Source organism: Pristiophorus japonicus, chromosome 11 (genome assembly GCF_044704955.1).
Source record: "Pristiophorus japonicus isolate sPriJap1 chromosome 11, sPriJap1.hap1, whole genome shotgun sequence".
NCBI classification, from domain to species: domain Eukaryota; kingdom Metazoa; phylum Chordata; class Chondrichthyes; family Pristiophoridae; genus Pristiophorus; species Pristiophorus japonicus.
The window spans coordinates 137,263,859-137,335,947 of NC_091987.1; the positions used below are offsets into that span (position 1 = coordinate 137,263,859).

General features: G+C 47.7%; 1 protein-coding gene across 1 annotated transcript; it reads right to left on the reverse strand.

Moving 5' to 3' along the window:
- Positions 1-9,817: 9,817 nt before the first annotated feature.
- LOC139275589 (maestro heat-like repeat-containing protein family member 1) lies at positions 9,818-38,637 on the reverse strand. The gene is made up of 4 exons (XM_070892760.1): positions 38,062-38,637; positions 35,211-37,772; positions 34,317-35,102; positions 9,818-9,988 (listed from the first exon to the last, which is right to left on the reverse strand). The coding sequence occupies exons 1-4, from the start codon at positions 38,635-38,637 to the stop codon at positions 9,818-9,820; spliced, it is 4,095 nt and encodes a 1,364-aa protein (XP_070748861.1).
- Between the last annotated feature and the right edge of the window lie 33,452 nt (positions 38,638-72,089).

Sequence of the window (72,089 nt, forward strand, 5' to 3'; positions counted from 1 at the left end):
GTTCCTTTGTGTAAGTTCTCAATTTCATGCATTTGGAAGTCAAGACTGGCCTTGAGGCCATGTTGCTCCACCATTTTTTAAAAGTCTTTTTGCTCATAATGAACTGGCTCACGCCCGTGTCCAGCTCCATTGACACTGGGAGTCCATTTAATTCAACCTTCAGCATTATCGAGGGACACTTTGTGGTAAATGTGTGCAACTCATATACCTTTGCCTCCTCGGTCTGAGGCTCTGGTTCATCGTGATCCGCCATTGATCTGTCCTCCTCTGCAACATGGTGGTTTGCAGGGTTAACAGGGTTTGCAGCTCGCCTGCACATACGTTGGAGGTGTCCCATTGTTCCACAGCCCTTGCAACCATACCATTTGAAGCAGCATGAGTGGTAACGATGATCACCACCGCAGCGCCAACAAGCTGTTAATGGCCTTACATTCATCACCCTTGATGGTGGACTCTGAGACATCTGCAGACGTGCAGCTGCAGGCATGTGAGGCCTGCCCTGTACATTGCGATTTGAAAATAACATCACTTTGTTCACAGTACTTGCAGCAGCACTCATGTCCTGAGAGATTTGCTTTATATTGTCACTGGTGGCAATAAATGCCTGGACTATCGCTATGGCCTTACTCAAACTTGGAGTCCCAACAGTCAGAAGTTTGCTAAGTATGGTTTCGTGGCCAATGCCAATTACGAAAAAGTCTCTGAGCATGTGCTCCAAATGTCCTTCAAATTTGCACGGCGTCTTAGCTCGGCGACATAACTCGCCACTCCCTGGCCTTAAGTCATTTTGTAGGTGTAGAACCGGTACGTCACCATCAGAACGCTTTCCTTTGGGTTCAGATGCTCCCGGAGCAGTGTGCACAAATCATTGTACAATTTCTCTGTGGATTTCGCTGGAGCAAACAGATTTTTAATGAGGCCATATGAGCCCCGCAGATAGTGAGGAGAATCACCCTTCATTTGGCAGCGTTCGCTTCTCCTTCCAGCTCGTTGGCCACAAAGTATTGGTCGAGTCGCTCCACGAAGGTTTCCCAATCATCTCCCTCCGAGAATTTCTCCAGGATGCCCACTGTTCTCTGCATCGTTTGGTTCGTCATCTGTATCTCGTCACCAGTTTTTATATATGAAAGACGAGTCTGATATTGTGAGCTCAAAGTTAAGTGTCACCTTAGTCTTTTATTGCAGGTCTGCAGAGTGCCTCTCCAGCCTTTGAGGTGTCCTTAAGTACCTGTGCTCCCAAGGGATTGTGGGATCCCTTGGGATCCAGGGGATAACCCCGCTGGTGGCTGTACAAGGTGTACACAAGTTTACATACATAACAGAAAGACTTTGGGGTGTCAGGAGGTGAGACACTCACCGCAGAATACCCAGCCTCTGACCTGCTCTTGTTGCCACATTATGGTTGGTCCAGTTAAGTTTCTGGTCAATGATGACCCCCAAGACATTGATGGTGGGGGATTCGGTGATGGTGATGCTGTTGAATATCATGGGGAGGTCGTTAGACTCTCGCTTGATGGAGGTGGTCATTACCTGGCACTTGTGTGGTGCGAATGTTACTTGCCACTTATCAGCCCAAGCCTGAATGTCGTCCAGGTCTTGCTGCATGCAGGCATGGACTGCTTCATTATCTGAGGAGTTGTGAAAGTGACCACACTTCAGAAGTACCTCATTGGCTGTGAAGCATTTTGGGAGATCGTGAGGTTGTGAAATGCGCGATATAAATGCCAGTTCTTTTTCACAGGGGAATCAGGTTTAACAGCAGATTGGCAGACAGTGAGTCCATTACTGGGTTATTTGCTGCAACCTGCTCGTGTCCCTACAATGAATGACTGCACAAAGCTGCATCAATTCTATATTCAGTCTGAAACTGGCAGGGAGGTATGAGTGTCATTTCACCGTTGATGGGGTAGATATTGCAGTAAATGATGAATAGATCTTACCCCCTCTATTCCACATATTCCAAATGATGATTCATGGATTTATTGCTGATTCTGTGCCATTTGTCAGTTTCCAAGCCCTTTTGTTGTTTTTAATATAAACTCTCAATGTATTTTATTTTTGTTGATTTTCAGTAAGTATTGGTTCATCATTTATTTGTTGTTACTATAGTTTTCCTATCTGTTCGAGCTTATTGCAGGATTGTGGTATTCCATGCAGGTGAATCAATTATCTCTGCTCAACACAAAAAAGTAAACTGTATTTGTTGCATTTAAAAAATTGCCTTATGATCCAAAGCAGAAATGTTGGGGAGAATTTGCTCCTCAGGAACATTATGGAGTCCTGCCCAAGTAATGCTGTAAATTGGGAGTGTTCCCAGCATTCTCTGCTCTCAACAAAAGCAAAATACTGTAGCTGCTGGAAATCTGAAATAAAAACAGAGAAATACTCAGCGGGTCAGACAGCACCTGTGGGGAGAGAAACAGAGTTAATGTTTCCAGTCGATATCCCTTCATCAGAACTGGAAAAGGTTCGAGGGGCCGAAAATGCCCCTTCGGATAAGTGGCTGCCACGCGGCAGTGCAGACTTGCTGACGTTCGCGGCATTGCCCTCGTGGGTTTTTGCTGCAGTGTGAATATCTGCCCCTCCCCCCACTTCCGCCCCACTCCCTCTACTTCCGCCCAGCTTCCTCCCACTTCTGCCTCACTTCCACCCAGCTCCCCCCACTCCCGCCCCGCTCCCCCCACTCCCGCCTCACTCCCCCCCTCACTCCCGCTCCCCCCACTTCCGCCTGGCTCCTCCCACTCCCACCCTGCTCCCCCCACTTCCGCCCAGCTTCCTCCACTTCCTCCAGCTCCCCCACTTCCTAAAGCGATCGCAAAGTCTCTGTTTAAAGAATGGACTCAGTCGAGAATATTTTGTGGACTTTATGGGTTTTTTTCTCTGAGGGTACTTTCCCTGTGATGGGGTCACCCCGGGCAAATACGTGAAAAGGTTGATTTGATAAAACTCCAGAGGCCACATGTCGGTTGTCTGTGACAAAGAACTGTCAGTCATCCAGAATGTACGGGTTCGCCCTCACAAAAGGAAAGGGGCTCAGATATCTGAGGCATATATAAACTATTAGAAAACCACTCTAATATGCAAAGGAACTTCTCAGCTCCATCTCAGAAGAAAAGCAGAACAATGGACCCACTAGCCTGGCCAGACCAAAAGGGGCCAGTTCTTCCCGACACACGTCGAGAGATGTCCCAGACCCAGGGTCATCAATCCAATAAACATGGGTCTGATGGCCCAGCACCGGAGTACTTAGAAGCAAAAGGATTTCAAAGATTGGCGGGAGAGATAAGGGCAGTAGGACTCCTTTCAAGATAGACTCTTTTCCACCATTCTCTAGCGTTCTGGAACATTCTCCAGCGTTCGAGCATTTCCCCCCGCCCCCCCACCTCTCGCTCACCTAAAACCGACGTGACAAGAAGAAGGACCAGCTGAGCGATCGAGACCAACTGGTGAGCATGGTCGCGAGTGTCCCAAGCCGGTAACCAGAGCGCCAGGCGAGCTGTGTGGGGTGTAAAGGGCTCAGAGTTTTCTTGGAAGTGAAGCTTTTTCGGGCTATTCCGGGGAGGGAGCTTCATGCGACTGGGTAATTTGCTGGTAGCGGGGAGTTAGACTCCACCATAGCAACAAGGAAATTACTGCATGTTACCGGTCCTCAGTGTTGTACTGTATGTTGTTTTAACTTGGATCTTATTCTCCACAGAGACAGTGATTTTGTTTAGTATTGTATGTTAGACAAAATAAATAAGTGCGATTTATCACCAAAGCATTCCTGCCGGTGACTTATTCCATTTACACTCTGAATAATAATCCCCGGGTATAGAATTCTCATAAGGCGGGGCGATTCGCACCGTCCATCAACCATTGGGCAAGGATCAAAAACTGGTGACATACTGCCCCGCTCCCCCCACTTCTACCCCACTCCCCCCACTTCTGCCCCACTCCCCCCACTTCTACCCCACTCCCCCCACTTCTGCCCCACTCCCCCCACTTCTACCCCACTCCCCCCACTTCTACCCCACTCCCCCCACTTCTACCCCACTCCCCCCACTTCCACCCCACTCCCCCCACTTCCACCCCACTCCCCCCACTTCCACCCCGCTCCCCCCACTTCTACCCCGCTCCCCCCACTTCCACCCCCCTCCCCCCACTTCCACCCCACTCCCCCCACTTCTACCCCGCTCCCCCCACTTCTACCCCGCTCCCCCCACTTCCACCCCGCTCCCCCCACTTCTACCCCACTCCCCCCACTTCCACCCCACTAGCCCCACTTCTACCCCACTCCCCCCACTTCCACCCCACTCCCCCCACTTCCACCCCACTCCCCCCACTTCCACCCCACTCCCCCCACTTCTACCCCACTCCCCCCACTTCTACCCCACTCCCCCCACTTCCACCCCACTCCCCCCACTTCCACCCCACTCCCCCCACTTCTACCCCACTCCCCCCACTTCTACCCCACTCCCCCCACTTCCACCCCACTCCCCCCACTTCTACCCCGCTCCCCCCACTTCTACCCCGCTCCCCCCACTTCCACCCCACTCCCCCCACTTCTACCCCACTCCCCCCACTTCTACCCCACTCCCCCCACTTCCGCCCCACTCCCCCGACTTCTGCCCCGCCCTGTTCCTGATGTCACCAGAGCGCGCACTTTAGCGGCTCCGTCCCAGAAGGTAAATTCACCTCAAATAGTCTTCCGGCTGCCTGTCGGTGCCAGCGACAGGTTTTTGGGTCGGTACACACTGCTTGCTCAAGACCGCCAGCGGCCTTTAAAGGCGTGTTGCGTGTAGCAGTATTCTTGTCACTGAGACCACAACCGCAAAACCATGGCAGTTGATGCTCGGTATCCTGGCAGCAGCCACGATGCTTTCATCCTGCGCCAGACCGGTGTGCCCGGCGTGTTTGCTGGCCCAAACCAAGATTGTGGCTGGCTCCTTGGAGACAAGGGCTACCCACTGTGCACCTGGCTTCTGACTCCACTTCACACCCCCAGGACTGCTGCACAGCAAGCCTACAATGGCTCCCATTCAGCCACCAGGTACATCATTGAGCAGACCATCGGAATCCTTAACCAGAGGTTCCGTTGCCTGGATCGCTCAGGAGGAGTGTTGCAGTATTCGCCTGAGTGGGTCTCCCTATTCATGGTCATCTGCTGCATGCCTCACAACGTGGCAATCATCAGGGCACAACCGGGGGGGAGTGGGGAGGGGAACCCTGCCAGGGAAGAGCAAAACCTTCTCATTGCTGCTTGTTTGCACTGAGTTCATGCACACTCGACCCTTCATCTGTGCATCTCCACGGGCAAACCAATGAGCCCTTTCACACAGCATTGCCCACAGTGAAATGAGAGACCTGCACAGATATTGAAACACAAAATAAAGATTTATTACACAAGAAATAATGGTGCAAAAATACATACACATGATCATTTATCCCCCTTGTGCATTTCCTTATAACCCCTCTTACACAAACCTATTCTCGAACTGCGCCGCAGTGTCTCCTCTGGGGCTGCCTCATGGGTCTGGGAAGGCAGCTGTGTTTGAGGTGTAGAAGCTACAGATGTCCTTCTAGGATGCCCCCGACCAGTTCTGGCCCTGGAAGGGCCGGCTGCAGACTGGGCCACACCCTCCTCGCTGTGTTCAGTCAGGATTGGCTGGGCGATTCCATGCCAGGTCTGGGCTCAGGACTGCTGTGATCCTGAGAGAACACATCAGGATCCTGGTCCGAGGAGCCTCGCCATGCCACCGGGGCAGCACCTCACCATCCCTACCAATCTGCTGGAGTACAGGTTGGTGGCGCGACACCGGAAGGTCCCCCGAGGACCATGGTGGACCCAGCCGTGATGGCAACAGTCAGCTCTCGCTTGGCATCCAGCTGAGACTGCATGAGAGCAGACACAGTCTCAATAACAGCAGTAAGACACTCTGTGGCCTGTTGCCCAGAGTGCAGGAGAGCATTCTGAGCTCCAAAGCAGCACTCAGACGTTCCTTCCCTTGCGCCTGTATTGCAGAGGCAGCTGCCACATCGCCCACGACCCGCGACATCACAGCTGGATCCACACGGTCACTCGGATAGTCCGCCATTGTCTGCACACTGGTAATGTTGGGCTCCATGGTGTGCGCAGAGCTGTCAACAATGTGGGAGGCAGACTCCTCCATGCTCCTGACCACTTGCAACAGGCTCTCGGGTACCCTTGCCATTGTCCCCAATATCTGGGAATGCATGGCCTCCATCCTTGTTTCAAAAGCTTCCTTATCAAGGGGCTTGTCTGAGTCCTCTTCAGCAGAACTCATGTGTGGTCTCGCCCTCCCGGAGAGATGGCACCTGAGGTTGCCTTTGTCCTTGACCATGCTGCAGCCCGCTGGGCCCCGGTGCATCACCCAGTGCAGACCCCTCCGTTAATTCTAACTGTCCCGACCGCATACTCCCAGTATCTCAGCTGGTGCGTGCGAGAGTAGGAAGCCGTGACATGGTGCTGCCAGCAGTGTCCCCCTCTTCCTCACCCTCAATCAGACATGCCAGCAATAGATGGAATGGGCGCAAGGGTGTCCTCCTGACTTTTGCTCCCAGTGGTCTCAAGGGTGACGTCCTGGCTTTGACTCACACTCGGAGTCTCTCCTGTAATCATAAATGGCACAAGGCATCCCGTGAGCTAGGCATTGCAACATTCAGCCAGCAACTTGCACACAATCATATCCTAGTAAACGATCTCCTAGTAAAAGATCCTCTCGGAATGCGTGATCACAGTATGGTTGAATTTGTAATACAGATTGAGGGTGAGGAAGTAGTGTCTCAAACGAGCATACTATGCTTAAACAAAGGGGACGACAGTGGGATATGGGCAGAGTTGGCTAAAGTAGACTGGAAACACAGACAAAATGGTGGCACAATTGAGGAACAGTGGAGGACTTTTAAGGAACTCTTTCATAGTGCTCAACAAAAATATATTCCAGTGAAAAAGAAGGGCAGTAAGAGAAGGGATAACCAGCTGTGGATAACCAAGGAAATAAAGGAGAGTATCAAATTAAAAACCAATGCGTATAAGGTGGCCAAGGTTAGTGGGAAACTAGAAGATTGGGAAAATTTTAAATGACAGCAAAAATGACTAAGAAACCAATAAAGAAAGGAAAGATAGATTACGAAAGTAAACGTGCGCAAAACATAAAAACAGATCGTAAAAGCTTTTACAGATATATAAAACGGAAAAGAGTGACTAAAGTAAATGTTGGTCCCTTAGAAGATGAGAAGGGGGATTTAATCATGGGAAATGTGGAAATGGCTGAGACCTTAAACAATTATTTTGCTTCGGTCTTCACAGTGGAAGATACAAAAATGATGCCAAAAATTGCAGGTCACGGGAATGTGGGAAGGGAGGACCTTGAGATAATCACTATCACTGGGGGGGTAGTGCTGGACAGGCTAATGGGACTCAATATAGACAAGTCCCCTGGTCCTGATAAAATGCATCCCAGGGTATTAAAAGAGATGGCGGAAGTTATAGCAGATGCATTCGTTATAATCTACCAAAATTCTCTGGACCCTGGGGAGATACCAGCGGTTTGGAAAGTAGCTAATATAACGCCTCTGTTTAAAAAAGGGGGCAGACAAAAGGCAGGTAACTATAGGCCAGTTAGTTTAACATCTGTAGTGGGGAAAATGCTTGAAGCAATCATTAAGGAAGAAATAGCGGGACATCTAGAGAGAAATAGTGCAATCAAGCAGACGCAACATGGATTCATGAAGGGGAAATCATGTTCAACTAATTTACTGGAATTCTTTGAGGATATCACGAGCATGGTGGATAGAGGTGTACCAATGGATGTGGTGTATTTAGATTTCGAAAAGGCATTCGATAAGGTGCCACACAAAAGTTATCTGCAGAATATCGAGGTACGCGGAGTCAGAGGAAATGTATTAGCATGGATAGAGAATTGGCTGGCTAACAGAAAGCAGAGAGTCGGGATAAATGGGTCCTTTTTGGGTTGGAAATTGGTGGTTAGTGGTATGCCACAGGGATCGGTGCTGGGACCACAACTGTTTACAATATACATCGATGACCTGGAAGAGGGGACAGAGTGCAGTGTAACAAAATTTGCAGATGACACAAAGATTAGTGGGAAAGCGGGTTGTGTAGAGGACACAGAGAGGCTGCAAAGAGATTTAGAGAGGTTTAGCGAATGGGCTAAGGTTTGGCAGATGGAATACAATGTCGGAAAATGTGAGGTCATCCACCTTGGGAAAAAAAACAGTAAAAGGGAATATTATTTGAATGGGGAGAAGTTACAACATGCTGCGGTGCAGAGGGACCTTGTGCATGAATCCCAAAAAGTTAGTTTGCAGGTGCAGCAGGTAATCAGGAAGGCGAATGGAGTGTTGGCCTTCATTGCGAGAGGGATGGAGTACAAAAGCAGAGAGGTCCTGCTGCAACTGTACAGGGTATTGGTGAGGCCGCACCTGGAGTACTACGTGCAGTTTTGGTCACCTTACTTCAGGAAGGATGTACTAGCTTTGGAGGGAGTACAGAGACGATTCACTAAGCTGATTCCGGAGATGAGGGGGTTACCTTATGATGATAGATTGAGTAGACTGGGTCTTTACTCGTTGGAGTTCAGAAGGATGAGGGGTGATCTTGTAGAAACATTTAAAATAATGAAAGGGATAGACAAGATAGAGGCAGAGTGGTTGTTTCCACTGGTCGGGGAGACTAAAACTACAGAGCACAGCCTCAAAATACGGGGGAGCCAATTTAAAACCGAGTTGAGAAGGAATTTCTTCTCCCAGAGGGTTGTGAATCTGTGGAATTCTCTGCCCAAGGAAGCAGTCGAGGCTAGCTCATTGAATGTATTCAAATCACAGATAGGTAGATTTTTAACCAATAAGGGGAGGTGCAAAGAGACTTGGGTGTCATGGTACATCAGTCATTGAAGGTTGGCATGCAGGTACAGCAGGCGGTTAAGAAAGCAAATGGCATGTTGGCCTTCATAGCGAGGGGATTTGAGTACAGGGGCAAGGAGGTGTTGCTACAGTTGTACAGGCCTTGGTGAGGCCACACCTGGAGTATTGTGTACAGTTTTGGTCTCCTAACCTGAGGAAGGACATTCTTGCTATTGAGGAAGTGCAGCGAAGGTTCACCAGACTGATTCCCGGGATGGCGGGACTGACCTATCAAGAAAGACTGGATCAACTGGGCTTGTATTCACTGGAGTTCAGAAGAATGAGAGGGGACCTCATAGAAACGTTTAAAATTCTGACGGGTTTAGACAGGTTTGATGCAGGAAGAATGTTCCCAATGTTGGGGAAGTCCAGAACCAGGGGACACAGTCTAAGGATAAGAGGTAAGCCATTTCGGACCGAGATGAGGAGGAATTTCTTCACCCAGAGAGTGGTGAACCTGTGGAATTCTCTACCACAGAAAGTTGTTGAGGCCAATTCACTAAATATATTCAAAAAGGAGTTCGATGAAGTCCTTACTACTAGGGGGATCAAGGGGTATGGTGAGAAAGCAGGAATGGGGTACTGAAGTTGCATGTTCAGCCATGAACTCATTGAATGGCGGTGCAGGCTAGAAGGGCCGAATGGCCTACTCCTGCACCTATTTTCTATGTTTCTATGTTTCTAAGGGAATTAAGGGTTACGGGAAGCGGGCGGGTTAGTGGAGCTGAGTCCACGGCCAGATCAGCCATGATCTTGTTAAATGGCGGATCAGGCTCGGGGGGCTAGATGGCCTCCTCCTGCTCCTAATTCTTATGTTCTTATGTTCTTATAAGCAAACACGTGGTAGGCACTGGCACTTTCAGGAAGAGATGGCATTAAAGGAAAGCTTTCACTTAGCGATGCTGCCCCCAGCAGGATCCACACGACCGGCGGCCACAGGGAAGGCAACATGTGGGCCCACTAGCCGCTGCAGCCTTTCTTCAAGATGACTGAGCTGCTGTATATCTGGCTTGCCCCCACCAGTCCTCTGTTGCTCCAAACGGTTGTGAGATACCTTCGTCTGGAAAGCAAAGAAGGGTTGCTGAGTGGCAGTGTCATGTGACCTCGGTAATTAGTGCGAGTGTGGGTCCATTACGTGCAGGTGTGACTCTCACAGGAAAGGGAGCCTCCATTGCGAGAACGTACACATATGTATATATATATATATATATATATACAGGCCTCACCAATCAAATGGTGCTTCAGTGACTATATAGTGAAGTTGGGAAATAAGAGAATGTAAAGGAGAGGCTCGCAGATGGACGGTGAGGAGTTGGAGGAACATGTGCTCACTTTCATCAGTCAAATGATATCATTCAGCCTTTTGAGACATTGGGTGGTGGTGTGGTCATGAATGGAGGTCCCCGAGACCTCCACAGTGATCTCGCTCCAGACATTCACAAACACAGCACGAGTCGGTCTGCCTGTGTCGGGGTACAGAAAGTGCATCAAGTTACACCATCAGAGAACTTCTTCATTTGTTGACTTGACAATGTGGCGGATGGTTCCAGGCCATCTCAGTTATGGAGTGCAGACTACAGGAACATTCTTTAAACATAACACACATTGAATCACAGTGTCCACTGGAAAATGTTCAGAAGTAATCAGCTGAGTTTGAGAAATGAGCAGGGAAATACGTAATGTTGGTGCTGCCTTTAAAGGAAGTGGATGGCATTCAGTTAATAGGACAGGAACAGAAATAAAATCGGTTTAAGGTTTGATTAAGATATTGTTTGATATTCACTGAGGTGAAGTATATTCTACTGATTGGTTACATTACTTTAAATTTTAAAAGAGTTATCTGTATATTTGACAAACCACTCCATTTATTTCCACTTTTAAAAAGTCCGGGATAAATTATAATGAAGCAAATGACACACACAAATGATGGCTTCTTCACCTCAGTGTATTCCTCAATAGAACACGTTCATGTAACAGTTTCTGTAATGACACAATTGTTCTTTGATGAAAAACATGTTCTTCATCCAATGCAGATAAATTCAATCTATCTTCTCGCTCGATTGCTTTATAATAGAAGTGATGTTTGTGGTTGACAACTTCCTATTGCAATGACTGGTCTGTAGCCTTGCAATAGTAATCCTGGCTGATACATCCCTCAGCAATATGTATTTCCCTTGTAAAGACTGGTTTCCTTTCGATTCAACCTAATCATTTGTCTTTATTTCCCGCAGGGCTTATGCTGAATTAACCATGATGTAAGACTTATCTGTGTGGGTAAGTGTTAAAAAACATGCATTTTTCACTTCAGTAGTAATTAAATCAGTCAGTGGTTCCTGTTACAATCACTTTATTTGTTGATTCAGCATATAAAGCAATTTACAAGCAGAAGGTTATCAGTAGACAGAGCACAGTTGAACGTAGGCATGCATTCTTCCCATTGTACTTCCTGAAAGAAAGAAAATGTTTCTTCTTATACTCTGTTTTTCCTCAGCAGCGCTGGAACTTTCCCTCTCTCTCCTGTTTGGTCCTTTTGCTGCACATTGCCTGATATGATAATCTTCGGCCTAATTCTTAATATCTTGCCTATTCACCGTGCATCAGCATCCTTCAACCGTCACGTGATCACAGCTATGTTCGCAGTGTCCCCGTTGTAACAGTTACAGTCTGGAATATTCTACTGGCAGCACGTCAAGTTTCAGCCCCAAGGCCCTGCCTAATAAACTTAATAAATCTTGAACACACTAACTGTTCGTAGACTGATCTATAACTCTCCACCCCCCACCCTCGCTCTCTCTCTCCCAGTAACACACTTACTGTTAGTAGGCTGATCTATAACTCTCCACCCCCCACCCTCGCTCTCTCTCTCCCAATAACACACTAACTGTTCGTAGACTGATCTATAACTCTCCACCCCCCACCCTCGCTCTCTCTCTCCCAATAACACACTTACTGTTAGTAGGCTGATCTATAACTCTCCACCCCCCACCCTCGCTCTCTCTCTCCCAATAACACACTAACTGTTCGTAGACTGATCTATAACTCTCCACCCCCCACCCTCGCTCTCTCTCTCCCAATAACACACTTGCTGTTAGTAGACTGATCTATAACTCTCCACCCTCCCACCCTCGCTCTCTCTCTCTCAATAACACACTTACTGTTTGTAGGCTGATCTATAACTCACCACCCCCCACCCTCGCTCTTTCTCTCAATAACACACTAACTGTTAGTAGACTGATCTATAACTCTCCCCCCCACACCCTCGCTCTCTCTCTCAATAACACACTTACTGTTGATACCTAATATTTATCCATATGGAGGAGAGAGAATGGGTCAATTCCTGCAATCATTGTTGTGTGGAATAGTGGAGAGGCAATATAAACTAAAGGGTACAATTCTAAAGTGGGTGCGTGATAAGAGAGACCAGGGGGTATACGTGCACAAATCATTGAAGGTGCTAGTGCAGGTTGATGAAGCATACAGGATCCTGGGCTTCATAAATAGAGGCATAGGGTACAAAAGTTACGATGAACATTTATAAAATACTGATTCGGCCTCAACTGGAGAATTGTGTCCAATTCTGAGCACCACACTTTGGGAAGGATGTGACGGCCTTGGAGAGGTGCAGAAAAGATTTACGAGATTGATTCCAGGGATGAGGGACGTCAATTACATGGATATACTGGAGAAGCTGTTCTCCTTGGAGCAGAGAAGGTTGAGGAGAGATTTGTTCAAAATCATTAGGGCTCTAGATAGAGTAGATAGAGAGAAACTGTTCCCATTGGCGGAAGGGTTAAGAACCAGAGGCCACAGATTGAAGCTGATTGGCAGAAGAACCAAAGGCAACGTGAGGAAAACATTTTTATGCAGCAAGTGGTTATGATCTGAAATGCACGGTCTGAAAGGGTGGTGGAGGCAGATTAAATCGTGGCTTTCAACAGGGAATTGGATAAGTACCTGAAGGAGAAACATTAGCGGGGAAAGGGAATGGGACTAGCTGAAGTATTCGTGCAGCGAGCCAGCACGGGTTCAGTGGGAAGAATGGCCTCTTTCTGTGCTGTAACCATTCTATAATTCTAGCTCATGATCCCTTTCAATAGCGCTGGTGTGGGGAAATCCGACATGCCGTTTAATGCTGTGTTCAGCTGTACGAGGTTAAGACGTGGTGCTGGCTGGAGGGTGCAGTTGTAAAATTGCTGGTGTCAAATTACAGTTGCACACTGAATTATGTCGTGACCTGCCTGCTCTGCCTGTTGCCGACAGTCGTTAGGTGCGCACAGGTAAACCCCTTTACCAAGATGGTGGTGTGTGCACACAAATCTCTTTACTAAGATGGTGGTGCGTGCACACAAACCCCATTACCAAGATGGTGGTGTGTGCATGCAAACCCCTTTTACCAAGATGGCGTCCTGCACATTCCCCATTGGAAGTTTGTACGCTCATCTTGGGCCCCATTTTTCAGTGTTAGGTGGAAAAACAGGTGCTACATGATCCAATTTAGCCCCCATGTCGCTGTACCCAAGAAGCCAATAGGATTTGGAAATCCTGCACAATATTCTCCCAATTTCCCTGTCTCAGTTACCTGTAATTTTTTTGCTTCTGTGCCTTTTGTAACAGGATTGAAAGCAATTAACAAAAATAAAGCGAAGAATAAGTTTAACAAGAAAACTGCTTATTCACTTTGCTTCCAATTTCCACCCTTCCCTCACCTTCACATGGTCCATTTCCCACTCTTCCCTTCCCTTCCTCAACTTCTCTGTCTATTTCTGGGGATAAACTATTGACAAACATTCACTATAAGCCCTCTGACTCTCACAGTACCTGGACTACACTCCTCCCACCGAGCTTCCTGTAAGGACTCTATTCCATTCTCCCAGTTTCTCTATCTACATTGCATCTGTTCTGATGATGCCACCTTCCATACTAATGCTTCCGATATGTCTTCCTTTTTCCTCAACTGAGGATACCCCTCTACCGTGGTTAACATGCCCCTCAACCATGTCAGTTCTACTTGCCGCAATTCTGCCCTCACCCCTTCCCCTCCCTCTCAGAACCACGACAGGGTTCCCCTTGTCCTCACCTTTCACCCCACCAGCCTCCACATTCAGTGGATCATCCTCCGCTATTTCCGCCACCTCCGGCATGATCCAAAAACAACTTTCATTTACATAGCGCCTTTAACATAGTAAAACATCCCAAGGCACCTCACAGCAGTGTTGTAAGATAAAACAAATAAATTTGACACTGAGTCACATAAAAAGCCACCACCAAAGACATCTTCCCCTCCCCTCCCCTTTCAGCATTGTGAAGGGACTGCTCCCTCTGCGACACCCTGGTCCCCTCCTCAATCACCCCCAGCAGCCCTCCCCTTCCCACAGCACCTACCCGTACAAGTGCAGGACATGTAACACCTGCCTTATACATTTTATTGTTTTCATTGGCGGTGCAACCACTCGAGTGGGATGGGGTCCAGGCCGAAAAATCCTCGACCTGAATTTAGGTCGGGTCGGCCTGTTGACCCCAAAGTGGTGGCCATTCGATTTTTATCAATGGCCGCTGCAAACAGGCATTAACGGGTCTCTTTGAGACCCTGAATTTTGGCCCCAGATCTGTTCACAGTACTCAGAGTGTGGTCTAACCAAGGTCCTATACAAGTTTAACATAACTTTTTTGCTTTTTCAATTCTATCCCTCTCGAAATGAACCCTGCTGCTTTGTTTATTGAGTGGCTTTATTAACCTACATTGCTACTTTGTGATTTGTGTGTTTGAACCTCCAGAGGAACCTTTGTTCCTCCAACTCATTTCGACACATAGGCCGCGATTTCACATACCGGGTTTGTAGTGAGGTCTCGGCCCGCTGCCGGTTCTATCCCGCTCTCTGCAATTGATTTTACCTTGATGGGGCTTGTTAAGCCCACCCAGTGAGGTTCCCAGCCAATTAAAAGGAAAGCGGGTCTGATGATGTCATTTACTGACACATCATCAGCCGGTTTCCTTAAAGGGACCATGTCCCCATTGATTTTGACAGTTGTGCTGTCACGTTGTACAGCATTGAGGTGCTGCAAACACTGACAACCATTGCACAGAGGGGCACGGCTGCACCCAGGCTCTCCCATCACTCCCAGTCACAGAACGCAGGGAGGTTCTCTTCCCTTCCAATGGGTGTAAGAGACCTCCCCAGGGGATCAACGCAGTCTTGTGGCACATTGCACAGGAAAGGACAAGCAGGGATGTTGTGAGGAGGACCTGGCTGCAGTGGCGCAAGTCTTTCAATGATCTCAGTAGATCACGTAACATTACTGCAAAGCCACACTCAACCTCATCCTGTTGTGTCAATCATGACATCCCCATCACTCTGCCTTTCTCCACCCTACTCCTGCACATCCTTACTCACACCAACTTACCTTGCACCTCCACCCATCCCTCTCTCTACCTATATTATCACTTCCCCATCTCATTAGCCACCCCTCACACACACTCATCCTAGTCCAATCGTACCAAGTAACAACACACAAGGGTAGGCACTTGGGTGTTTTATCCAATGTTCAATTAAAGTTTCTGTTCATGTGCTGTCAAACATCAACATCTTTATTTTCAACACTTTGCGTTATTGGACAGAATTGTGTGCACCTCCATGAAGTGGTTTAATGAGTTGTAGTGAATGGTGAGACATAATAGTTCCCCCCACAATGCTGATGAGTGTAAAATGAATGGCTTGGGTATTGTTAGGATGCTTTAAGGTGTTGGTGTGGGGTGGTACAAATCTGACACATCATGTGGCAGCCAGAGTGTACAATGTCAAGTGAAATAAAGCTGGCCATGGTGAGGCCATCCTGGTGTCCCGGGCAGCAATATGGTCAAGTGCTGATGTCCTGTGTCCTGTGCAGCATCAGGTGATTGTGGAGAAGGTTGGTGTTGCTGGTGATGCCGGTGTGCCTGGTGATGCCGGTGTTGCTGGTGATGCCGGTGTGCCTCGTGATGCCGGTGTGCCTGGTGATGCCGGTGTTGGGGCTGATTTATGTTGGGATTCTGAAGGCTAAGGTGATATTTTTTCAAGGGCACCAATGCTGATGAAATAGTTAGCAACTGAAGTTGAGAAGATAGAAGCGATCTGTCAATGGGAGAGAGATTGTTTCAAGGAGGTGAAAGTGGATGGAATGTTTACTCCAAACACTTCCAGTCTCCATAAAGCTCAAATGTATCTTCCAAATCCTGAAGGTTCCAGCTTCTAGGATTGGAAAGTGAACAGCTATGAAATGGTAGCTTTTATACCACATTTGCAGCTATCAACTATTCAGAAGAATGGATACTGATGGAACACCCAACCCGCTTACGTGACATGATCCCTGAGCACCGTGATCCTCATGAAAAAGCTAGAAAAATGGTAAGTGCTGGGCAAAATGGTGTTTAATTGTCTTTTAACTAACTTTGAATGATCTAAGTTGCCTGTGCCGTCGCTTGGTGTCGGGTCTGTGAAACACTGACAGACCCGACACATGGGAGACTAGAAAGGAGGTGGGGTGACAGCGGGCTCCCCACCCACTGTCAATCATTTCTATTTTGACCCCTGACCCACTTCCGATCCCGCCCTCTCACCGTTGGTTAAATTCCAGCCTTATTTTCCAAGGAGTAGTGAGAGGTTAGTCATTATTCTTGAATTATAATCAGCTGTGGATTTGGTGGTGAGGTGCTAGGCATCAGAATCCTGCTGGCGGTCCAGCAACTCTGGCCTTTAACCCCGACACAGACATGGATTAACTTACAGCTGATTTGACAGCTACGGTTAACATGGGAGCATTGGCATACAAATATATTTTAAAACATATTTACCAATGAAGTAACGAAAATACTCAAGCACTTCCAGATTGTCTCGACCAGTAACTTTCAAACTTTTCTGTGTGGGGGTCCCTCCTGTGAATCCACACGTTCCTGGGGATCCCCTTCCTACTTTCAGCAAGACAGAGCTAACCACAGAAAGAAACTGCATTTATATAGCATCTTTCACAATCTCAGGACGTCCCAGAGTGCTTTACAGCCAACAACGTACTTTTGCAGTCACTGTGTAATGAAGGGAAATGCAGCAGCCAATTTTGGCACAGCAAGGTCCCACAAAAAGCAATGAGGTAATAACCAGATAATCTGTTTGCGAGTGATGTAGGTTGAGGGCTAAGTATTGGCCAGGACATGAGGGAGAACTCCCCTATTCTTCTTAGAATATTGCCATCAGATCTTTTACATCCACCTGAGAGGACAGATGAGACTTTGGTTTAATAACTCATCCAAAAGGTGGCTCACCAGACAGTGTAGAGAAGTAGGGGAGTCCCATAGACTAGAGAAGCTGAGGTTGTTCTCCTTGGAGCAGAGAAGGTTGAGAGGAGATTTATGATGGGTCTAGACAGAGCAGATAGAGATAAACTTTTCCCATTGGCAGAAGGGTCAAGAACCAGAGGACACAGATTTAAGGTGATTGGCAAAAGAACCAAAGCTTTTTTATACATCAAGTGGTTAGGATCTGGAATGCACTGCCTGAACAGGTGGTGGAGGCAGACTCAATCGTGGCTTTCAAAAGGGAATTGGATAAGGACCTGAAGGAAAATAATTTGCAGGGCTATGGGGAAGGCGGGGGAGTGGGACTAGCTAAAGTGGTCTTGCAGAGAGTCGGCACAGGCTCGATGGGCCGAATGGCCTCCTTCTGTGCTGTAACCATTCTATGATTCTATGTGTAGCACTCCTTCAGTACTGCACGGAAGTGTCAGCCGAGATTATGTGCTCAAGTTTCTGGACTGGGACCCGAAGCTCGCAGTCTCCGACTCAGAGATGGGAGTCCCACCAATGAGCCGAGGCTGACACCTAACGACCCAAAGGAAAACATTGTTGATGACCCTGAAAGTTTATGGGACTGCTCTTGCACAGTAAGTGCTGAGAACTCTGCTTTGAACCCCGCCAAAGTATCTGTGGCCAGGGGGTATGTTCCCTCACCTGCTTGCGGATGGCAGGACCTCGGGAGGGGGAGGGGTAATATGGCATTGGGCAGCCCCGAGTTCTGGAGCTGGAGGCCCCGTTATGAGCAGATTATTTATGCGATCACATCTGCCTCTTAATGAGGGAACCAAAATAACAGGCTGCTTTCTACTGGTGTCCAGGCCCGAATCCCCAGCTGGGCTCCACATCTGACCTGCTGAGAGCCAATGCACCTGCTGGTGCTTGGTGTTGTACCAGGCTGAGGATGTGGACATTTCTGGCCTGGGAGTTTGCTCTCCTCCAGCCCCACCTCTCTGATGTCACACACCATGTTGAGGAAGACGGAGGTCCCACTTCACATGTGGTTCCACAGAAACTGTGAGTGGAGGCCGGGACTTCATCTATCTGGCTCCTGGCCCAATGTCCACTGCAGATTCTGGCCCCGGGCCGAATGTCCACTGCAGATTCTGGCCCCGGGCCCAATGTACACTGCAGATTCTGGCCCCGGGCCCAATGTCCACCACAGATTCTGGCCCCGGGCCCAATGTCCACTGCAGATTCTACCCGGGCCCAATGTCCACTGCAGATTCTGACCCCAGGCCCAATGTCCACTGCAGATTCTGGCCCCGGGCCCAATGTCCACTGCAGATTCTGGCCCCGGGCCCAATGTCCACTGCAGATTCTGACCCCAGGCCCAATGTCCACTGCAGATTCTGGCCCCGGGCCCAATGTCCACTGCAGATTCTGGCCCCGGGCCCAATGTCCACTGCAGATTCTGGTCCCAGGCCCAATGTCCACTGCAGATTCTGGCCCCGGGCCCAATGTCCACTGTAGATTCTGGCACCAGGCCCAATGTCCACTGCAGATTCTGGCACCAGGCCCAATGTCCACTGCAGATTCTGGCCCCGGGCCCAATGTCCACTGCAGATTCTGGCACCAGGCCCAATGTCCACTGCAGATTCTGGCCCTGGGCCCAATGTCCACTGCAGATTCTGGCCCCAGGCCTAATGTCCACTGCAGATTCTGGCACCAGGCCCAATGTCCACTGCAGATTCTGGTCCCAGGCTCAATGTCCACTGCAGATTCTGGCACCAGGCCCAATGTCCTCTGCAGATTCTGGCCCCGGGTCCAATGTCCACTGCAGATTCTGGTCCCGGGCCCAATGTCCACTGCATATTCTGGTCCCGGGCCCAATGTCCACTGCAGATTCTGGCCCTGGGCCCAATGTCCACTGTAGATTTTGGCCCCAGGCCCAATGTCCACTGCAGATTCTGGCCCCGGGCCCAATGTCCACTGTAGATTCTGGCACCAGGCCCAATGTCCACTGCAGATTCTGGCACCAGGCCCAATGTCCACTGCAGATTCTGGCCCCGGGCCCAATGTCCACTGCAGATTCTGGCACCAGGCCCAATGTCCACTGCAGATTCTGGCCCTGGGCCCAATGTCCACTGCAGATTCTGGCCCCAGGCCTAATGTCCACTGCAGATTCTGGCACCAGGCCCAATGTCCACTGCAGATTCTGGTCCCAGGCTCAATGTCCACTGCAGATTCTGGCACCAGGCCCAATGTCCTCTGCAGATTCTGGCCCCGGGTCCAATGTCCACTGCAGATTCTGGTCCCGGGCCCAATGTCCACTGCAGATTCTGGCCCTGGGCCCAATGTCCACTGTAGATTCTGGCCCCAGGCCCAATGTCCACTGCAGATTCTGGCCCCGGGCCCAATGTCCACTGTAGATTCTGGCACCGGGCCCAATGTCCACTGCAGATTCTGGCCCCGGGCCCAATGTCCACTGCAGATTCTGGCCCCGGGCCCAATGTCCACTGCAGATTCTGGCCCCGGGCCCAATGTCTACTGCAGATTCTGGCCCCGGGCCCAATGTCCACTGCAGATTCTGGCCCCGGGCCCAATGTCCACTGCAGATTCTGGCCCCGGGCCCAATGTCCACTGTAGATTCTGGCCCCGGGCCCAATGTCCACTGCAGATTCTGGCCCCGGGCCCAATGTCCACTGCAGATTCTGGCCCCGGGCCCAATGTCCACTGCAGATTCTGGCCCCGGGCCCAATGTCCACTGCAGATTCTGGCCCCGGGCCCAATGTCCACTGTAGATTCTGGCCCCGGGCCCAATGTCCACTGTAGATTCTGGCCCCGGGCCCAATGTCCACTGCAGATTCTGGCCCCGGGCCCAATGTCCACTGTAGATTCTGGCCCCAGGCCCAATGTCCACTGCAGATTCTGGCCCCGGGCCCAATGTCCACTGTAGATTCTGGTCCCAGGCCCAATGTCCACTGTAGATTCTTGCCCCGGGCCCAATGTCCACTGTAGATTCTGGCCCCGGGCCCAATGTCCACTGCAGATTCTGGTCCCAGGCTCAATGTCCACTGTAGATTCTGGCCCCGGGCCCAATGTCCACTGCAGATTCTGGTCCCAGGCTCAATGTCCACTGCAGATTCTGGCCCCGGGCCCAATGTCCACTGTAGATTCTGGCCCCGGGCCCAATGTCCACTGCAGATTCTGGCCCCGGGCCCAATGTCCACTGTAGATTCTGGCCCCGGGCCCAATGTCCACTGCAGATTCTGGCCCCGGGCCCAATGTCCACTGTAGATTCTGGTCCCAGGCCCAATGTCCACTGCAGGTTCTGGCCCTGGGCCCAATGTCCACTGTAGATTCTGGTCCCAGGCCCAATGTCCACTGTAGATTCTTGCCCCGGGCCCAATGTCCACTGTAGATTCTGGCCCCGGGCCCAATGTCCACTGCAGATTCTGGTCCTAGGCTCAATGTCCACTGTAGATTCTGGCCCCGGGCCCAATGTCCACTGCAGATTCTGGTCCCAGGCTCAATGTCCACTGCAGATTCTGGCCCCGGGCCCAATGTCCACTGTAGATTCTGGCCCCGGGCCCAATGTCCACTGCAGATTCTGGCCCCGGGCCCAATGTCCACTGTAGATTCTGGCCCCGGGCCCAATGTCCACTGCAGATTCTGGCCCCGGGCCCAATGTCCACTGTAGATTCTGGCCCCAGGCCCAATGTCCACTGCAGGTTCTGGCCCTGGGCCCAATGTCCACTGCAGATTCTGGTCCCAGGCCCAATGTACACTGTAGATTCTGGTCCCAGGCCCAATGTCCACTGCAGATTCTGGCCCCGGGCCCAATGTCCACTGCAGATTCTGGCCCCGGGCCCAATGTCCACTGTAGATTCTGGTCCCAGGCCCAATGGCCACTGTAGATTCTTGCCCCGGGCCCAATGTCCACTGCAGATTCTGGCCCCAGGCCCAATGTCCACTGCAGATTCTGGTCCCAGGCTCAATGTCCACTGCAGATTCTGGCCCCGGGCCCAATGTTCACTGTAGATTCTGGCCCTGGTCCCAATGTCCACTGCAGATTCTGTCCCGGGCCCAATGTCCACTGTAGATTCTGTCCCCAGGCTCAATGTCCACTGCAGATTCTGGCCCCGGGCCCAATGTCCACTGTAGATTCTGTCCCGGGCCCAATGTCCACTGTAGATTCTGGTCCCAGGCTCAATGTCCACTGCAGATTCTGGCCCCGGACCCAATGTCCACTGTAGATTCTGGCCCCAGGCCCAATGTCCACTGCAGATTCTGGTCCCAGGCCCAATGTCTACTGCAGATTCTGTCCCAGGCCCAATGTCCACTGTAGATTCTGTCCCGGACCCAATGTCCACTGTAGATTCTGGCCCCAGGCCCAATGTCCACTGCAGATTCTGGTCCCAGGCCCAATGTCTACTGCAGATTCTGTCCCAGGCCCAATGTCCACTGTAGATTCTGTCCCGGACCCAATGTCCACTGTAGATTCTGTCCCGGGCCCAATGTCCACTGCAGATTCTGGCCCCAGGCCCAATGTCCACTGCAGATTCTGGCCCCAGGCCCAATGTCCACAGCAAATTCTGGCCCCGGGCCCAATGTCCACTGTAGATTCCAGCTCTGGGCCCAATGTCCACTGTAGATTCCAGCTCTGGGCCCAATGTCCACTGTAGATTCCAGCTCTGGGCCCAATATCCACTGCAGATTCCAGCTCTGGGCCCAATGTCCACTGTAGATTTCAGCCATGACAGCCACAGATTTTTATGCCCAAGATTTTCATTTGAATTAAACAACAGAAGCAAAATGCTAAAAGTACAAAATGACTGAGCCACTGATTGATGTCCATACGTCCTGCGGTTTCCAGGCTGAAAGTGCCCGCGCTGCACTGACCTTAAAGTCAGACTCAAACTCCGCTTTACAGCAGATCCATTTCTTTAGTTATCTTTTTTTATTGTCCCACATTTACTGAGTGTTGGAAGAATTATGTTTGTCCAGATTGATTGGATAAATATTTGTTTCAGTCGGTCAGGTGCAAACCCCAAGTTGTTTGAATCTGTACAGTGACATCATCCTATTACTTTCAGTTCTATCAAATCGTTTGTCTTTGCGGCAGAAACATAACAATGATCGATCAGCCAACTCACAACAATTGGGACACATTTTTCTCTGATCTGTCAATGACTTTACACTTGCGGAGGCTGGAAGAGACCACAGAAACTGTGAGGCTTGAGGGGATGGTCAGATGCCTGTCACTGTCCAGCTGTGACCTGCTGATAGTCAGAGAGACTAACTCGACAGTTCAACAACCAGATATACATTATATCTGGGTCAGGCTCTGTGGCAAGCATTAGGCATGGAATGAATTCTGTACGTTGTTTTATGGGGTAGATGATTCAGGCAATTACTTTTGTGTTTTTGTGCTGTCAAAAATGTTCTTCAGTGTAACATGCTGAACATTGTGCCAATGATGAAACAAATACCAGTATTATTAATAAATACAATTCCTTACCCACTTATCTCCAGACATATTGCCATACAATGTAACACGTGTTGCCTGTCTGATTTCACAGAGCAGCACTCAACACAACAATTCCCTCACGTCACAGCTTACTGTGACAACAAATTACATTTAACATTAAAAGTTAGCTTTTGTGTATTTAAAAATAGCCAATATTGTATATGGATATAATACTAGATAAAGTATTAGTGTGTAGGAGTGTGCAATGTGTATCAGTATGTGGGTAGCTACCAAGTACTGGCCGAGTGCTGGTTATTAGAATGAGAACATTCATGCTCCGTCACAGAAACACACAACTAGCTCTGAATGCCGTCCATCTCCTATAATACTATAATGTTCTTATGTTGAGGACAAGAGTCCCCCATTGCACACTTGACTCATGGCTCCTCTCAAGAACCCACATTTAGTGACTGAGCAGTGCCACTCTCAGATCTAGAGCTTAACTACAGACCATTGGAGTCCTTAAGCAATGATCCCACTGTCTGGACAGTCTGGTGCTTCCTACAACACACACCATTAAACATGTCCCATATGGCAGCAGTTTGTATGTGCCGCATAGTGTTGCTTTGGAAAGGAGAAGAAGACAGGGAGCCTACACTGGATAATCTTCAGATGAGGGAGATGACACTGATGATATAGAGAATGGTCAGGAAGTAGGAGAGCCCCAAGAATTGTGAGCAGTGAGTGGTCTTTGGCGGCAGCTCACTGAAGAGAGCTTCAGCTGAACAATCCCTGCTCCCCTGCAGTAACATCTCTGCCAGTCCTTTAACCTCAAATCAACTTCATCCACTCAAAGACCAACATTGTTATTCATGTTCACTAATATTGCAGGATCTCCAGCTACTACAGGAGCTCTGTCTGCACACACAGATTTGAAAAGAATGATACTTGTCCTGGCTGTAATAATTGCTCACACTAAGTATGGCCCTGGTAAGAGAGCCTAGTGATGACCTTCAGTGCTCTCTCACTGACTCTAGTGCTCCCACAAGGTGCTCCTCCAATGGCTGCAGTACGGGAGGTGAAAGGACACTGCGGCTTAGTCAAGGGCTCCTGAGATGCTGATGGTCGGTGATTCCAGGAGCTCGGGGCCTGAACAGGCCCAGCTGCAGACTACAAGAGTTTGCTTTGGGCCTAGCCAGCCTTCCAGCTACAGTGTGGGCACTGGGGGAGGGGCACACAAGACTCCACACATGCTCTCATTATCAGAGATAGCAACATGTTCTCTTCCCATTGCTGGACTGTCCCTGTTACTGGGCTGTGGCTGCAGGAGATCGGGGATCCAACTGGTGCCCCGATTCATTCAGTCTCCCAGCCTGCCCAAATCAGGGGAGGTGATGGAGACTAGAGCTGGCATGGCCTCAGTGGGAGTATCCAAGAGACAGTATAAGTGGTGCCTGAGAGTCCTTCAGGGAAGGTCCAGTTTCAGTGTCTACTCAGATGACCACACACTCCATGGATGAGTGAAGAGTGTCAATACCATGTGCCAGGTTCCTAAATAAATTGGCAGTGGACTCCCCCACACACTCCGACATGCTGCAGAAGCTTTCTGGCAAGCAGTCCAATGCTTTCGGCAACCCTTGGGGCACAGAGAGTCGCCTTCTGTTATAGGCTGGGCCCCGAACTCTGCTCTAAGCCACTATCTAAAGCAGGCGGGGCTCCAGTTACTGTGCTGGCACTCGGAAGGCCAAGAGCAAGGGATGGTAATATTCCAGAGGGCTTTCCACCTCAGTGGAGCTGATGTTACCTTGGAGAGGCGTTCGGTGCGAGGAAGCGGGAGCGAGGGAAGAGCAGGGTTTCCTGAACCTGCTGCAGGTTTTATTTGCCTGTTTCAAAATCCGGATTTTGCACACCATCTTGGTCCTTATTGCCGATTACCATAATCTGAACTTGGCAGGAGGGGCTAACAGGTTTCGCACTCAAGTACTGAATAGGCGCAATTTAAGTGGCTCCTGGCGCTCACTGCCACTGAAGGCGTGGAGAGCTGTGGCCGGCACACAGCGGCACATTGCAGGATGGTGCAGGGACTGAGCGCAATCACAAAATGAATTGCCACTAACCAGCACTGAAAAGTTCACAAATAAATTCTATTGAAAAGTGCACCGTTCATTTAAAATGTGCAGGCACTTTAAATAATGGCGGCCCCGCCAGTTTTCCCAGCCTCCCAGCCTGAGAGCAGCCTTTCGGGAATGTGAGTAGCAATGGCAGGCAGCCCTTACATTTAACTGAGGCCCAAACATGAAATTGGATTGAGCCTCCCACCTCCGTCAGCGTCTCCCGACCACCCGATCTGCACTCCACACCAAAATAGTCCTTCCGAATAAGGCCATTCACTTTGTCTCTTTCTGTTCTCGCTTTAAGACACAGAGAATGAAGGAGCCATTCTAGCACTGCTGCACGGTGCACACTGGGTGACTGGCCAGTTACAATCACCCAGGAGACTTACCCACCCACATCCCGCTCCCTTCGGGATAAACGGGTGCTTTTCAGAATGGCAGGCAGTGACTAGTGGAGTGCCGCAGGGCTCAGTGTTGGGACCTCAGTGCTTTACAATATACATTAACGATTTAGATGAAGGAATTGAGTGTAATATCTCCAAGTTTGCGGATGACACTAAACTAGGTGGCGGTGTGAGCTGTGAGGAGGATGCTAAGAGGCTGCAGGGTGACTGTAACAGGTTAGATGAGTGAGCAAATGCATGGCAGATGCAGTATAATGTGGATAAATGTGAGGTTATCCATTTTGGGGGCAAAAATACGAGGGCAGAATATTATCTGGATGGCGGGAGATTAGGAAAAGGGGAGGTGCAACGAGACCTGGCTGTCATGGTTCATCAGTCACTGAAAGTGGGCATGCAGGTACAGCAGGCGGTGAAGAAGGCAAATGGTATGTTGGTCTTCATAGCTAGGGGATTTAAGTATAGGAGCAGGGAGGTCTCACTGCAGTTGTACAGGGCCTTAGTGAGGCCTCACCTGGAATATTGCGTTCAGTTTTGGTCTCCTAATCTGAGGAAGGACGCTCTTGCTATTGAGGGAGTGCAGCGAAGGTTCACTAGACTGATTCCAGGGATGGTTGGGCTGTCATATGAAGAGAGACTGGATCAACTGGGCCTTTATTCACTGGAGTTTAGAAGGATGAGAGGGGATCTCATAGAAACATATAAAATTCTGACGCGACTGGACAGGTTAGATGCGGGAAGAATGTTCCCGATGTTGGGGAAGTCCAGAACCAGGGGACATAGTCTTAGGATAAGGGGTAAGCCATTTAGGACTGAGATGAGGAGAAACTTCTTCACTCAGAGAGTTGTTAACCTGTGGAATTCCCTGCCGCAGAGAGTTGTTGATGCCAATTCATTGGATACATTCAAGAGGGAGTTAGATTATGGCCCTTACGGCTAAGGGGATCAAGGGGTATGGAGAGAAAGCAGGAAAGGGGTACTGAGGGAATGATCAGCCATGATCATATTGAATGGCGGTGCAGGCTCGAAGGGCCAAATGGCCTACTCCTGCACCTATTTTCAATGTTTCTATGTTTCTATGTTTCCCGCAGTCTTCCATTTGAACCTGCTGATCCGAGCCGAGGGTAAGGACATCCGCTGGAAATGGTAAATGTGCAAATCAGGCTCCAATGATGTCCCTGGGGCACGACTGTTATTTTAACCAGTAGCCTGAGGGGGGAAGCGGTTGTAGCTTTCCCAGCACATCAACCTCGCGGGAAGAGGACTCAGGGCCACAAGAAGACAAAGGTTTCTGTAACTTATGTTTTACTTTCCTTGAGGGGTTAGGAAGAGTAGGAGTGCTCCTTGGGCCACAAGGAAAGTTGAAGTCTCCCCTCCATCCCCCACAATCTCATTTTACCAGCGGATTCACAAAATGAATTGCCACGAACCAGCATTGAAAAGTTCACAAATAAATTCTACTGAAAAGTTCACAGTTCAATGACAAGGTGAGCCCCTAGCCCCTCCGATCCTCTTCCCCACAACCTAGCTGAGAATCTGGGATTATTCATTCGGTCCCCAGCAGCGACCTCCTACCAGCTGACATTCTGCCCCCAGCCGCCAGCCAGTTATCGCTCCCCACCACCTTCGGGCAGGCAACTGACCCAGGGTGTGCAGGTGAAGCCTGGGAGTTAACATCACCCGGGACACACTGCTAAGATCAGACAGTTTCACCACCAGCCTCAGCTCCTGCCCGCCCACTGACTGCCCAGAATTAAAATAGGGACTCTGGATATTGCACCATTAGTGAAGCTGAGACTAGAATCACTATTGGTGGGTTTTACACTCTCCAGGTGAGGTGAACATACTGGCAGAGCTTCAGGCGCAGATCCAGACAGGTGAAGGGAGTGGACAAGGAGTGACAGTGACATTTAAAGAGATGATGCAAAGTCAAAGAGAATGTCACAAAAGAGGAACAAACATTTGGCCACACTAGTCTTAATCCATTAGCAATCTTTGCCAAGTATCGAGAGGCAGGGAACGATGAGGAGAAGTTAAAAGCAAGGGAAATGATGGGGGGGAATCAATCTGTTGGCATGATTTTACAGAGAGGTGAAAGAGCAGTCCAGCCTCCTACCTCTGGGTTGCTGGCTTTTAAACGAAAAATTGCGCGTGCTTAAAGGGGCCATATGACCCAAAATAAAACTCCAGGGAACTTTGGTGATGGACCATGCGAGAGACACCTGTCCCCACATTCTGGGCAGGCAAACATTTTGCACATTACTGGGCTGTTGGTGTTGATATTCCACTCTCCACACACCCCGCTGAATTTGCTCATGAAACCTGGAGACACCCTTGTCTCCTCGGCTGGGCTGAGCCAGTGGACACTTTTGTTAATCCCTTAATTGGGTATTGCCCCCTGCAGCTGCACTGGGCGAAGACAGCGATAGCTTCCGGGTCCGTGTACCGCTAGCGGGGCACAAGTTAAAGGGGAGGTGGCGGACGGCACAGTGAAATATTCTTCCATTGAGTTGCTGCTTTGGAGGTGGGGTCCATGCCGTGATCGGTCAGCCCGACACTCTGAGGGCCGATCTGTTGGGCAGCACCCCTTTCCCCGGTGGGCCAGGGAGAACCGTTTCTTTACTGCAGAGTTTGCAGCTTGAGCCCTTCCCTTTAATTTAGCGAAGAGCCCCTCCCACGTGGCAGCGCTGCATGGCCCAGTGCGTAACACTGCGCCCCGCTCCCGGAGCATCTGCCCCACTACCGCCCCAGAGAGCGGGGCCCCGTGCCTGGTGCATGATGGCCCGCCTCGGACAAACGTTTCACTGCCCTATGTCTCACCTCCTTAGTATTGTAAAAATGATTGTATGACTTCTGATGTCAAATTGTTGGTGCATGGCAATTTGTTCAGATCATTGTAGAAAGCATTGAGAGACAGGAACCATGCTTTGTTGGTAAAGTAAAAGCTCACACCAAGGCAATAGACTCACACACAATCGGAATCTCCCAAGCTGACAAAGCAGCCAAAGAGCCTGCACACGTAGGTGGTTCCTGGGGCCCATTTCCCTCTGATGCCCCTGATGGGGGCAGTAGGAATTAAAGGGGTAAATCAGATGATAGAATATGTGAATGAGACCAACAATTTGTGACTAAAAACATTGGAAAATTTAAACAGCAGACTAAGCAGTGCTGGCGGTCACCATCGGGCACAGTCCCGGCATCAGCACCGGGCTTCCAGCCTGAGGAATTTCGGGACCATTTTAGGCAACATTCAGCAGCACCGATTGGCAAAGTTTCATTTGTAGTTTACAACAACTTGCATTTTTATAACACCTTTAATGTAGTAAAACATCCCAAGGTGCTTCACAGCAGTGTTATAAAACAACATTTGACACCGAGCAACATACAAGAGGTAGAGAGACAGGAAGGATTAGGGAGGGAATTCCAGAGCTTACGGCCTCGGGAGCTGAAGGCACGGACATCAATGATGGAGTGATTAAAATCGGGGATGCTCAGGAGGCCAGAATTAGAGGAGCGCCGATATCTCAGGGTGGGCGGGGAGGTTGTAGGGTTGGAGGACCTTACCGAGATAGGGAGTGGCGAGGCCATGGAGAACTTTGAAAACAAGGATGAGAATTTTTAAATTGAGATGTTGCTTAACCGGGAACCAATGTAGGTCAGTGAGCACAGGGGTGATGTGTGAATGGGACTTGGTGTGAGTTAGGACATGGGCATCTGAGTTTTGGATGACCTCAAGTTTACATCGGGTAGAATGTGGGAGGCCAGCCAAGAGTGCATTGGAATAGTCAAGTCTAGAGATAACAAAGGCATCGATGAAGGTTTCATCAGCAGATGAGCAGGGGCAGGTGCGGAGACAGGCGATGTTGCGGAGGTGGTAATAGGCAGTCTTAGTTATGGCATGGATATGTGGTCGGAAGCTCAATTCGGGGTCAAACAGGACACGAAGGTTGTGAACCATCTGGTTCAATCTCAGACAGTTGTTAGGGAGAGACATGGATTCGGTGGCTAGGAAATGGAGTTTGTGGCAGGGACCGAAGACAATCGGTTCGGTCTTCCCAATATTTAGTACGAGAAAATTTCTTGTCATCCAGTACTGGATGTCAGAATAGAAGTCTATAGAAAGATGCAAGTTCATGGCTATGGCAGCAGGAAATTTGGAGGAAGTTTGTACCAGTGGGCTGGGGAAGGAAGGGAAGTGGCAGAGGCAGCTGATTGGATGGTCTCAATCTTAGAGACCAAGAAGGCCTTGAGATCCTTGCACTTGTTGTCAGTGGTGAGGGTGAAGGAGACAGGGGAGAACAGTTTAAGAAGAGAGTTAGCAGTAGAGAATAGAAGCTGGGGTTTATCTTTGCATTCCAGAATGATTCTGGAATAGTGAGCAGTTTTGGCAGACAAGAGCGGGACCGAATATTGCTTATTGTGGTCCAGCCAGATTTGGCGGTGAATGGCTAAACCAGTTGTCCGCCATATCCGTTCAAGTCTTCATCTCTGGGACTTAAAGGAGTGAAGATGAGAGCCCAGGGGGAACGGCCAAGGTGAGAGAGAGTAATTGTGTTAGTAGTGAATAAAGCAGCAAAGTGGTGATGAGGGTGGGGTTGAACACATCGGCAGCTGCAGAAATGTCGTGGTAAATGGAGGGCCACAGGCTGGACAGTTGGGATTTGTAAGTGCAGTTGTAAGTGAGGTTTTTCCAGGAGGGGAGTTGGAGGTGGAGCGGGTGAAGGGGTGTGTGGATGGAGAGTGATACGTGCTCAAGCTGGCCTTATCTGTGATTGTCATGATGTGAGTAGTGAAAGATCACCTATTTGAACCAAAGCTGAAAGGATGTTTTCCTACTGTGGACAAAGCCAGTCCAGTCCTTTACCTAATCCGGTGTATAGGTAAAGGTAAATAAATGGTACCAGATCAAACAGCTTAAGTCAGTCAGAAGTGAAACTGATAATTAACACATAATATGCTTGGTTTACAGAACTAAAACTGGAAATGGAGATTGGACGGTATCGAGCGCTCGGACTGATATCCAACCGGGGGGCGGGCCCACTGCCAACGACTCAAGCATGCAGCATCATGGTCAATGGAGAGGAGCCAACACACAGCTGTCACCATGGGGACTGTATATATTGGGGACAGTAAGCCTATGAACTGTGGGATGAATGAAACCACAGTAACGACTTCCCAGGTCTCTACTGGAAGTGTACTATAGATCGCAAATAATCAGAAAGAGATAGAAGAGCAAATATGTAGGCAAACTTCTGAGAAGTGCAAAAACCAGAGCAATAATAGTCGCAGATTTCAACTACACCAATATTAAATGGGTAAGAATCAGTGTAAAACATATCGAGGGCACAGAATTCTTAACATGCATTCAGGAGAACATTTTTTAGCCAGTGCACAGCAAGCCCAACAAGGGAGGGGGTGAGTTCTGGACATAGTTTTAGGAAATGAAGCTGGGCAAGTGGAAGGGCAAGTGTGAGAGATTTCTGGTAGTAGTGATCATAATTCAGTTATGTTTAACATAGTTACGGAAAAGGATGAAGATAGACCAAGAGTAAAAGTTCTCAATAGGGGAAAGGTCAATTTTACTAAGCTGAGATGTGATTTAGCAAATCACTGGAAACAGCTACATGAAGGTAAATCAGTGTCAGAGCAGTGGGAGGCATTCAAGGAGGATTTAGTGAGAGTTCAGAAAAAGGGTGGGACTCCGAAATCTCGAGCCCCCTGGATGTCAAGAGGCATACAGGGTAGGATAATGCAAAAAAGGGAAGCTTATGTTGGATACCGAGAGCTAAATACTGCAGAAAGCCTGCAGGAGTATAGAAAGTGCAGGAGAGACATTAAAAAGGAAATTAGGAAAGCAAAGAGGGGGGCGTGAAAAAATATTGGCAAGTAAAATCAAGGAAATCCCTAAGATGTTTTATAAATACATAAAGAGTAAGAGGATAACTAAACAAAGAGTAGGGCCTATTAGTGACCAAAAAGGAAGCTTGTGTGTTGAGGCGGAAGACCCGGGTATGGTTCTTAATCAATACTTTGCATCTGTCTTCACCAAAGAGAGGGCCGATGCAGATATTGTCGTTAAGGAGGAGGAATGTGAAATAGTAAATGAAATAAACATAGTGAGAGAGATAGTATTAAGGGATTTGGCATCTTTGAAAGTAGATAAATCACCAGGTCCGGATGAAATGGAGACCAGGCTGAGAAGCAAGGGAGGAAATAGTGACTCTGCCATCATATTTCAATCCTCTCTGGCTAGAGGTGTGGAGCTGGAGTACTGCTAATGTTATACTGTTTTTTTTAAATGGGAGAAAGGGATAGATCGAGTAATTACAGGCTAATCAGCCTAACCTCGATGGTGGGCAAATTGTTGGAAAAAGTCCTGAGGTACAGTGTTAATGGTCATTTAGAAAGGCAAAGATTAATCAAGGACAGTCAGCATGGATTTGTTCATGGAAGGTCGTGTCCGAGTAACTTGATAGAATTTTTCAGGATGTAACATGGAATGTTGATGATGGTAGCACGTTTCATGAAGTCTACATGGATTTTAGCAAGGCTTTTGACAAGGTCCCACATAGCAGACTGGTTAGAAGACTAAAAGCCCATGGAATCCAAGGGAATGTGGCAATTTGGATCCAAAATTGTCTCTGAGGCAGGAAGCAAAGGGTAATGGTCAAGGGATGTGTTTGTGACTGGAAGGCTGTTCCAGTGGGATTCCACAGGGCACAGTAGTAGGTCCTTTGATTGTTGTGGTATACATCAATGATTTCGACAAACATGTTGGGGGCATGATTAAGAGGTTTCTAGATGATACAAAAATTGGCCATGTGGTTGATAATGAGGAAGAATGCTGTAGACTGCAGGATGATATCAATGGACTGGTCAGGTGGGCAGAAAAGTGGCAAATAGAATTGAATCCAGAGAAGTGTGAGATAATGCATTTGGGGAGGGTTAACAGGCAAGGGAATACACAATAAATAGTAGGACACTGAGAAGTGCAGAGGAACAAAGGGACCTTGGACAGCAGGTCCACAGGTCCCTAAAGGAAACAGGGCAGGGAGATAAGGTGGTTAGAAAGGCATATGGGATTACAGGGTATGGTGGCATAGTAGTTATGTTACTGGACTCGTAATCCCGAGGTCTGGAGTCACAACTTCAAATCGACTACGGCAGCTGGGGAATTTAAATTCAGTGAATTTAGTAAATAATTCTGGAATAAAAAGCGAGTATCAATAATGGTTACCACATAACTATTGGATTGTAATAAAAACCCATCTGGTTTACGAATGCACCTCAGGGAAGGAAATCTGCCATCCTTACCTGGTCTGGTCTGTACATGATTCCAGACCCACAAGGTGGTTGACTCTTAACTGCCCTCTCAAATGGCCTAGCAAGCCGGTTGTACCAAACCGCTGCATCAGTGGTTCAAGAATGTGGCTTACTGCACCTTCTCAAAGGCAATTGGGAATGGGCAATAAATGCTGGCCTTGCCAGCGATGTCCACATGCCAGAAATTAATTTTTAAAACTTTCCTTTATTAGTCGAGGAATAGAATATAAAAGCAGGGTGGTGATGCTTGAATTGTATAAAACACTAGTTAGGCCACAGCTATAGTGCTGTGTACAGTTCTGGTCACCACACTACAGGAAAGATGTGATTGCACTAGAGAGGGTACAGGAGATATACGAGGATGTTGCCAGAACTGGAGAATTTTAGCGATGAAGAAAGATTGGATAGGCTGGGATTGTTTTCTTTGGAACATAGGATGCAGAGGGGAGACTTAATCGAGGTCTATAAAATTATGAGGGGCCGAGATAGAGTGGATTCGTATCTATTTCCCTTAGCAAAGAGGTCAATAACCAGGGGGCTTAGATTTAAAGTAAGTGGTCGTAGGTTTCGAGGGAATTTGAGGAGAACTGTTTTCACCCAGAGGGTGGAGGTCGAGAACTAACTGCCTGAGGGGATGGTAGAGGCAGAAACACTCACCATATTTTAAAAGTTCTTGGATATGCACTTGAAGTGCCGTAACCTACAGGGCTACAGACCAAGAGCTGGAAAGTGGGATTATGCTCGATAGCTCTTTTTCAGCCGAATGGGTGAATAGTCTTCTCCTGTGCCATAAATGTCACTGATTCTATGGGACTAGGGTTATATTTCCTTGAGTATAGAAGATTAATGGGTGATCTGTGCAACGTGGATTTGTAGCCAAAAAGGGAAGCAATTATGGATAGAGAGGATGGACTATCTACGGGGGAAGACAGATACATCTGCCAAAACCTGTCGGTTAGGAGCAGAGTCAAGGATTTGACCAGTACATTCATAGAATCATAGAAAGGTTACAGCACAGAAGAAAGCCATTCAGCCCGTCGAGCCCGTGCTGGCTCTCTGTGTTTGGTGCTCAGAGCTGGATTTTAGCTTAGGGTCATGTATCCAGGGCTCGGTTGTCTTCCAGGACTGGGCTGTGCAAGGAGCAAACTCAAATTCTGCACATCCACCTCTGAATGGAATATGATGTGTAAATACAGCAGTAGATTACAATTTCCTGCTTCCCCTCCTTCAACACCTCCTAATGGGAGCCCGACCACAATAAACAAATGAGAATGAATGCAATGCAATGGGAGCTGATGCTGGAGGTCCTGCCCGGTCACACGTCCAGCATTGAATCCATCCGCTGGGAACTCCATGAGTCATAACAGGATTGTTATTTATTTCCTTATAAATGAGATAAAATGAAGAATAAACATATTTACAACAAGAAACTCACAGCACAATCTGAAACAGGTGGAGAAGGATCGGTGAGTCTGTCGAGTTGAGTTGGATTGTCCACGCTGTATCCTTAAACAGCAGAGTTTCTGAATCCATGTCCTCCTCTGGGCCGGCTCCTGTGGAATTTGACAAAGGACGACTCTTAAGAAGACCGCATCCCCTCGGAGACGAGGCCCCATCTATAGGAAGGAACTGCAGCACATTATATATGAGTTGATCCTGCTGGGGAAATCTTTGATGAGTTGTCAGGAAAGTACTTTCAAAAATTCCTCATACTTCAGGCTGCCTTCCCGCGAATGCTCCGGGATTATTGCACAAACCCTCTGTGAGCCGATATATGGGGCGATCGAGCACAATGTTAAAAGACAGGCCCTTTGTACCTCCTCACTCTTTTCATTCAGGTGTAGCAACAAACTGACCAGGTTCAGGTGGATCTGTTCCATAAAGGAAGCCCTTGAATGTCCGTGTCCACATTTGGCCAAAGTGCCAAACACGGTAAATGCGGCAGCACGAACCTGAGTGGATTTGAACTCAAAGAAAGATCGAATTCCTTTTGTTAGTTCAATATAAATGGGTCTGATAGCATTGACACTAAGCTGGTCCAAGATCTTTGAGAGAGTTGATGTCACTTCAGTCATGAATTCCTCTTCATGGTAATCCTTGCCCTGCAGTATGTTACTCATTGCAGCCAACAGGTCTGAAGCGTGTCTCTCCATCAGTCCAGATACTCCAATTGGAATATTCCCCAGCCCCCTAATACAGAGCAACCTGACAGCCAGAGTCGAATCCAGTAGACCCATGAGCAAGCTATCCACCAGGGTGTTAGTGAGTAACATGTGGGAGATGGACGTACATTTTAAAAGTTCAGCAAAGAAGGCAGCCACAGTGGCTTTCTGGCCCACCTGTGTAGTTGACAGGACAGGTGCTAGATCCACCACAATCCCAACCAGCTGGTGCTCATTGAACAAGCTCATCGCTCTAGCGAGCAGAGCAATCCCATTGTGGTGGGTGTGTGGGTCCAACATTAAATCCCAGCCTCCCTTCTCCTGGACAAAATCTACCACCACTTCATTGTGCACTCGATTCAGCACGGCCCTGAGAGTCTCTACTGAGAACAGGCAAAGCTCTCGGCTTCTGCACACTGCTGTTGTTGATGGGTTTTCTGACTGCTCCAATTCGCAGCAAGGAATAAAGTCAGAAGGCACATTCACTTAGATGGAGGAACCGAGATGTGTTAACAGAGCAGTGAATAAGTCAGAATACAAGGTGTTTACAGCCTCTGCAGACTCCGGCTCTGAGACCATCTCGTACACAGTGCAAGTAACAGCCAGAGGATCAAGGCTCTCGGTTTCTGTCACTGAATGGCTTCTTTCACTAAATGCCACCGATCTGTTCGGGTATTGCATCAGTTGTTTCAATGAAGTGTCAGCCAATTGGGTCTTCTTTGCTACTGACCTCCAGATGGCGCTGGTGCACTCGCCCACAGGGAACCTGAGGAGACAACGCACAACGGCTGGCAGGTGCTGGGAAGTGAGCAGAGTGAAGGTTTGTAGAACTGTCAGTGTCACTTCCTGCTGTGTGATTGCTGCCATTTGAAGGTGCAGTGCCTCGAGGATCTCTGAGAGTTGATCCTCCAGCTCAGGGCCACGTCGCTTTATCACAGCTTTCAGTGTAACAGCAGCTGCATTGGAACAGCTGGTTTGGTGGTCAACCAGCCCTTTGAAGAGCATAAAGAGCAGGTTGGCCAGCTGGTCCCGGGGCAAGTGCTGGGAAATGAGTTGTGCGAGCTCGGAGCATCCTTTAAAGAGGACTGTGGTGTCTGTGCTCACCAATTGTTGGTCAATTCTTCTCAGAATCCCTTCCTGCTCATATTGCTCATCTGGATTCACACCTTCAGAACACGCCTGGATCTTTAGTAGGATGTACAAACAGTCCATGGCCCTCTGCCGTATGGTAAGCAATGGGTCAACACATCGTGGCAGCAGCTGACCAACTACAGCCCCCAAGTCAATCGGTGCCATTATATTTTCAGCATCAAGCTCCTGCCAGTAGAATGTCAGCAGCTTCGAGGTCATGTCTACTGCTCGCTCTCTTTCATATTCCCGCGGTGATATTATCCATGTCTCCACATATTTGTATATGGTCTGGAGACCCTCAGGGGACAGGTTCTGAAGCAAAAGTTGTTTCAGGAGACAGTAGAGAGCGGCCACACTATCAGTGTAAAGATCTCTTCCTCCTGGGTGAAGAGGTGTCCCGTCCTGGTCCTGGTTGGGGTCCACAAAAACTAAACTGAAAATACTCCTCAAACAGCTTTTAATTAACTGGCATTGATCAGCTTCATTTAGCCGTGGGTTCAGTTGGACAAGGTGCAGGCAGGCATTCATTGCCAACGGCCGAATAGGAGTCTGCAGCAGCTCTGTTGGCTCAGCCTCGATAAGTTGTTGCATGTATTTCAGTAGCTCACTTTTCCTGCTGAAACTCGAGGGGAATGTCCGACTACTGCACTGCACTGCTCTGGCTATCAGGGTCACGCTCTTTATAAGGCTCAAGGTCAGAGTCAAATCCTGGGATTCTTCCTTTAACCTCTGTCCAAGCTGGTTGAGTTGCTCATTTAAAAGTGGCAGAATGTGGTTCTCTGTTCGTGATAATAAAAGGTCCAGTGGAGCTTTGATTGCCAGATACCCAGAGCAAAGGACCAGTGTGCTCTTAGCATTGTCCACCTCAAGATCAGACTGATCCTTATCAACATGGAGGGAACTTCTGGACTTCTTCAGGAGGTTTAAGTTATAATCCATGAGGCTGCTGAAGGTGGCTTCAAAGTTGGTGATAGAGCAGAAACCAATTCCAACAGACACACCCTCTCTCTCAACGGCCTCCCTGTGCTGAGCACTCTGCAGCATTTGTCCAATCTGCCTCTTTATATCTGTGCTACCTGAGTGATGTAGCACCATCCCAAGGCATTTGTAAAGAAACCCCTTCTGTTGTGGATAACTGTGGGAGATTGAGATCTGTTGGGTTATTTCATCAATCAACTGGCATGTCCACTGCTCGTCATGAATTGTTTCCAGAGTTTTGGACAACAGCAGGATGAGTCTCTCCTCCCATTCTTGCTGGGACAGGGGTTTCTCTGAAGTCTCCACCAAGTTATTAACTAACAATGGAATTTCCTCCTCCCACCTCTGCACTATTGCTGCATGAATATTCAGGCTCATGGCCTGTAGCAGCCTCAGTGCAGCAGCACCCCGGCCTTCTCCCTCACAGGGACAACCCGCTATAACCAGAAGCTGGGTCAGCAGTGCCTGAGGATTGGGGAAATTTGTATGTTGTTTATAAATGAGGAAATACTTCTCATCTCCGGCTTGCAGCTTCTTCTTTGCAAGTTGTGTTAAACACGGAGAGACCATTGTTAGTCCTTTGGTGTATTGAGCCAAGGTAATGTGCAGTAGGAATGGCCAGAGTACATCCTCCATACTCTCCAGAGCTGTCAGAGTGAACTTCATCACTTCACATATTCGACTCAAGTCTTCATGGGTAACCTGATCTTCATCAATATCCAATGGGATTTGATTACATGAGTCGGTGCAGAGAACATATTGTTTCATGACAAACTCCACCATTATTCGTCCTCCTTTTAGATCTAGGTAACCTTCGAGGGCCATGGCACCAATTGTCTCCACAATCAGCTTCTTGACATTGTTGTTGTTGTCTAGAAGCACCAGTTTCAGCTCAGCCACAATTTTGACCTTCCTCCTTTCCAGCTGTGAAGGGACAGCCCTGATAAGTTGCTTGAGGACACTTAGTGCTCCCAGTCTAGTTTGTGGATTCTTGGTTTCCAACTGGCGGAGAGGAATTCGATGATTGAGTCGGCATGATCTTGGGCCAGAACAGTGTAGCAGCCAAGGATCTGATTGTGATTCTCAGCAGCGAGCCGGTTATCACAATCCACTGGAACACAAAACTGTTTGTGCAAGTTGTTAAGCAAATCCTCTATCTGTGTTCCCAGACTTTTACTTCGCATATTGACGGCAGTAGCTACAATCTGACACAGACTACGGCTGATAACAAGTTGTTCGGACTGAAATTTATAGAGAAGCAAGATTCCAGGAATAATCTCGGCAGTTCTACCTCTAGGCTGTCTTTGGGCATCAAGGTGGTGCAGTAACCCAGAGCTTCCACTATTATGATGTTTAATGGTGACTCCGTCTTCTCAAGCCACTTATTGAAAAGCAAATCATAGGCAATGTCCATCTCATTGGCAAAGGATTCTTTAGTCACTGTTGTCTGTGGCCACTTCTCTATATCATCCATGTAGAGTAGAATGTTCTTGCTGAAAGCACCCAGTGCTGCGGCAAACACTGATTTATGGTAGTCGAATGTGACATCCATCAGCACTGGCATCATAACCTCTAGGATGGGCTTGATTAAAGGTACCATCCCATGGACATGGGCTGATGTCAGCCTTATCAATGTTTTGATCATATAAACATGGGATGGATACCCTTTCTTCATATCTTCCAAGGTAACCGCCAGCACTTCTTGTGTAAATCCTAAGCCAATGGCAACCAGGAGGTTACATGCAGCTTCCTGGCTCTGCTGGTCTGCCTCGATCAACGTGGTCGCTCTGAGGTAAGCCATAACGATGAGAGAGTCAGCCACATGGTGTTGAATGAAGCTGAGATTGTCTTGGACGATCATCACCATGGTGTTCAGAATGATTGTGCTCTCTTCATCCCGGAGCCAGACACGGTCCCAGAGGTAGTGACGGCAAGTGAGGAGGACATATTCTGGCCAATGATGTCCCAGTCTATATATAGTCTGGGATATTCCTCGTCGAATGTTGTTATCATTATCGACCAGTCTCTTTAACAGAGCCATTAAGAAAGTGCCAATTCTTCCAGTTGGTTGCTGTGACATTTTCGGGGTCTCGGTTGGTTTCTCTGCAATTTATAATATCACTATAGCAGGGGTATAAGGACAGAAGTAAATTCCATTTGATGCATTGACTTTAGCTCTATCCCAGCTATCCCAGCCTCGCAACCAACTGTATGGTGAACTCCTCCATTAATTGAATTCATCCCCTCAGCTGGTGCATTATTCCAAATATTGATCATCCTTTGAGTTAGAAATGCATTTTTCATTCATTTTAATTACATCTCTATTTCTCCACTTGGCATGAAAGGATGTAGTGTAATATTTTGGGTTCACTTTTTCTGTGCCAATGATTGGCTTTCTTTACTATCAATGTTTTGCATCGATTACAAAGTGGAGGAGTCTGGTGTGAGGCAGACGTGTGCGAGACCCAAGATTTCTTTCTGTGTAGTGGTGGACCTCTCCTGAGATGACATGTTGGGTGAGGTGGTGGATGGTGGAGGTGGATTGCTGTGATTGAAGGTGTATGTAGTGCAGCAAGTAGTTTGTGAATGAAGTGAGAGATTGAATTTGAGGGTGTGTGAGAGTGGAGATGGTGAGTGATGGGGAATGTGCTGTGTCTGAGAGTACGGGAGTGGTGTGTGAGAGTGGAGATGGTGAGTGATGGGGAATGTGGTGTGTCTGAGAGTACGGGAGTGGTGTGTGAGAGTGGAGATGGTGAGTGATAGGGAATATGCTGTGTCTGAGAGTACAGGAGTGGTGTGTGAGAGTGGAGATGGTGAGTGCTGGGTAATGTGCTGTGTCTGAGAGTACGGGAGTGGTGTGTGAGAGTGGAGATGGTGAGTGCTGGGGAATGTGGTGTGTCTGAGAGTACAGGAGTGGTGTGTGAGAGTGGAGATGGTGAGTGCTGGGGAATGTGGTGTGTCTGAGAGTACAGGAGTGGTGTGTGAGAGTGGAGATGGTGAGTGATGGGGAATGTGCTGTGTCTGAGAATACAGGAGTGGTGTGTGAGAGTGGAGATGGTGAGTGCTGGGGAATGTGGTGTATCTGGGAGTACGGGAGTGGTGTGTGATTGCTGATTCTCCAATATGAGTGGTATCCGTGCCCAGCCCATCAACTGTTCTGATGCCCCATTGGTGTATCAGGGGAAATTGAGAGAAGGTGGCCTGGTCTGTCACCTACAGCCAATATGGTGGATGGCGCGGATCCTGTCGGAATTGTGCGCCTGCTTCCTGCCCGATATTTTTGGGACCGTGGAGGCCATGTAGCACCTCGAAAATGTGGGCCACACGTCCCAACTTCAAGGCCAAAGTCATCCAGAATAAAGAATTAGAAACTTTGATATCCTGGATCCCAGTGAGATCCTGAACTCGGAAACCCATCCACTGTGCTCCAGTATCCCCCTTTCTCCTGAAATCAGACAGCCTGCTAGCCAGGGCCTTCTCCCACTGCTCCCAACCCTGGGAGTCTTCAGATTCTGCAGACCCTCCGCAATGCTTTTAGACCCTCCCCATTGCATTTAGACACTCGCTAATGATTTCAAACCCAACCGGTGTCTCCACACCATCCCTAGACCCTCCCCAGTCCCTCCAGACTCTCCCAGTCCCTTCAGACCCTCCCCAGTCCCTCTAGACTCTCCTCGGTCCCTCCAGTGTCATGTGTCCAGAATCACTCTCTGTGTCACTCTCACACTTCACTCACTCGAATATCATATTCACAAAATATAAACAAATCACAATTCAAGTGCTTCATAGCTTACCAATCAGAATAACAATAATCAATTCTACACAGAAACAAATCAGCTACTCCCAGGTAAACTTCACAATTTATAACAGAACAAATATGTAAAAACATTAAAAATCTGCAATTATTTTCCAATTTTCTCAGAAATGTTCTGCCATGAAGCCTATGTTTTGCCATGAGCCTGGGGCTTGAGTTTTGCTCTGAGGCCACTGTCAGCACTCCTGTGTGACAGGTTTCTAGCCGTCTGGTGCAATGCCACAGATATCCTGCCAAATCCTGCAGAGGACTTTTACCAGAATGGTAGCAGGGATAAAAGACTTCAGTTACGTGGAGAGATGAGAGAAACTGGGATTGTTCTCCTTGGAGAAGGTTAAGAGGAGATCTAACAGAGATGTTTTCACAGTAAATAAGGAGGAGCTGTATCCAGTGGCTAAAGGTCGTTAACCAGAGGACACAGAGTTAAGTGATTGTCAAAAGAACCAGAGGCGACATGCGGAAACGTTTTTTACGCAGCGAGTTGTGATCTGGAATGCACGGCCTGAAAGGGTGGTGGAAGCAGATTCAATCAGAAATTTCAAGAGGAAATTGGATAAAGACTTGAAGGGGAAATTTTGCAGGGCTATGTGGAAAGAGCAGGAGAGTGGGATTCATTGGATAGGTCTTTCAAAGACCCAGCACAGGCAGAATGGGCCAAATGCTCTCCTTCTGTGTTGTGTGATTCTATCGTTCTATGAGTTGTTAAACCAACCCGGCCATCCTCAGTGCTTCTACACCCTTACTTCAAGTGCTTCCAGGCCTCCCCACCCGTGTTAAGGCTCCCTGCCCTGTTGCTCACCCATCCCTCGTGCTTGCCAGCTTGCTCGCCTGCCTGTGCAGGGTTCCTTTCTGCCCCACCTACTCGCCCACCCATTGACCTACAGAGACTGATGGTCAGCGGGGAATGAGGTTACTGGAGAACGGGGAATGGGTTGTGCTGTGTGGGTAAGGGGTTGTGATGGAGAGTGGGGAATGGGTTGTGCTGTGTGGGTAAGGGGTTGTGATGGAGAGTGGGGAATAGGTTGTGCTGTGTGGGTAAGGGGTTGTGATGGAGAGTGGGGAATGGGTTGTGCTGTGTGGGTAAGGGGTTGTGATGGAGAGTGGGGAATGTGTTGTGCTGTGTGGGTAAGGGGTTGTGATGGAGAGCGGGGAATGGGTTGTGCTGTGTGGGTAAGGGGTTGTGATGGAGAGTGGAGAATGGGTTGTGCTGTGTGGGTAAGGGGTCATGTTGGAGAGTGGGGAATGGGTTGTGCTGTGTGAGTAAGGGGTCGTGTTGGAGAGTGGGGAATGGGTTGTGCTGTGTGGGTAAGGGGTTCTGTTTGTGAGTGGATGGTGAAAACCTGATGAAGGCTTGTGGGATGAGCTTTGAGTAATAAAGAGAGAGACTGAGGGCAGATACAAAGAAGAGACAGGCGAGGGAAAAAGACGTATGGCAGGAAATTGAAACGAAACTCATCGCATGCCAAATCCCGTCGGACTGGCCATCGCCCGATTCCAATTTGCCTCGTGCCCTCCACTACCACATGACATGCAGAATGGAAAAAGTACCCTCAATGTTTCATGCAGGAAATTTAGGCAGTGGCATCTTTAGGACCGTGCAATTGGATAGGGCTCTGAGCCAATCACGGACCTCGGGTGGATCAAGGAACAGCACAGCTATGAAATGGCTGATCCTGATCAGTTAGTCAACTATTTTTAAATGATGTGTTAGGACGGGGCTCAGGAACAGGCATAGGCCATTCAGCCCATTGAGCCTGTTCCACCATTCTGCACCCCCTCCATCTCTCCATCTGGATCACGATCCCGCTCTCATTCCACCCCCTATCCCCACTGTGGTCTCCGTGCTCTACCTCGCCGATTTCCTGAACTTCTCTTCCCTCCGAGTTCCCGACCTCCTTCCCCCTCCCAATACTCTCCACCCCTCTAATTCCTACACTTTCTCCCCTCTCCGATCCCCACTCTCTCTCCCTCTCCGATTCCCACACTCTCCTCCTTCCAATTCCTTCTCTCTCTCCCCCATCAGATTCTCACTCTCTCTTACCTGTCTGATCCACATTCTCTCTCCCTCCAATTCCCAATCTCTCTCTCCCCCCCGGTTCCCTCTCTCTCTCCCCCTCCGATTCCTTCCCTCTGTCCCCACTACGATTCCCACACTCTCTCCTGCCCCTCACCCGATTTCTGCTCTCTCTCTTCTACAATTCCCTCTCTCTCTCCCTCCAATCTCCTCTCTCTTTCCCCTCCTCCCACTCCCTCCTCTTTCTCCCTCCAATTTCCTCTCTCCCCTCATCTCACTCCTCCCTCTCTCTCTCTCCCTCCAATCTCCTCTCCCTCCCCTCCTCTCTCTCCCCTCCTCCCACTCCCTTTCTCCCTCCATTTTCCTCACTCCCCCCTCTCTCTCCCACACCACCTCTCTCCCTCCAATCTCCTCTCTCTCCGCTCCTCTCACCACCCCCTCTCTCTCACCCACCCCCTCCTCCCACTCCCTTTGTCCCTCAAATTTCCTCACTCCCCCTTTCTTTCACCCCCCTCCAATCTTCTCTCTTTCCCCTCCTCTAACCCGCCTCTGTCTCAGACCCCGCTCCTCCCTCCAATCTCCTCTCTCTCCGCTCCTCTCACCACCCCCTCTCTCTCACCCACCCCCTCCTCCCACTCCCTTTGTCCCTCAAATTTCCTCACTCCCCCTTTCTCTTTCACCACCCTCCAATCTTCTCTCTTTTCCCTCTCTCTCACCCCCCCTCCTCCCTCCAATCTCCTCTCTCTTCCCTCCTCTCACTCCTCCGCCCCCTCCCCACCCCCTCTGATTCCCTCTCTCACTCACCTTTCGATCCTTTCTCTCCCCCCCTCGACCATCAATGGATCGACTGACCTACACCTTATGGATCTGAGGAAAGCGTGGCCCAGGGTGCATGCTGCAACTGTTGGGTGCTGTACATGTGCGGCTTCGGTAAGCAGCACGAAGGGAACTCGCTGCTCATGTGCGGCTCCGGGAAACCGCGCACATGTGCAGAGCCGCAAGGATGTTCGTGCAGCCTAGTACAGTGTTGTTTTATTTGCTGTGACTATTCCTGTTCAATCGGAAGGGAAATCTCACTGTTAAACCATTTTAATTCTCAACTAAAGATTCCTTCTTTCGTTTACTCACAGTCTGAAGTCACTCTTTGTCTCCTCGATGACTTTTGCCTGATATTTTGAAGAATTATCTCTTCCTTAGAATTTGATTAATTTAACAACTGAATTCTGTAAACAAACAATTTTTGATCACAGCAGATTCAGACCAATTTACAAACTGAACTCTGGAAACCAATGGTTTTGAGCTCCACAGTTCCTGATCTGATTAGAAACTGAGTTGCGTTAACAAACGATTTTGATCTACTCAGATTCTGAAGACTTTGGTAAGATTTAAACAAACTTGCCCCTTACTTGTCAAGACCTTTTCAGCATCTGCACTTCAGCTACTGGTGAAACCCACTTCCCTCTGTGTTGCCATGGTTGTCACTGTGATGTCATGTGACATAACCTCCTGAGTAACAATGTGGGGGGTGATGCAGACCCTGGGTTGAGTGCCCATATAAGGACTGCAAGCTGTTTGAGGCTAGCTGGGGTTAAGCACAGACCTGAGATACATTGCGGGTAATTTTACTCGAAGTCGTCCATCGGGAAACCCGTGCCAGATCCAGTTGGACTGTCAATCTCCCAGTTGCAATTTGCCTCATGCCCTCCACTGCCGCTGGCCATCCCAAAAGTGAAATGTACCCTCAATGTTTAAAGCATGTAATTTAGGCAGTGGCATCTTTAGGACTAGACAATTGGGGCCTGCCGATGCAGAGTTGCTTTCTGCCCCACCTGTTCACCCATCCATCGACCCGCAGAAGCTGTGCACTCACCAAGCCCACTTGTCTCTCCACCCACACTGCCTCCCACCCTCCGTACATGGCCGACCCCAGAGCTTTGTCCCACTGTGTTGTGTGCGGGCTCACCAGGGCCTGGTGTCTCTCAAAATCGATCCGCCGCACCTCTCATAAATGCTCTTTGGTTCCTGGTTTTTGATCCAATTTCTTCTTTTGTTCTGCCTTCTAGCCTGAATTCCAATGGATACTCCTCTAATTAGGGCTCATTTTATATGAACCTTCCATTATGAAGGGATGAAGGGACTGAGGGTAGTGTAGCCAAGTTTGCTGATCATACAAAGATGGGTGGGAAAGCAAGGACACTAAAAATCTTCAAAGGGATAGAGACAGGCTAAGTGAGTGGGCAAAAATTTGGCAGATGGAGTAAAATGTGGTAAAGTGTGAGGTTATCCACTTTGGCAGAAAAAATGAAAAAGCAAATTATTATTTCAGTGGAGAGAAATTATAAAATGCTGCAGTACAGAGGAACCTGGGGGTTCCTTGTGCATGAAACACAAAAAGTTAGTATGCAGGTACAGCAAGTAATCAGGAAGGCAAATGGAATGTTGGCCTTTATTGCAAAGGGAATGGAGTATAAAAGTAAGGAAGTCCTGCTACAACTGTACAGGGTATTGGTGAGGCCACACCCAGAGTACTACGTACAGCTTTGGTATCCTCATTTAAGGAGGGATATGCTTGTATTGGAGGCAGTTCAGAGAAGTTTCACTAGGTTGATTCATGAGATGAAGGGGTTAACTTCTGAGGAAAAGTTGAATTGGTTGGGCCTATACACATTGAAGTTTAGATGCATTTGATGTGATCGTATTGAAACACATAAGATATTGAGGGGGCTTGACAAGGTAGATGCAGCGAGGATGTTTCCCCTCATAGGGGAATCGAGAACAAGGGGACATAGTTTCAGAATAAAGCATCGCCCATTTAAAACTGAAATGAGGAGGAATTTCTTCTCTCAGAGGATTGTAAATCTGTAGAATTCTCTGCCTCAGAGAGCTGCGGAGGCTAGATCATTGAATATAGTTAAGGTGGAGATAGACAGAGTTTTGAGTGATAAGGGAGTGAAGATTATGAGGAGCGGGCAGAGAAGTGGAACTGAGCCCAAGATCAGATCAGCCATGATCTTATTGAATGGCAGAGCAGATTTGAGGGTCCAAATGGCCTACTCCTGCTCCTATTTCTTTTGTTCTTATTACTCTACCTGCTGCTCTGTTCCTTTCAACAATGTCTTAGAGATGCCTTCTGACACATGGAGATTAAGGGGCTGATTCTCCCCAGCTGCTAATGATGGAAGTAAGAGGGGAGATGATGAACACTGGCCAAAGACCCATTTAAATCACTCCAGGATTACTTGGGCCTTCCCCAAAGGAGTGGATCTGCGCCTGGACCATCGCCTGCTAGCGTTCCCATGGAAACGAGCTAGGAGGAAGGCATTGCTGGCTCTACAGTCCCATTTCCCTGCCCTTGTCTTATTTGTTATGACGATTCCTGTTCAATCGGAAGGGAAATTTCACTGTTAAACCATTTTAATTCGCAACTAAAGATTCCTTCTTTTATTTACTTACCGTCTGAAGTCACTCTTTGTCTCCTTGATGACTTTTGTTTGATATTTTGAAGAATTATCCCTTCCTTGGAATTTGATTAATTTAACAACTTATTTCTATAAACAAACGATTTTGATCATAACAGATTCGGACCTATTTACAAACTGAACTCTGGAATCCAATGGTTTTGAGCTCCACGGTTCCTGATGTGATTAAAAACTGAGTTGCATGAACAAACGATTTTGATCGACACAGATTTTGAAGATTTTGGTAAGGTTTAAACAAACTTGCCCCTTACTTGTCGAGCGCCTTTCAGCATCTGCACTTCAGCTACTGGTGAAACCCACTTCAATCTGTGTTGCCATGGTTTTCACTGTGATGTCATGTGACATAACCTCCCGAGTAACAATGTGGAGGTGATGCAGGGCCTAGGTTGAGTGCCCATATAAGGACTGCAAGTTTTTGAGGCTGGCTGGGGGCTGGGGTTAAGCACAGAACTGAGATACATTGGGGGCAGCTTTACTCTAAGCCGTCCATCGGGAAACTGCTGGGGTAACACTGGTTTAGCGCCCTGCCCATTCTCACTCTCCATTAAAGTCATCATGTGGAACATAAACACCGGCATAGAAATGATGGGCTGAATGGCGTGTTTCTATGCTGTAAATTCTATGTAATTCTATGTAAATGTTGATTAATTTCCCCATATCCTGGCCTCTAGAGTGGCCCACTTTGTGAAACTGATGAAATGGATGAGGGAATGGTGAGATGTTAGCGCAAAGCTGGTTAAAGAGGCATTAAGCTGATTGCACACAGTGAGCATGGTCAGCTCATTTCAATCATTACCATAACATCCTGACATCATTTTGGGTTTACGACAGCAGCTGGTAAAATGTGGAATGCGAGAAAGTTGGCTGCAGCTCAAATTTAAAGCGATGCACCTCCTTAATGGCAGCTGATTTCATTTGGGAACAGGGAAATTTCAACCTCATCCGCCTGGCAGGAAACTGGTGTGTTAGGATTTACCATCAGAGGCTGTGCCGGTAAATGGGGAAGGGTTTTGTGTTGAGTGGGGAAGGGGTTATGTTGAGTGGGGAAGGGGTTGTGTTGAGTGGGGAAGTGGCTGTGTTGAGTGGGGAAGGGGTTGTGTTGAGTGGGAAGGGGTTGTGTTGAGTAGGGAAGGGTTGTGTTGAGTGGGGAAGTGGCTGTGTTGAGTGGGGAAATGGATGTGTTGAGTGGGGAAGGGGTTGTGTTGAGTGGGGAAGGGGTTGTGGTGGTGTGTGGATGGTGAAAACATGATGAAGTGTTGAACAGGCTCAGAAGGAGGTTGTGTACCGCGGTGGGGTCTGCAGCATTTGATGAGAGGGGAGCACGGACAAGGCTAGTGGGATAAGCTTAGAGTAAAGAAGGGAAAGACATAGAATAGAATGATGAGGGAAAAGGTAGTATGTCAAGAAATTGAAGTGAAACTCCCCCTGTGCCAGATCCTATCTCCCTGGCCATCGCCCTGTTCCGGTTTGCCTCGTGTCCCCCACTGCCGCTGGCCATCTAGAACGGAAAATTTACCCTCCAGGTTTAGTGCAGGAAATTTAGGCTCGGCAGCTTCAGGACCGTGCAATTGGATGGGGCTCCGAGCCAATCACAGATCCCGAGTGGATCCAGAAATAGCACAGCTATGAAATGGCTGACCCTGATCATTAGTCAACTACTTTTACAATACGTACTGGGCCAGTCAGCCCCTTGAGCCTGTTTCACCATTCAATTCGATCATGGCTGATCTGTTTCTCAACTCAATCAACACCCTTGGTTCTGTAATCCGAGTTAACTTCGCCCAACGAAAATTTATCTGTTACTGTTTTCAAATTTTCATCTTGCCCCCAGCCTCAACACCTTTCTGGTGAGAAAGTTACAGATTCCCGCTAACGGTTGTGTGCAGAAGTGTTCCTTACCCCATTGCTTCACCCATCCCAAGTGATTCCAGCTTGCCTGCCTGGCTGTGCAGGGTTGGTTTCTGCCCCACCGGCTCACCAGTCTTTCCCAAATTTGAGCCCCTGGCACCTCTCATAAATGCTCTTTGGTTCCGAGTTTTTAATCCAAAACCGTCCCTCATTCCACCTTCTAGTCTGAATTCCAACAGCTATTCCTTTAATTAGGGCTCATTTTATATAATCTTTTATTACTCTACCCACTGCCCTGTGCACCTCCTCTCTGGTTTCTTTCAACAATGTCTTATACATGCCTTCTGACACTTGGATATTCAGGATCTGATTCTCCCAGGCTGCTAATGATAGGAAGGAAGAGGGGAGACTCTCGGCAAACACTGGACCAAAGACCCATTTACATCACTCCAGGATTACCTGGGCCTTCCCCAAGGGGATAGACCTGTGCCTGGAGCTCAGACTGCAAGTGTTCCCATGGAAACAAGGCAGCACAGAGGCATTCCTGGCTTTGTACAATTACAAAAGGATTTCATTAAGATAGCCTAGAGAACCAGGCCTAGGAATTGTGTAAAGCCCGAAAATGGGCACAGGCAGCGCGATGTGCTCTCGCCCGGTCAAAGTGGTGCAGGCGGTACCCAGAATTCATTGTCTGTCATTGTGATGATTGCAGCGCTGATCCCAGCACTAAACATGTTTCTGATTGGCTTAGCGCTGAACAGGGGGCCAATATTGGGTGCAGTCTATTGGTCGATAATATTTGGCCGAGGCGCTCTGCACGACTTAAAGGGGAGTGCATTGTTGCAGAAGCACCTCATGGTCAGTGGTTAGTTGCGAATAAGGCTCTTGGCATCCATGAGCTTATCGTGGATGATTGCATCGACACATGGCCATGATGGAAACTTGGCTGAGGGGTGATGACACCATACCCTTAACTGATGCCTCCCCACCTGGCTATATCTTCCACCACTTGCCCTGCTCAGACCTCCGTGGTGGCAGTGTGGTTCTCATCACCAAATCGTACATTGGTCTGTCCCCTACTCCTCCAGCACTTTTTCCTCCTTTGAGCATCTCATCTTATTCCACCCCTCTCAACTCTCATTTAAAATTCGCAATACCGTCCATGCAAGTACCATAAAAATGTTATTACTGAGATATCTTCACATTTCCTCCCTCAGTCTCTGCACCTAGTCACTTCTCATCCTCAGTGATTTCAACCTCTATCTCAATTCATCTTGCTCTCTCTCCTCTGAGTTCACTAGCCTCCTATCCTCACAGTCTCTCTCTACATGTAAATGCCCCAACCAATAATTATGGCCACCCCCTTGTCCTTGCCATCTCTTGTGGCCTCGTTACTCCATCGTGTCAATCACAGTTAAGGCCCTCTCTGACTACTTCTTCGTATGTCGCTCTCCACCCACATCGCCCTTCCCCACCCAACCCTACTTCCTTCTGTATCCACCCCTGGAAAAAACTCTCTCCCAACTCTCTTGCAACTGCACTCCTGGGGGTTTAGATCCTTTACTTACTGTGGGGCAGCAGGCCTTCCATGCAGAATGCCAGAAGGATGTGGGAGGAGATAGGATGCAATGAGTGTTATCCTGAGGACCTGGATCCAGTGCCTCAAGTAGTTTAATGAACTCACACGAGTGGTGAAGGTGAGTGAATGCACCATTAGCCTCACACACTGTTCAACACACTACACCCCCATCACTCACCGACCAACAATCTCTCGCAATCACCACTCATACCTCACAATCAGAGTTTCACCTCACCCTCACACACTTACCACTGTTGCAAGACCAACACCCACATCTCACACACACTGCTAGCTATTCACCATGGCCGGCAAACACATTGCACCACACTCACTGATAGATTTCCCTTTCTCTTGCAGGTAAAGGTGGCTGGTAACCGCCAGGAGCAGCAGCAGACGGCAGAGGGGAAGCTCGACTGCAGAATCTCACAGAGCTGGAGGAAGCAGTGCTGGAGATAATTGGAGGCCGTCACTGAGTCTGAGGCGAGTGGTGAAGTTGAAAGCATTGCTGATGATGACGTTACACTCAAACCTAATCCTTCTTCTCCCATTCCACTTCCCCCTCATCCCTTCTCAGTTACAGGCTGATATCTTGCATTTCCCCCTCCCCTCACCACAACCTGACCCATGTGCCTTTCTCCATTCAGATACCCAAGAACTGTCAGAGGCCAGCCTGTCCCCGAAGTTGTAGAGGAGAGTGACGGAGAAGAAGTGGCACTGTCACTCGATCTGACACTTCCAGGCACTAACTCAGAAAATGGCATTGTGCGTACTTTCGAGGGTAGTATAGAGGCGGGATGTGCATGTGGTGAGTCACCAGGCACAAGTGGGCTCCAGCCAGGCTGGGGGAAAGTGTAGCTCGGATGCCTGATCCCCGGAGGGCCAACTCACACCTGGGTTCTGCTGCACAGGACTCAGATGATGACCTCGATGGGGCAACCTTCAGAAGAAGGGTGATGGGCATGTACACAGAAATTCTTGGTGCAATGGCAAGCCCGCCAGAGAGCCTCTTCTCAGTGTGAAGGAACATGAAGGAGTCCGGCTCCAACACGACATGGGCCTTTGCATGGAGCTTGAAGCCCATGATTTCCAGGATAGAGATGAGGGGCGACGCCATTAGGACATTTGTGGACCAACCGTGATGCTGGGTGTGATGGGCGATGTTTCAGCTCCCATTAGAGCACAAGTGGAACCGACCCAACATCTCAGTGCTGCAGTGCAAGCTCAGACTTCTCTCATGCAGGCTCAGCTTGTTGCCACACAAGCTCAGATTGATGCCATCATGGTTGCGTTGACGAGGGGGGAAAGGGGTTTTCAAGGTCTACAGCAGTCCAGCAATCTGTGGTCCATCAGATGATTAGGAATGCTGAGGCACTGCCCGGGGGAGTGGTATTAGTTCCGTGGAACCATACCCTGCTGCACTCTCTCAGGATGGCAGCATTCAGGATGTGGGGGTTGCTGGTAAGGTCACCATTTATTGCCCATCTCTACTTGCATTTGACAAGGTGATGGTGAGCCACCTTCTTGAAGTGCTGCAGTCCGTGTGGTGATAATTCTTTGTAGCAGTTTGCTACAACTCAGAGGGCAGTTAAGAGACAACCACATTGCTGTGGGTCTGGAGTCACATATCGGCCAGACCAGGTCAGGACAGCAGATTTCCTTGCCTAAAGGACGTTAGTGAAACAAATGTTTTTTTGCAGCAATCCAGTAATTTCATTGTCACCATTACTGATACTAGCTTTTTATTGCAGATTTATTTAATTCCAACTCTCACTCCTGCCACTCCGCCAGGGCCCTTGCTGCTGCCTCTCAGCCAGCCAGCCCAGACGACTGATGCCCATGCTGAGGTGGTCTAGTCTACAGCTGCACCTTCCAGGCCCAGAGCTGCTCGAGGTCGACCTGCAAGGCCATCTGCACTCTCCCCCTGGGTAAGTCAGCAGCCTTTCAACAGCCATGCTGCAGCCACTGGGGCAGCACTGTGTGGGAGCCCTCGAGGAGCAAAGGAACATGAAAGACGGAGACAAAGGGAATGCACAAGGATGATTATATTAGAACATAAGAAATATGAGCAGGAGTAGGTCATACAGCCCTCGAGCCTGCTCTGCCATTTAATACGATCATGGCTGATCCGATCATGGACTCAGCTCCACTTCCCTGCCTGCTCCCCATAACTTCTTGATCCCTTATCGGTTAAGAAGCTGCCTATCTCTGTCTTAAATTTATTCAATGTCCCAGCTTCCACAGCTCTCTGAGGCAGCGAATTCCACAGATTTACAAATCTCTGAGAGAAGAAATTCCTCCTCATCTCAGTTTTAAATGGGCGGCCTCTTATTCTAAGATTATGCCTCCTAGTTCCAGTCTCCCCTATCAGTGGAAACATCCTCTCTGCATCCACCTTGTCAAGGCCCCTCATAATCTTATACGTTTCGATAAGATCACCTCTCATTCTTCTAAATTCTAATGAGTAGCGGCCCAACCTCCTCAACCTTTCCTCATAAATCCAACCCCCTCCTCTCCAGAATCAACCTAGTGAACCTTCTCTGAACTGCCTCCAAAGCAAGTATATCATTTCGTAAATATGGAAACCAAAACTACATGCAGTATTCCAGGTGTGGCCTCACCAATACCCTGTATAACTGTAGCACAACTTCCCTGCTTTTATATTCCATCCACTTTGCAGTAAAGGCCAAGATTCCATTGGCCTTCCTGATCATTTGCTGTATCTGCATATTAACCTTTTGTGTTTCTTCCACAAGAACCACCAGGTCCCACTGTACTGCAGCACTTTGCAATTTTTCTCCATTTAAATAATAACTTGCTCTTTGATTTATTCTGCCAAAGTGCATGACCTCACACTTTCCAACATTATACTCCATCTGCCAAATTTTGCCCACTCAATTAGCCAGTCTATGTCCTTTTACAGAATTTTTGTGTCCTCACACATTGCTTTTCCTCCCATCTTTGTATCGTCAGCAAACTTGGCTACGTTACACTCGGTCCCTTCTTCCAAGTCGTTAATATCGATTGTAAATAGTTGGGGTCCCAGCACGAATCACTGCAGCACCCCATTAGTTACTGATTGCCAACCCGAGAATGAACCATTTATCCCAACTCTCTGTTTTCTGTTCTTTAGCCAATCCTCTATCCATGCTAATATATTACCCCCAACCCTGTGAACTTTTATCTTGTGCAGTAACCTTTTATGTGACACTTTGTCAAATGTCTTCTGGAAGTCCAAATATACCACATCCACTGGTTCCCCTTTATCCACCTCTTCATGACATCCTCAAAGAGTTCCAGCAAATTTGTCAAACATGACTTCCCCTTCATAAATCCATGCTGACTCTGCCTGACTGAATTATGCTTTTCCAAATGTCCTGCTACTGCTTCTTTAATAATTGACTTCCACATTTTCCCAACCACAGATGTTAGGCTAACTGGTCTAGTTTCCTGCTATTTGTCTGCCTCCTTTTTTATATAGGGACGTTTCATTTGCAGTTATCCAATCTGCTGGGTCCTCCTCAGAATCGAGGGAATTTTGGTAAATTACACCAATGCATCCACTATCCCTGCCACTATTTGACGTTGTTCTGTAGTTTGGTGTTGATTAATTTATAAATAATGTTTGGTATGTTTGTTTTGTGGTGGCTCTCATTTCAGCTTTGTGCCCAGGAGGTTACTGTGATGTGCCATGACAGAGGGACGGTTAGGTGGGGAAGTGGTGAGCAATGGGGATAGAAAATAGGAGCAGTAGTAGGCCATTTGGCCCATCGAGTCTGCACTGCCATTCAATATGATTATGACTGATCCTCTATCTCAACACCATATTCCCGCTTTATCCCCATACCCCTTGATGCCTTTTGTTTCTCGAAATCTATATATCTCCCTCTTAAATATATTCAGTGAATCTGCTTCCACAGCCTTCGTATTAAAGAATTCCACAGGTTCACCACCCTCTGAGAGAAAACATTTGTCCTCATCTCGGTCTTAAATTTCCCACCCCGTATCCTGAGATTGTGACACCTTGTTCTAGACTTCCCAGCCAGGAGAAACATTCTCCCTGCATCCGGTCTATCTAACCCAGTCAGAATTTTATACGTTTCAATGAGATCCCCTCTCATTCTTCTAAACTCTAGTGAATACAGGCCTAGTTGACCCAATCTCTCCTCATTCGACAGTCCTGCCATCCCAGGAGTCAGTCTGCTGAACCTTCACTGCACTCCCTCTATGGCAAAAATATCCTTTCTTAGGTAAGGAGACCAAAACTGCACACAATACTCCAGGTGCAGCCTCACCAAGACCCTTTATAACTGTAGTAAGACATCCTTGCTCCTATACTCAAATCCTCTTGCAATTAAGGCAACAGACCATTTGCCTTCCTAACTGCTTGCTGCACCTGCATGTTTGCTTTCAATGACTGGTGTACAAGGACACCCAGGTCCCTCTGTACATTGACACTTCCCAAGTCAGCACCATTTAAATAATACATTGTCCTTATGTTTTTCCTAGCAAAGTGGATAACTTCACATTTATCCACGTTATACTGCATCTGCTGTGTGTTTGTCCACTCACTCAACCTATCTAAATTGCCTTGCAATGTCTTTGCATTCTCCTCACAACTCACAATCCCACCTAGTTTTGTGTCGTCAGTAAACTTGGAAATATTCCCTCATCCAAATCATTTATATGTATTGTGAATAGCTGGGTCCCAAGCACTAATCCCCGTGGTACCCCACTAGTCACTACCCACCATCCCGAAAAAGACCCGTTTATTCCTACTCTCCGTTTCCTGTCGGTTAACCAATTTTCAATCCATGCCAATACATTACCCCCAATCCCATGTGCTTTAATTTTGCACACAAACCTCTTATTTGGGACTTTATCAAAGGCCTTCTGAAAATCCAAATACACTACATCCACTGGTTCTCCCGTATCTATTCTATCAGTTACATCCTCAAGAAACTCCAGTAGGTTTGTCAAACATGATTTTCCATTCATAAATCCATGTTGACTTTGTTTAATCCCATTGATATTATCTAAGTGTGCCGTTATCACATCCTTTATAATAGACTCCAGCATTTTCTCTACTACTGATGTTCGGCTAACCAGTCTGTAGTTTCCCATTTTCTCTCTCCCTCCTTTTTTAAATAGTGGGGTTACATTTGCCACCCTCCAATCTGCAGGAACTGTTCCATAATCTATCGAATTTTGGAAGATGACAACCAACTTATCTACTATTTCCATGGCTACATCTTTTAGTACTCTGGGATACAGATCATCAGGCCCTGGGGATTTAGCGGCCTTCAGTCCCATTAGTTTCTCCAACACTATTTTCTTACTAATTATCATTTCCTTTATTCCTCTTGCTCACTAGACTCGGTTCCCTAGCATTTCTGGGACGTTACTTGTGTACTCTTCCGTGAAGACAGAACCAAAGTAGTTATTTAATTGTTCTGCCATTACCTTGTTCCCCATTACAAATTCCTCCATTTATATCTGTAAAGGACCGACATTTGTCTTCACTAATCGTTTTCTTTTTACATACTTGTAGAAACTTTTGTTGTCGGTTTTTATGTTCCTTGCAAGTTTACTCGCATACTCTATTTTCCACTCTTAACCAATCTCTTGGTCATTTTTTGCTGAATTCTAAACTGCTCCCAGTCCTCAGGCTTTCTACTTTTTCTGGCAACTTTGTCGAACTCCTCTTTGGATCTAATACTATCTTTAATTTCTTTTGTTAGCCATGGTTGGGCCACTTTTTCTTTTGTGTTTTTACGTCAGAATGTGATGTATAACTGTTGCAATTCATGCATTCGTTCCTTAAATGTTAGCTATTGCCTATCCACCGTCATGCCTTTTAATGAATCCTCCCAATCTATCATAGCCAATTCATTCCTCATACCTTCATAATTTCCTTTGTTTCGATTTAGGGTCCTAGTTTCGGATTGGACTACTTCACTTACTATCTTAATAAAGAATTCAATCATGTTATGGTTGCTCTTCCCGAAAGGACCCCGCACAACACGACTGTTAATTTATCCTTTTTCATTAAACAATCCCCAATCTGTTCCCGAGTAGGCTCCTCAACATACTGGTCTAAAAAACCATCTTGTACACATTCCAGGAATTCATCTTCCACAGTATTATTACTAATTTGGTTTGACCAGTCTATATGTAGATTAAAGTCACCTACGATTATTATAGTACCCTTGCGACATGCATCTCTAATTTCCTGTTTGATGCCATCCCCAACACTACCACTACTGTTTGGAGGCCTATAGACAACTCCCACCAATATTTTCTGCCCCTTGGTGCTCCTTAGCTCCACCCAGACTGATTCTACATCTTGATTTTCTGAGCCAATATCCTTTCTCACTATTGCTCTGATTTCATCCTTTATTAACAACGCCACACCACCCCCTCTTCCTTTTTGCCAGTCCTTCCTAAATATCGAATATCCTTGGATATTCAGTTCCCAACCCTGATCACCCTGCAACTATAACTGTCTCCATAATTGCAACTATATCGTATCCGTTTACATCTATTTGCACTGTTAATTCATCGACCTTATTACAGATGCTTCGTGCATTCAGATACAATACTTTTAAATTTGTCTTTTTAACATTAGACATCTTAACATTATTTTGCACTGTAGCCCTATTTGTCTTATTGCTATTTTTTCGAACCTGGATCCTATTTGTTCGTGCATTCTTTTGTTTGTATGCTCTGTCCCTTCCTGACATAATCTGGTTATCCTTACCACAATCACTTTCCTGCATTGCTTCCTTTTCTTTTCTCTTTAGCATTCTAGATTGCTCTCTACTGCGAAGGTCCTCTCCCCCCCCCGCCTCCCCCCCACCCTTACAGTCCTTACAGATTACAGGAAGTCAGTATTTACAGCTGTTGTGTTTTACACGTGCATTTATACAGAATGTTTAAAAAGGTTCATCAAAGGGTTCGGTTTCCTGGGCCTTACACTGGGTATGTTATAAAGTGATTTCTTTTGAAAGTACTGATTTTCAAAAGTGAGGTATTCAAGCCCTAAATAATAAATGAAAACCAGCAACAATCACCTCCCCCGTCATAATCCCTTTCCACTAAACAATCCATCAACCCCTCATCCATCTATTGCACATCTACTGTGTGGGTCCCCTATTGTAATGACATTCAACATGAAACAAGTGAAAGGTTGAGTTGAAACGCAGGAACCAATAATGGGCAAGACATGGAAGTGGTGCAAATCAACTCATTTTAAGTGGCGTTAAAAAAAAGGAAACTTAACAGCATAACATTTTGTCAAATCCCCCCTGTGCATACCCCTGGTGAATTCCAATTTCTTCAATTCCTACCACTGCCTTTTAAAAAATGTATTCATGGGATGTGGGCATCGCTGGCAAGGCCAGCATTTATTGCCCATCCCTGATTGATTCTGCGGAGAGCATCCCATGTGGCTTTAGCAGAGGTAGAGGCAGGATGTTCAGATCCCTGCCCTGATTGCTGAGATGCTTTTGGCTTATGCCCACTGGTTTGTGGAGCCTCTGAGGGCCCCGCCAAAGACTGCTCCACCTGCACCTGTACAGGGGCAGACTCTGCCACTGGGAGAGAAGGCAGTATGTCAGGTACTGGCTGAGGGACATCAACAGCTGAGGAGTGGGTGGGCTTTGAGTTAGAATTTCCACTTCCATCTCCCATTTCACCTTCATCGCTCTCCTGGGCCAGCGACATGTCATTCCTACCACTCTGCTGCAGACCAGATTGGTGATGATCAGTGATGCATTGCAAGGCCCTGGATAAGGCAACTGTCATCCTGTTTAAGGCAGCAGACAAGTTGACAACATAAATCTACATGGCTCTAGTCATGGCCTGCATGGACTCATTTGAGAGCCATGCATGAAGCTCCATGGAGATGGCCTCTCTCTTCATGGGAATGTAAGCTGTGAGGAGAACACAAAGGACTGGATTTTTAGTTGTCTATATCCTCAGTTAGTGGCCAGAGGGGGCGTTAATGCGAGCGTTCGAGTTTAGCGACTGGGTGCGCAACTTTTAGCGCCCCGACAGAAAGTTCATGAGAGTTTTATCGGGGTGCAAACCGCTAGCGCCTGGCTGCTGATGATTACTCCGATCATAATGTATTCCTAGTGCAACGCGCACACTTACGCCTCAGTTGGTAAATTCGGTGCCTGCGCCTCATTGAGTGCCCACCAATAACAACGCCTGGAGAAACAGCTGGTGCAGGCTTGCAGAGTCGTTAACTGGTGGTTACTTAAAGGGATGAGGAAGTGCTTCCCTCGGAGGTCACAGTCAGTGCAACGTTTACACACAGCACGGTGGGTGAGCTTCCGAGTCTGCACCGGCTGAGAGATATAATAGTTCAGCTTGAGAAGAATTTGTTTCTAAAACTTTAATGGGGACATTACTAGTTCGCCAGTGTCACATTCTACATGCTCTAGCAAGGCGTCGGAAGAGAGAAGGGCTGTTGACCATGTCAGTGGCTGAAGGAGGAGAGCCCCTAGACATCAGGGCAGGAGGCCTTACCCGCTATGGCTTTACCGGCAGCAACGGTCATACCTGTCAAAGCTTATGAGACGTGAATAATTATTAACAACCTGACTGAAGAAACCTCACGCGGTGGGCATTCCACACAACAGGCAGTTTGGAATTCAAACAGGAAGAGGCATTAAACAGGTAGAGGCTCATTGAAGGACATTCGAGTTGGCTAATCAGCGAAAGGGTCACGTTATCTCTGGCCAAACACAGCTGGACACCCAGCTATCATGCACACCCAGTTTTTTGTGAACTATAAAAAACGAGGACAAAGGAAATCACTCTCTTGAGCGTGGAAAAGGACACCAAGAGGGAGGTGTTGGAAGATGGCCGGTCGAACACATGGAAGGTATATTCAGTTGGATTGATCACCCACAGTATTATACGTGAGCCAGGTGGAGCATAGTTATTGCTGAGGAAGATTGTGCATAACCAGTTAACTTAGGGACATATACATGGCGAAGTTTAAATTTGTTTATAATTTTATGTAATTAATTAAATTGAGGCATTGATATTGTGAAGGAGAAGTTCTAAGTCTAAATGAAGTCTATTGTATTGGAAAATCTCAGTGTTCTTATAAGTCTTGATGTTTGAAACCTGCAGGGAAAAATCCTACACCTGGACCTGTCCGAGGAGCAGGGTGTCAGAAGGCTGCACTTCCGAAAGGAGGTTGTTAGCATCTCCTGCAGGCAGACCTGCAACCTCACATCGGCACCAGAACTGCACTGCCCAACACAGTGAAGGTCACGGTAGCACTTACCTTCTATGCTTCCAGCTCCTTCCAGGAGCGTCTCACAATTCGCAGCACATTGCTGCATCCACAACGTCACACAGGCTCTCTACATCCGTTGAATGGACTTCATTACCTACCCGATGACCATGGAGAAACAGCATGAGCACGCATGAGGGTTTGCCAGGTTAGCGGGCTTCCGTAGGGTGCAAGGAGCAATTGACTGCATGCACGTGGCCTTGCGAGCACCATTCCTGAATACAGATGTATTCAGAGTGACGGTCAAAGTAATACTTATTTAACAAACAGCTGTAACATCCTCAAAAAAAAACACGCTCTCAATTAATACAAAATGGAGCACCCGGCCCTTCAAATTATACACGTGATGAACAAAATTGACACCTTTGTGCACATGGGCCTCATGGGGACACCTTTCATCAGTGGATTTTGGTTTGCATTTCCCACCACTCTGTCTCACCCCCTCCATCACCTACTGCTCCTCCTCAATGGGTCCTCAGTGCCTGCAGCAAGGCTTCTTGAGGCCTGCTGTATGTCTGAGGAACACAGGACAGATGGCCTGGGAGGACGCCCTCGATCAGCTGTGGGCATGGAAGGCCCGACTGCTGACTGCACCACCTCAGGATGGACAGCCTCAGTGGGATAGCTGGGGTGCAGGCCGTGTCAGGTGCAAAGGCGGACTGGCAGTGGTGGGAGCCGGAATGCTGCCATTGTGAGGAAGGACAGCACCTTCCATTTCCTGTGCAACACTGCCACTCCTCCGGGGTGGTGCCAGAACATCAGGAGCAATATGTGCTCCCACAGATTGCTGAGCTGCTGCGGCACCGTCTGTTCCCCATCCGACTGTGGAGAAGACCGAGAGGACAGCGGCAGACATTGCTTGTATGGCAGCACTGTGAGACTGAAGGAACACAGGGACTGAAACGATGCAGTCTGTGCTTCAACTGCTGCAGTCTGAGATTGCAAGCCAGCAACCAGTGTCTGCAGAACATCACAAAGACCTTGCATGGCTTCGGCCTGTGATGTCATGGCTGCTCGCATGTCAACCATGGCAGGCGCTATCACCTCTGGGACCCCAGTGTCGCTCGTTGAGGCCATTTCCTGGTTTAGACGGGCAATGATGGTCTCAGTGGATTGCTGAGTGACAGGGGCCATGCTAGAGGCAGCCATCGCCACACTCACAGCAAGTGCATCCACACTCTGTGGCACACTCCCCAAGGCACCCATAACCTCACGGTGTACCTGCGATGACTCCCTGGATGGAGCCTCCAAATCCCAGATCCTCTTCTGCCTGACAGTGAGCAGGATTCCTGGGCCGACTTACCCTCTGGAGAGCCGGCCCCGAGCTTCCCCTCGTGCTGCGCATTGCTGCAGGCCACTGGGTCCAGGAGCGTCAGCATCCGTAAAGCCCCGAAGTTGGGGTTGTCCTCCACCGAGCTGGTGTCCCCACTCGTGGGCACTGGGGTCGGGTCCTGGTCGGTCGCCATAGACGTCTCAACATCCTCCTCATCCTCCCCCTCGTGTGAGGACACAGGCTGACGGGAGGCTGTGGCTCCTTTGGTTCATTGTCTGTAAGCACAAAGCAACACAAGTGTGGGGAGCAGTTGGGGAGGTGGCAGGTAGGCAAGAAAGAGGGGGCATTGTTATTTTGGAGATAAATGTTTAAGGTGTGTGGGATCAAGGGTCAGGGCTGTCACAGAAAACGGACATCTCATTGACAAACCGTCAGTGTCCTGTGAGGGCTCGGCCTGTCCGGCTGCTTCTGATGGGCTCTTGAGGGTCGACATTTGCTCCTCGATGGCGGTGAGGTCCTGGAGGTCTGGTTCCCCTCCTTCCGTCTGCTCCTGCTCTCGCCTGTTGTGGGCGAGCTTGGCCTGCATTGAGCAAAACAAGATGTTGTCTGTGGGTCTATACCGACTGGTATGCAACATCTGTCTGTCGTAAGTGATTCGCTACTGATGTCACAAGGTATGAATGTCTGCATCTCAGCCTGCATGGCAGCTCACAGTGGATGTGTAAAAGGTGGGGTCTAGGCATAAGGAGCTATGAGTAAGTATGAGGCTAAAGGCCTGTGATCGCATATGGAGAGTTAAAAGGTGTTGTTAGTGTCCTCAGGCTGAGTCGGGAGCTAAAAGGTGAGAGACGCTTGGATGGGCGGGGCATGAATGGGGAGGCAATACTGAGCTTTGATAGGTGTTTACAGCAACGAGGAGCATTACCTGGCACACATAAAGAAGGTGTGGGCAATGTGAAGCAGTGAGGTTCACATGAAGGCATTACAAGGATAATGAAATGGGTACTTACCCTGACGACCCTTGTAAGGTCATTGAATTTATTGTGACATTGAGTTGTGGTCCTCAGCACTTTGTCGTGGGAAGAATCGTGCCGTGCGACCTCCCTCCACAGCCTCCTAAACACTCTGGGGGTGGCCTTCATCCCCCTCCAGGCAGCAGGGCATTTTGGCGCCGTTCCACGGCCTCCAGCAACACTTCAAGGGCCACGGCCCAGAAATGGTGCGCTTGTTGTCTGCCTGACTGCGCATCCATCCTCCCGCTCTCGGGTAAGTGATTTGCCATACCTTTAAGAGTTGGCTTTTCCCGGGATTTGATTCGGAGATCCGCGCATGCGCAATGGGTCTGCAAAATGTACCGACCAAACTTTCGTTATCGCGGGCCCCGCCCCAGCTCTGGTGTACAATGGCTGATTTAGTGCCTCCGTCAGCTCTTCAATCGATTCTGAAGAATTTCTGGTCGGGAGGCGCAAACTTTTTCAAGGCACTAAAAGTACCGCTCCGCCTGGATTAATGCCGCAACAGAGGCACGGCCGAATTTCTCCCCAAAAGGGTCTGCAAAGGGAGAGAGATAGACTAAGTAAGTGGGCAGTAACATGGCCGATGGAGTATAATGTGGGGAAATGTGAGGTTATTCACTTTGATAGGAAGAATAGAAAAACAGAATATCTTTATAATGGTGCGAAACTTTGAACTGTTGGTGTCCATGGCGATTTGGATATTCTCGTGCACGAAACACAGAAAGCTAGCGTGCAGGTAGAGCAAGAAATAAGGAAAGCAAATGGTATGTTGGCCTTTATTGCAAGGGGGTTGGAGTATAAGAGTGGGCATGTCTTGCTACAATTGTACAGGGCCTTGGTGAGACCACACCTGGAGTACTGTGCACAGTTTTGGTCACCTTATCAAAGGAAGGATATAATTGCCTTGGAGGCAATGCAACAAAGGTTCACTAGATTGATTCCTGGGATGAGAGGGATGTCTTACCATGAGAGATTGTGTACAATAGGCCGATACTCTCTGGAGTTTAGAAGAATGAGAGGTGATCTCATTGAAGCATACAAGGTTCTGAAGGGGATTACAGGGTAGGTGCTGAGAGGTTGTTTCTCCTGAATGGAGTGCCTAGAATTAGGGGGCATAGTCTCAGGATAAGGGGTAGATCATTTAAGATCAAGATGAGAGGAATTTCTTCACTCAGAGGGTTGTGAATCTTCAGAGTTCTCTGCCTCAGAGGGCTGTTGGTGCTTTGCCTTTGAGTATATTCAAGACTGAGACCGATAGATTTTTGGGCTCTCGGGGAATCAAGGGATATGGAGATCAGGTGGGAAAGTGGAATTGAGTACGATGATCAGCCATGATCTTACTGAGTGACAGAGCAGGCTCGAGGGGTTGTGTGGCCTACTCCGGTTCTTAATTCTTATGCTCTTATGGCAGACATTCTCGAAATTCCACTGGGGATAGTGGCCTTATAGATGGAGGAAAGGCTTTGGGGAGTCAGGAGATGAGTCACCCACTGGAGAATAACCAGCCTCTAACCTGCTCCTGTAGCCACAGTATTTATGTGGCTGGTCCAGTTAGGTTTCTGGTAAGAATGTTGGACAGAGAAGCAAAATGAACATCCTTTGCTTGGAAATATTCTTCTTCCTGCATTGCAAGTCACAAAGTGATATTGTTTAAAACCACAGGCTGCTGACGCAGGTCAGAAGCTGATCAGATCATGATGTCATTGTCCCGATTAGGATAGGCTAATACTGGAGATCAGACTGGACAATGGGGAAGCTGGAACAAGCAGACGATCCGGCAACATCCCAGATTGTGTGGAAGGCATCCCAGGTGAGTTGTTAATTTCAGATTGGCCAGAGGAATGGAGACGCAGAAACTAACACACAGACTATCTGAAAAATCACATTCATAATCTGAGATGGTTTCAATGTGATTCACGTTCCTTTGAAGTACAAAATGACAGCTAAGTTGAGCAATAGTCAACAAACAGGATTGCCATTAACTGTTAGACAGAGATGCTAATGACAACTGTGATGGTTCAGGAAATGGTATGGAGGTATTGATGGATGCAATTTACTCTGCAAAGGACAAGAATGCAGTCTGCAGCTTTTTTGTTCCTTGGGGTTTAAAAGCAGAAGCCAGTCTGCAGTTTAAGTTGTCAGGTCAGAACTAGGAGTCAGGCCGAAGGAGTGTGGAGTCAAGGCAACAGAGGAAGGCACAGCTTGACAGGCAACTGGCGAAGGGATGTTGGGCCTTACCCTGGATAGGAGCAGGTAAAATCAATCCTTGCCCTACTCTGTTAACGACCACTTAAATACTCACATGTATCAATCTTTTACTTGTTGACAATAAAATAGCCATTATAAACCATATTGGTGTCAGTCTCGAACCATTCGATCTTTCCTCCGCAAATTAAGAGACCACAGGCGACCCCCAGGATGTTGTTGATGCTAATGGAATTGGATGTCAAAGGCAGGTGGTTATACTCTCTCTTCTTGGAGATAATCATTGCTTGGAACTTGCGTGGCATGAATCTTACTTGCCTCTTATCAGCCCATACCTGAATATTGTCCAGGCCTTGCTGCATGCGGGCATGAACTGCTTCATTATCTGAAGAGTTGCGAATGGAACTGATCACTGTGCAATCATCAGTGAACATTCCCACTTCTGTCCTTATGATGGAGGAAAGGTAATTGATGAAGCAGCTGAAGATGGTTGGGCTGAGGACACTGCGCCGATGAACTCCTGTCATGATGTCCTGGGGCTGAGATGATTGACGTCCAATAACAACAACCATCTTCCTTTGTGCTAGATATGAGTCCAGCCAGTGGACAGGATTCTCCCTGATTCCCATTGACTTCAATTCTATGAGGGCTCCGTGATACCACAACCGGTCAAATGCTGCCTTGATGATAAGGGCACTCACCTCATGTCTGCAATTCAGCTCCTTTATCCATGTTTTGTCCAAGGCTGCAATGAGGTGTGGAGCCGAGTGGTCCTTGCGCAACCCAAACTGAGCATCGGTGAGCAGGTTAGTGGGGAGTAAGTGTGGCTTGATAGTACTGCTGACGACCCCTTTCATCACTTTGCTGATGATGATTGAGAGTAGGCGGATGAGATGGTAATTGGCCGGATTGGATTTGTTCTGCTTTTTGTGGATAGGACGTACCTGGGTAATTTTACACTTTGTTGGGTAGAAGCCAGTGTTGTAGCTGTACTGGAACAGTTTGGCTAGAGGCACGGCTAGTTCTGGAGCACAAGTCTACAGTGCTGCACCTGGGATGTTGTCGGGGCCCAGAGCCTTTGCTGTATACAGTGTGCTCAGATGTTTCGTAATGTCATTCGGAGTGAATCAAATTGGCTGAAGACTGCCTTCTACGATGGTGGGAACCTCAGGAAGAGGCCGAGGTGGATCATCCATCTGGCACTTCTGGCTGAAGCTGGTTGCAAATGATTCAGCCTTGTCTTTTGCATTCACCTGCTGAATAATTGGATAAGTGAAGAAAGATGAAGCAGGGGAAGATGCAGGTTTATGGTTGGAGAGTGCGCAGTCGTGTCATGTTAGTTCACACTATGGTCCCATGACTATCAGACATCTAACAATTAATTGCTATCCCCTTCGGAGGACAAATAAGTGGGGTCCAAATGGGGTCAAAGCACCTGCAAGAAATGTCATGACTGTTGATGGAATTTCAGAAGCAAGTGAATCGCTTTGGCAGACTTAGTAATCCAATACTAAAAAATAATTTAAAAGGCTAAAGGAATGTTGGCCCTTATCTCGAAGGGGCTGGAAAAAATAGGGGTGTGAGTTACATTCCAGCAGTACAGTGCTCTGGCCAGACCACATTTAGAAAACTGCATCCAGTTCTGGGCATCACATCTCAGGAAGGATATATTGGCCTTGGAGAGGCTGCAGCACAGATTCAAAAGAATGATACGGGGCCAAGATGTTTAAATTATTAGAACTAGTTGCATAGAGGTATGTCACGGAACCTCAGTCCCATCGAATGCACATCCCGCCCCACGTGGGAAGTCAAGAATGCTTCTCATGTTCTGGACAACTGCAGGAAGTGCTGCCAACTGGAGAAGCTTCAGTTCTGGTTTCGGAGTTTGAGCAGCGGCTGGCATGAGGTAGTGCATCCGCGAGGCTGAGAGCTACATGGATAGCACATTGCAGGAGGTGGATACCCTGCAGCTTATGAGTTTTCAGACAAAAAGGGAATGGGTGACCACCAGACAGACAAGGAGGACCAGACAGGTAGTGCAGGAGTCCTTTGAGTGCATCTTGCCTTCTAAGCGATATTCAGTTCTAAATACTGGTGAGGCTGTTGGTTCCTCTTGAGCGTACAGCTAGAAGCAAAGCCATGGCACCATGGGTAGCTCAGCTGTACATGGGGGGAGGAGGAAGGTCTGGAACGCATTAGTGACGGGGCTTCAATATTTATTGGAACAGACAGGTGTTTCTGCGGCCACAGACGTGACTCCGGGATGGTATGTTGCCTCCCTGGGGACACGGTCAAGGATGTCACTGAGCAGCTGCAGGGCATTCTGAGGGGGGAGGGTGAACAGTCAGAGTTCGTGGTCCATATCAGTACCAATGAAATTGGTAGAAAGAGGGATGAGGTCCTGCAGGCAGATTTTAGGGAGCTAGGAAAGAGATTAATAAACAGGACCTCAAAGGTAGCAATCTCTGGATTATTCTCGGTGGCACACATTAGTAAGTATAGGATCGGAGGATAGAGCAGTAGAGCATTTGGCTGGAGAGATGGTGCAGAAGGGAGGGCTTTAGATGCCTGAGGCATTGGAACCGGGCCTGGGGGAGGTGGGATGTGTACAAGCCGGACAGGTTGGACCTCAACAGGGCCGGGACCAATATCATCCCGGGGGATGGGGGACATTGCTAGTGCTGTTAGGGAGGGTTCAAACCAGCTTGGCAGGGGTTGGGAACCTGAGAGTAGATTCAGAAGAGAGAGAAGCAAAGTTGGAAATGGAAGGCAGAAAATTCTGGAGTGTGGAAGGCAGAGGTAACAAAGGCTAGAAAATAGACAACAAAGGGGATTCGCAGTGCTTCATGGCATGTACTTCAATGCAAGGAGTTTAGTGAATTAGGCAATGAGCTGAGTGTGCAGATAGACACGTGGAAGTATGATATCATAGCTTTTACTGAAACTTGGCTGAAAGAAGGGCAGGAATGGCAGCTCAACATTCCTGATTAGAGGGTTTTCAGACGAGATCGAGAGGGAGATTAAAAACGAGGGGGGAGGCTGGGGAACGGCCATATTGGTTAAAGAAACTATTGCAGCTGTGAGGAGGGAAGGATCATCAAATAAGGCCATACGGGTTGAACTGAAGCAAAAAAAGGGGCAATCACACTGTTGGGAGTATATTATAGATACCAAAATAGTCAGAGTGGGATACAAGAGTAAATATGTAGGCAAATTTCTGAGATGAGCAAAAACAATAGGACAGTAATCATTGGGGATTTCAACGACCCTAATGTTAACTGGGATAGCATTAGTGTAAAAGGCATAGAGAGTGCAGAATTCTTATAATGCATTTAGGAGAACATTTTAGTCAGTATTAATTTTAGGGAATGAAGGTGGGCAGGTGGGAGGGTTATCAATGGGAGACTATTTTGGAGGTAGTGATAATAATTTAGTGTAGTTATGGAAAAGAACAAAGATAGAACAGGAGTAAAGGGGAAAGGCCAATTTTACTATGCTGAGATGCAATTTGGCTCCTGGAAACAGCTATTTAAAGGTGAATCAGTGTCAGAGCTGTGGGAGGCATTCAATGATGAGATAGTGAGGGTTCAGAGCAAATATGTTTTTTTTTATTCATTCACGGGATGTGAATGTCGCTGGCAAGGCCAGCATTTATTGCTCATCCTTAACTGCTCTTGATAGGATGGTGGTGAGCCGCCTTCTTGAACCGTTGCAGTCTGTGTAGTGAAGGTACTCCCAAAGTGCTGTTCGGGAGGGAGTACCAGGAATTTGACCCAGCGACGATGAAGGAATAGTGATATACTTCCAAGTCAGGATGGTGTGTGACTTTGAGGGGAATGTGGAGGTGGTGGTGATCCCATGCACCAGCTGCCCTTGCCCTTCTAGGTGGTAGATGTTGCAGGTTTGGGAGGTGCTGCCGAAGAAGCCTTGGCAATTTGCTGCACTGCATGTTGTAGATGGTACACATTGCAGCCACGGTGCGTCGGTGATGGAGAGAGTGAATGTTTAAGGTGGTGGATGGGGTGCCAATCAAGCGGGTTGCTTTGTCCTGGATGGTGTTGAGCTTCTTGAGTGTTGTTGGAACTGCACTCATTGATGTAAGTGGGGAGTATTCCATCACACACCTGACTTGTGCCATGTAGATGGTGGAAAGGCTTTGGGGAGTCAGGAGGTGAGACGCTCGCCGCAGAATACCCAACCTCTAACCTGCTCTAGTTGTCACAGTATTTCTGTGGCTGGTGCAGTTAAGTTTCTGGTTTATGGAGACCCCCAGGTTATTGATGGTGGGGGATTCGGCGATGGTAATGCCGTAAAATGTCATGGGGCGATGGTTAGACTCTCGCTTGTTGGAGATAGTCATTGCCTGGCACTTGTGTGGTGTGACTGTTACTTGCCACTTATCAGCCCAAGCCTGAATGTCGTCCGTCCAGGTCTTGCTGCATACGGGCATGGACTGCTCCATTATCTGAGGAGTTGCGAATGGCACTGAACACCATGCAGTTATCAGCGAACGTCCCCACTTCTGACCTTATGATGGAGGGAGGGTCATTGATGAAGCAGCGGAAGATGGTTGGGCCTAGGATGCTGCCCTGAGGAACTCCTGCAGTCCTGGGGCTGTAATGATTGACCTCAAACCACGACAACCATCTTCATTTGTGATGTGTATGACTCCAGCCAGTGGAGAGTTTTCCCCCTGATTCCCATTAACTTCAGTTTTGCTCGGGCTCCTTGATGCCACACTCGGTGAAATGCTGTCTTGATGTCAAGGGCAGTCGCTCTCACCTCACCTCTGGAATTCAGCTCTTTTGTCCAAGTTTGGACCAAGGCTGTAATGAGATCTGGCTCCAGAAAAAGGGTGGGACTCCCAAATCTAGAGTCCACTGGATGTCAAGCAGTATATAGGGTTGGATAAGGCAGAAAAGGGAAGCTTATGTTAGATACCAAGAGCTTAATACTGCAGAAAGCCTGGACGAATGTAGTAAGTACAGGGGTGAAATTAAAAAGGAAATTTGGAAACAAAGGCATGAAAAAATATTGGCAATAAAATCAAGGAGAACACAAAGATATTTTGTAAATACATAAAGAGCAAGATGATATCTAAAGAAAGAGTAGGGCCTATTAGAGACTAAAATGTGTGTGCAGACGGAAGGCATGGGTATAGTTCTTAATGAATACTTTGCATGTCTTCACAAAAGAGAAGAACAATGCAGATATTGTAGTTAAGGAGAAGGAATGTGAAATATTAGATGGGCTCAACATAGTGAGAGAGGAATTATTAAAGGGTTAGCATCTTTGAAAGTAGATAAATCACCAGGCCCGAATGAAATATATCCCAGGCTGTTAAGAGAAGCAAGGGAGGAAATAGCAGAGGATCTGCTCATCATTGTCCAACCCCCTCTGACAATAGGTGTAGTGCTGGAGGATTGGAGGACTACTAACATTGTACCGTTGTTTAAAAAGGCAGAATGGTATAGACTGTGCCAGTGAGTCTAACCTCAGTGGTGGAAAAAATTCTGAGGGACAATATTAATCGTCATTTAGAAAGGCATGGATTAATTAAGGACAGTCAATATGGATTTTCTGAGGGAAGGTTGTATATGACTAAATTGATTGAATTTTATGAGGAGGTAACAAGGAGGGTCGATGAGGGTAGTGTATTTGATGTAGTCTACATGGATGTGAGCAGGGCTTTTAACAAGGTCCCACATGGCAAACTGGCCAGAAAAGTTAAAGTCCACAGGATCCAAGGGAAAGAGTCAAGTTGAATCCAAAACTGGCTCAGTGGCAGGAAGCAAAGGGTAATAGTCAAAGGTATTTTGTGACTTACCAGTGGGGTTCTATAGGGCTCAGGGGTTTCTTGCTTTTTATGGTATATATCAATGACTTAGACTTCAATGTAGAGGACATGGTTAAGAAGTTTTCAGATGATACAAAAATTGTATGTGTGATTGATAGTGAAGAAAAACTTTGAGGATGTAACATAGAAACACAGAAAATAGGTGCAGGAGTCGGCCATTCGACCCTTTGAGCCTGCACCACCATTCAATATGATCATGGCTGATCATGTATTTCAATACCCCATTCCTGCATTCTCTCCATACCCCTTGATCCCTTTAGCTGTGAGGGCCACATCTAACTCCCTTTTGAAAATATCTCATGAACTGGCCCCAACAACTTTCTGTGGTAGAGAATTCCACATGCCCACAACTCTCTGAGTGAAGAAATTCCTCCTCATCTCGGTCTTAAATGGCTTACCCCTTATCCTTAGACTGTGACCCCTGGTTTTGGACTTCCCCAACATCGGTAACATTCTTCCTGCATCTAACCTGTCCAATCCCATCAGAATTTTATATGTTTCTATGAGATCCCCTCTCATTCTTTGAAATTCCATTGAATACAAGACTAGTCGATCCAATCTTTCTTTATATGTCAGTCCTGTCATCCTGGAATCAGTCTGGTGAACATCGCTGCACTCCCTCAATAGCAAGAATGTCCTTCCTCAGATTAGGAGACCAAAACTGTACATAATATTTAAGGTGTGGCCTTACCAAGGCCCTGTGCAACTGTACGAAGACCTCCCTCTTCATATAAACGAATCCTGTCGCTATGAAGGCCAACATGCCATTTGCATTCTTTACTGCCTGCTGCACCTGCATGCCAACCTTCAATGACTGATGTACCATGACACCCAGGTCTCGTTGCACCTCCCCCTTTACCAATCTGTCGCCATTCAGAAAATAATCAGCCCTCCTGTTTTTATCACCAAAGTGGATAACCTCACATTTATTCACATTATACTGCATCTGCCATGTATTTGCCTAATCACCTAACCTGTCCAAATCACCCTGCAGCCTCTTAGCATCCTTCTCACAGCTCACACTGCCACCCAGCTTAGTGTCATCTGCAAACTTGGAGATATTAGTTTCAATTCCTTTGTCTAAATCATTAATGTATATTGTAAATAGCCGGTGTCCCAGCACTGAACCTTGCGGTACCCCACTAGTCACTGCCTGCAATTCTGAAACGGACCCGTTTATTCCTACTCTCTACTTCCTGTCTGCCAACCAGTTCTCTATCCACTTCAGTACATTACCCCCAATACCATGTGCTTTAATTTTGCACACTAATCTTTTATGTGGGACCTTTTCAAAAGCTGTTTGAAAGTCTAAATACACCACATCCACTGGCTCCCTTTTGCCCACTCTACTAGTTACATCCTTAAAAAATTCTAGAAGATTTGTGAAGCATGATTTCTCTTTCATAAGTCCATGCTGACTTGGACCCATCCTGTCACAGCTTTCCAAATGCGCTGCTATTACATCTTTAATAATTGATCCAACATTTTCCCCACCACCGATGTCAGGCTGATCAGTCTATAATTCCCTGTTTTCTCTCTCCCTCCTTTTTTAAAAAGTCGGTTTACATTAGCTACCCTCCAGTCCATAGGAACTGATCCAGAGTCGAAAGAATGTTGGAAAATGACCAACAATGCATCCACTATTTCGAGGTCCACTTCCTTAATTACTCTGGGATGCAGACTATCAGGCCCTGGGGATTTATCGGCCTTCAATCCCATCAATTTCCCTGACACAATTTGCTGAATAATAAGGATTTCCTTTAGTTCCTCCTTCTCACTCGACCCTCGGTCCCCTAGTATTTCTGGAAGGTTATTTGTGTCTTCCTTAGTGAAGACAGAACCAAAGTATTTGTTCAATTGGTCTGTCATTTCTTTGTTCCCCATTATGATTTCACCTGATTCTGACTCTAAGGGACCTACATTGGTCTTCATTAATCTTTTTCTCTTCACATATCTGTAGAAGCTTTTGCAGTCACTTTTTATGTTCCCTGCAAGCTTACTCTCATATTGTATTTTCCCCCTCCGAATTAAACCATTTGTCCTCTGCTGTATTCTATATTTCTCCCAGTCCTCAGATTTGCTGCTTTTTTTGGCCAATTTTTTATTTGTCTTTTCCTTGGATTTAACACTATGCCTAATTTCCCTTGTAAGCCACGGTTGAGCCACCCTCCCCATTTTATTATTATGCCAGACACGGATGTATAATTGTTGAAGTTCATCCATGTGATCTTTAAATGTCTGCCATTGCCTTTCCACCGTCAACCCTTTAAGTATCATTCGCCAGTCTATCCTAGCCAATTCACATCTCATACCGTTGAAGTTACTTTTCTTTAAGTTCAGGACTCGAGTCTCTGTATTAAATGTGTCACTCTCCATCTTAATGAAAAATTCTACCATACTGTGGTCATTCTTTCCTAAGGGGCGTCGCACAACAAGATTGCTAATTAATCCTCTCTCATTACACAACACCCAGTCTAGGATAGCCAGCTCTCAATTGGTTCCTCGACATATTGGTCGAGAAAACCATCCCTTATACACTCCAGGAAATCCTACTCCACCGTATTGCTACCAGTTTGGTTAGCCCAATCTATATATAGATTAAAGTCACCCATGATAACTGCCGTACGTTTATTGCACTAAGAGGGTAGATAAAGGGGAACCAGTGGATGTGGTATATTTGGACTTCCAGAAGGCATTTGACAAGGTGCCAAATAAAAGGTTACTGCACAAGATAAAAGTTCATGGGGTTGGGGGTAATATATTAGCATGAATAGAGGATTGGCTAAAGAACAGAAAAAAGAGAGTTGGGATAAATGGTTCATTCTCAGGTTGGCAACCAGCAACTATTGGGGTACTGCAGGAATCAGTGCTTGGACCCCAACTATTTAAAATCGATAATAACAATTTGGAAGAAGGGACCAAGT

Excerpts from the sequence above, each read along its gene's own strand:
- LOC139275589 (XM_070892760.1), bottom strand. The coding sequence starts at position 38,637 with ATGGTGATGATCGTCCAAGACAATCTCAGCTTCATTCAACACCATGTG. Across the intron at positions 35,103-35,210 it reads AGCCGGAGTCTGCAGAGGCT|TCAGAAAACCCATCAACAAC; the intron begins GTAAACACCTTG and ends GAATTGGAGCAG. Across the intron at positions 9,989-34,316 it reads TGAATGAAAAGAGTGAGGAG|ACGAAGGTATCTCACAACCG; the intron begins GTACAAAGGGCC and ends TTTGCTTTCCAG.